This window comes from Eupeodes corollae, chromosome 1, assembly GCF_945859685.1.
Source record: "Eupeodes corollae chromosome 1, idEupCoro1.1, whole genome shotgun sequence".
In the NCBI taxonomy this organism is placed as follows: Eukaryota; Metazoa; Arthropoda; class Insecta; order Diptera; family Syrphidae; genus Eupeodes; species Eupeodes corollae.
This window is the reverse complement of record NC_079147.1, coordinates 134391205-134463293: the sequence shown is the minus strand read 5'-3', so window position 1 is coordinate 134463293 and position 72089 is coordinate 134391205. Positions and strand designations below refer to the sequence as shown.

At 32.7% G+C, this 72089-nt stretch overlaps 4 protein-coding genes across 4 annotated transcripts; all 4 read left to right on the top strand.

Moving 5' to 3' along the window:
- Nucleotides 1–18762: 18762 nt before the first annotated feature.
- LOC129938690 (UDP-glycosyltransferase UGT5-like) lies at nucleotides 18763–29803 on the top strand. The gene is made up of 2 exons (XM_056046380.1): nucleotides 18763–19149; nucleotides 28252–29803. Exons 1-2 carry the CDS (start codon nucleotides 18903–18905, stop codon nucleotides 29565–29567), a joined length of 1563 nt encoding a protein of 520 aa, XP_055902355.1. The 5' UTR covers nucleotides 18763–18902; the 3' UTR covers nucleotides 29568–29803.
- Nucleotides 29804–33391: 3588 nt separating this feature from the next.
- On the top strand, nucleotides 33392–40534 carry LOC129944863 (UDP-glycosyltransferase UGT5-like). The gene is made up of 4 exons (XM_056054526.1): nucleotides 33392–33545; nucleotides 33634–34852; nucleotides 39821–40110; nucleotides 40155–40534. Exons 1-4 carry the CDS (start codon nucleotides 33392–33394, stop codon nucleotides 40532–40534), a joined length of 2043 nt encoding a protein of 680 aa, XP_055910501.1.
- A 6303-nt stretch (nucleotides 40535–46837) lies between these two features.
- On the top strand, nucleotides 46838–48669 carry LOC129944844 (UDP-glycosyltransferase UGT5-like). The gene is made up of 2 exons (XM_056054508.1): nucleotides 46838–47159; nucleotides 47345–48669. The coding sequence occupies exons 1-2, from the start codon at nucleotides 46907–46909 to the stop codon at nucleotides 48667–48669; spliced, it is 1578 nt and encodes a 525-aa protein (XP_055910483.1). The 5' UTR covers nucleotides 46838–46906.
- Nucleotides 48670–64448: 15779 nt separating this feature from the next.
- Nucleotides 64449–66378, top strand: LOC129940611 (UDP-glycosyltransferase UGT5-like). The gene is made up of 2 exons (XM_056048999.1): nucleotides 64449–64778; nucleotides 64863–66378. The coding sequence occupies exons 1-2, from the start codon at nucleotides 64538–64540 to the stop codon at nucleotides 66170–66172; spliced, it is 1551 nt and encodes a 516-aa protein (XP_055904974.1). The 5' UTR covers nucleotides 64449–64537; the 3' UTR covers nucleotides 66173–66378.
- Nucleotides 66379–72089: the final 5711 nt, after the last annotated feature.

Genomic DNA, 72089 nt, shown 5'->3' with positions numbered 1-72089 from the left:
GCTGATAACTGCGGACTTAGTATTAATCCTCAAAAAACAGATCTCGTCCTTTTCACACGGAAATACAAGATCCCAGTAATTGTACCTCCTTCTATAAAAGTTATACCACTAATTTTTACCAATGAAGCCAAATACCTTGGTCTGATATTGGACAAAAAATTAAGTTGGAAATCCAATATACAGGAAAGAGTTAAAAAAGCTACAGTAGCTCTTTTCCTTTGCAAGAAAGCTATAGGAATCAAATGGGGTTTTCAACCTCGCATAACCTACTGGCTATACACATCGGTCATCCGACCAATACTTATGTACGGGGTTGCAGTATGGTGGACTGCACTGGAGAAAGTCACATACTGCGACATACTCAGCAGAGTTCAGCGCACTGCATGTCTCTGCATAAGCGGGGCATTGAGAACCACACCCTCAGCAGCGTTAGACACTCTCCTCCATCTGACACCCCTCGACATCTTCAGTAAACAAGTGGCAGCGAGTACAGCGATAAGACTCGACGCCTCATCTCAATGGACCAACAATAATGTGGGACACTCCATCATTTTGAACCTCTTTGGTTCTATACCAAAGTACATAGACTACACTATACCTAAACCCCTATTTGGAAAAAACTTCCAGGTATCCATTCCATCCAGAGATGAATGGGAGGACAAAAAACTCCTGGATAACAAAAGTATTCATTTTTATACAGATGGATCTAAGACAAATGAGGGAGTTGGTGGTGGTGTGTACTCAGAAAAGCTTAATCTAAGCATCTCATTCCGCCTCCCTAATCATTGTAGCGTTTTTCAAGCGGAAATTTTGGCGATCAAAGAGGTTCTCTCCTGGCTAAGAGAAAACGTGATATCAACTTCTGATATCCGCATCTTCTCTGACAGTCAGGCTGCTATCAAATCCCTTGACGGTGTCTCGACCAAATCCTTGACGGCCCTCGATTGTCGATCGTCTCTTATGGAGATGGCGCAGCAATTTAACATTCACCTCTGTTGGGTGCCGGGCCACAGAGACATAACAGGTAATTGTAGAGCCGATGAACTCGCTAAAAATGGAACCGTCGAACCTATTTCACCTGAAAGGGAGAAGATAGGTATACCGATAGCTACATGTAAACTTATGCTAAAAGAAACAGCTTTTGCGATAGCAAATTCTAGGTGGCACAGCTTACCAACATGCGCAGCCACAAAACTCATATGGCCTTCACTGGACCTAAAGCGCTCTAAAGACTTGTTATCTCAAAGCAGACTTCATATTAGCTCCCTAATAGGTGTCCTTACAGGACACTGTCTTATAGGCAGACACGCAATACGACTGGGCGTAGCCTCAAATGACTTCTGTAGGAGCTGCATGGACGAAGAAGAAGAGGAACAATCTCTCATCTCTTATGCACCTGCCCTGCTCTTTCAATCAAACGCAAACTTCATCTGGGTGACTACTCTTTTGATAATCCCAGCGAACTAGCTAAAAAGGATATTAAATATCTTCTTCGCTTTATAAAAAGCTCAAAATGGTTCTACTAGTTAGAAGTAATTCTCTAGATTCATGTGGTATCACAATGGGCCTTTCTCTTGGCCTAAGTGTGTGGATTCTAAATCCGCAGCCACGTTAACCTAACCTAACCTATATAGTATAGTATAGTTACCATTAAAATGTCTTAAACGTTTTAAAACAAACCAATTACAAATGGACATTAAAAGGAAGTAGTGTTAAAAACTTCTTTAGTTTGTAAGTTTTGAAAGAATTTTTATTGAAAAAAGGCTGGGATTCAACCCGCACTGATAACTTCCCATCCTGTCTTTCAATTTTTCTGTTTAAAAGTTTACGGAATATAACGAAATATATCTTTTCTAAAAGATGAAATGTGTTTAAAGCCAATATTTTTAATTTTTGAAAACATATTTGAGTCAAAAATAAATGTTTACCAAGTTTAAGTAATGTTTTGTATATGTTCTTAAAACACTTTCGATTCGATTCTCTTCAAAATTTTACCAGATGTCAAAAACGTTATTCTATGTTGCGTAGAATTATTTCAAAGTGATAATCATTTCTTTTCAATTTTTGTTTATTTATAAAAAAAACTTACTTGAATTAGTACCCGTGGCATGATGGTTACTACATTACATTGTACTGTCTTGTCGGAGGTCTTGGGTGCAGTTCCTACCGCATTTTTTTTTTCACGCGTATACTGCCTCTTGAAAGGAATTGACAAATCCTCCAAGAGCAATCGCTGTCATCAAAAAAGATTTCTCAGCTTAACAGTTTTGATTTGTTTTAAAACAGTAGGTTTCCTCCATTCCTGACAACATGTCTCGCATCAATGGGAGGATATAAGGGTGAGGTGCATCCCAGCCTCTTTTTAATATTTTTTTTGTTTTGTATCATTCAAAATGAAATCCAATACAATGGTGTGATACGAACTTTTGTGGTCGCCGCACCTCTCATACTTCAACAAAGTTCAAATATACGAGAATAAAAACTAGTTAATTTTTTAATATTATGAATTAAAAATCTAAAGACCTTGAAACGATAAGATATTCCATAACTTTAAGTTTTGTATTCCTATATTACCTTCTGTATAAATTTCAAACTAAGTTTTGCATCTTCAATCAGCCAAGTCCGAATTATTTTTTAATTGTGTCCAGCAATTAATATTATCCTTACGAGTGGGTTAGTACAAATATTAAACAATCATTTAAATTTTGTTGTGAATGTACTGAAATTAAGTATTCTCTTACAAGTATATACGTGTAGGTATATTTTCAAAATAAAACTCAGAAAATGCTACCATCTTTGTATAAATACTTTATTTTCAGAATTAATTGTTTTAAAACGAAAGTTCTACCTCTTGTTTAAATTTATAGCTTTTTTATATTGACTGACATTCGATAAATTTTCCATCGTGGAATTATTGCATGTGCAATATGTATTCCATTTTTCCATTTCCAATATAGATAAACCTGATGCAATGGTACTTTATAGGAAGTTCATCGAAATCTCGATGAAACAAAGAGTAAAAAGAGGCTGAGATGCACCCCACATTGATAACTTGTCATCGCGTCTGTCGATTTTTCTTGCTTAAAAGGTTTGAAGTCTGCTGAGTTATGTTAAAAAATCAGTTGAATTATTCTTAAAAAATTAAAAATTACCAAAAATATTTTGCGTATAATGGAAGACTTTGATTTCAAATTCTATTTTGGGAGATTTTTATTCGAAAACCAATGTTTACCAGTTTTAGTAGAAGTTCTTAAAAGTTTTATTTTGTTCACGAGATATCAATAACATCAAAATTTACCAAATTTGGGTACTATTTTTTATGAAGTCAATATTTTTAAAAGATATTGGAGTCAAAATCAAAATTTTTACCAACTTTTGTTAATTTTTTAATTTTTTGTAAAAAACTGATCTTGATTTCTTATTTTTCTCAAAATTTTAAAAGATGTTGAAAATTATATCTGTATATATAAAAATCAAAGCCACTTTTCGTTGTAATGTTATAACTCAACAATGCCTTTACCGATTTGGCTAATTTTGGTCTTGAATTATTCGTGGAAGTCTAGAGAAGTTAATAATAATTGAAGATATGTGGCTAACGATTATAAATAAAGCATTAGTACAATTGGGTATGGCTGCACCAAATCGTGAGTAAAATAAAAAAAAATAAAAAAATGTTTCACCTCGAAAATTTTACGAATACAGAATAATTTTATCTCCAATAAGATTTTGAAAAAAATCGAATGGACAGTTTTTTTTATAAAAAGTTGGTAAAAATTGAATTTCAACTCAAATATCTTTTCAAAAATATGAGATTATGGCTTCCAACTAATTTAAACTTATAAGAAATACTGTTTTCAACATTCGGTGAAATTTTTGAGATATTTGCTTTAAACTAATTTTATCTTTTAAAAAATATCGTTGTCAACATTAAGTAAAATTTTGAAAGCAATCGAATGAACGATTTTCTTACAAAAAATAAATAGTTAAAAGAAAATTTATCAAAAGTTGGTAAAAATTTATTTTCGACTCAAATATCTTTTCAAAAATTTGAGATTAAGGCTTCCAACTAATTTTATCTTATTAAAAGTATTGTTTTCAACATTCGCAAATATTTTGAGAAAAATCGAATTAACAGTTTTTTTACCAAAAAAATAAAACCTTAACAAAAAAAATTAATAAAAGTTGGTAAACATTTACTTTCGACTCAAAAGCTTTTCAAAAATTGAGAATATTTTCTTCAAACTTTTTTTATTTCACAGAAAATATTGTTTTCGATATTCAGTAGTTTTTTTTCATAAAAATCCAACAGTACGGTGTATCATAAAAAATAAGATCTACAAGAAATAGTACGCAAATTTGCTAAAAATTGATGTTCGGTTCTTTATTTCTCTCAAATTAATTTCATTCATCCAATTTGTAAAAATTTAAGAAATGCTACTTAAATTAGTAAAAATATGTTTTCCACTAAAAATCAATTTAACAAAACTAAATTTTCAAATTCAACTAACAAGACAAATTGACAGACGCGATGGGAAGTTATCAGTGTGGGTCGCATCCCAGCACCTTTTTTTTTCATTTTTTAATACGAAAAATGACAGCAGTCACCATACGATTTTTTTAGGTTAAAAATCGATTTTTTTCGAAAATTAACCGATACATTTTTTAAATTTTTCTAAATTTGTTTCTTTATTTCTAAAAAAAAAACATATTTCGGCAATGATCCAGAAGAGTACCCTTCATAAAACAGTGTGTATGTTTTCTCGAGAATGTCATTACTTTTTTTTATTTTTAAAAATATATTGATTTTTGTTTACAAAACTCGATATCTCAGAAAATGGCAACCATGTAAAATATATAATTTTAAGCACTAAACGCTCAACGGCTTAAACCAAACAAAGTAGCCATGATCGTGATATCCTTGCCTAGTCGAAGACAAAGCAAATATTACACGCTCAAGATTAAAAGACATAATTCAAATATTTCAATATATTTACCGCCTCAGAACATCATTTCTTTTGAACGACCAAGATGTCGACAACATGCAAAAAAAAATATTGCACAATTCCTCTTAAAATGATAACCACTCAAACGATAAAATCTGACAGAAAAAATAATATTACACATACATTATATTGTAGCGATCCTTTAATCATGTTGATTACTAAGTTTTTCTAATGAAACAATTTACTTAGTTTTAAAAACAATTTTCAGTTACGATATTTAATCATTATATTTAATTTAATTAGTGTCAATAACGTTTCAAAAATAAGCACAAATCTGTCATATTTTTCAATTCAAAGAATTAACTTCTCTTACTTTAGAATAAACTAAAAGCTTTTACATGTTACCCCCGATTTTTGTCGGGTATTGAGAAGGATAATCCGGTTTCAGTTTACTTGCCTTTTATATGACTACCAACTCTTATATTATAAGCTTCAACTTGAATAGCAGTCGCTCGTTTGAATTTCATTGCGCAGAAAAACAGTCTTTGAAGCAAAGCAGGTCTTTAACCAAACTCGTAGTTTGTCTTGATATGAGAAGAAATTTGCAATAGTAATAGAAGCTATTGCAGCCTAAATCTGTCAGTCTCAAACTGTAATATAAGATAAAACTAAACATTTCATAATTCAAAGCAGTCAAAAGATGAAATCTATAGAACCAACTGCATGAAAACGATACGACTAGGGGTTCATGCCTTTCAAATGTGCCTTTGTGAACTTATAAGGAAATCATTCAAAACTTCTCTACTCAAAATGGTTTACCTATATTCTACTTTTAACTTTCGAAAAACAATTAAATACCAAGTCTAATCGGATTAAAATGTTTGTAATGTAGTAGGATACACCTTCCAAGTTTTCTGTTCAGTTGGAATGTAATATAAAGCTTAATTGCTATTGATTTAAGGACAAATAAAAACACCAACCAGGCATGAACACCGGCTGATCTAAATGGATGCCATCAATACCATTAATTTTCCACTAATCACCTCAAACCACTACCCATCCAACCTACAACCCATGGCTATGCTCACCTACATACTAACAGGATGTTTTCCTTATTGTTAAAGTACCTTACAAAGCTCCATTGCTGATAAAAATTGCCAAAAGAAAATAAAGCAAAAACGATATAATACAAAACAAAAATGACTATGGAAATGACTGCAAAATAGAACATTAACGATGGAACAAAGAACAATTGAAGACGGGACAGAGCCGAAAATGGTATCAACATAACAGTTATACAGGAGCAATTTTCAAAACTACAATTAAAGGACGAACGAAACGAGGATGAGGCAGCAGACAGGGCATATCTGAAACAAGAATAAATGAAGAAAAGTCGTCGTTGGCGTTGTCGTTGTCGTCGTCGCTCTCGGGGATTTGGCATCAGATGCCGTTAATGTTGCCAAAAATTGTCATTTCGCCGAGGATTCTAAAAAATCCAAGTCAAGAAGGATATTGCGGTCGCGGCTGTTTTTGTTCGATTTCCTTCATATTCGTTGTATGTAGGCACTTTCACACACATGTGTCCTCTATCGAAGTTTTCTCATTACAGAAGGGCATACAGACCGTGATGTTGGATGTACATAATACAGACACAGGTCAAAAGCTCCAGCTTACAAAATATATAACCTAAAAATCACTACCTCATTCCAAAGAGTTTTCTTTATTTCTTCTTTTTTTTGTATGGGGAGTCAAAAAATATATGTTTAAGGACATCCAGTATGGTGCGGCAAAGGACATTCTTGGTGCTCCGAAAATGGATTACAGATTTTGAGTGTCCAGTTAAATATTAAAAGACATCTGTGAAAAAAGTCATTTCATGCAGCACATGTCCTTCTCGACTTTTCTTTCTTTTCAATACTCTCTAGCTCTCAAAAATCATTTGGCACACACATATCAAGGACTTTTGGTCAATCACACTCATATCAAAGTGGCCATATGCCAGAGTCGGAGTCGAAGTCAGCCACTCCCGCCTGCTAATATCATCATCCCCTGTATCCTGTGTGTGTAATGTTTGTAATATGTTGCAATAGCGCAAAAGAAAATCATATGAAATTAAATAAATAGAAAAATTAAATAGTGAATTGAAAGAGTTGAAGGACACCATGTTCGCATTGCAAAGCACTATGCTCGTACACTTTACCAACATCTCTTCTCCTTCACACATGTGCATTGAAAATACCCACACGGACCACCATTGTCACCGAAGTTCACTTGAGTGTAAAATAAAATGATTTCTAGGTTACAATTATTATTATTATAGCATAGTAGCAGTCGGTGAGGTCAGATAGTTAGAGATCCAGGATTGCTCTTCTTGTGTCCTTATTGCATTCGAAAATAATGAGAATTGGCAAAAGTTTATACCTACGAATTTCGGTATAGAAACTGACTACAACTATAGTGGTGTGATAGTCGGTACGGTAGCGCTCTCGGTTGGTTCATCTTTATGTTTTTGCGTGTTCCAGGACGTTTATGGTTGTGCGAAGCTGAAAATATAGTATATACACAAAACCTACATACACATATGTACATACAAATGATGCAATTATAAAATAAGTAATAATGGTAAGAGAAGGAAGGTCGAAGGAATTTCAACACACAAATGTACAATTATTATAAAGTTTTATTACGAAACTTAAATTCGGTTTCAGAAATAATCGTCCACCAAGAGAAGAAACACACACAAAACATAACATACCACTTCAAAAAGAGCATTGTACTATATTGTACGTACATGTATGGCGGTAGATAGATCTAGGTAAACATTATCAATGTGGAACTCTTCCTACAGAGTTGTGCAAAAATATTACGATGTTAAACACATCGCTCACAAACATTACGTCATAAAAAGACTTAATTCCAAGTTTTCAAGCATAAAACAATAATACTCTGGTAGATATCTTTGATTCATTTACAAAAATTTCAAAGTTTTGCAACGATTTTGGACTTTTTAAATTCCGACTCTAAGGTCATATATTTTACGAATTGAAGTAAAAACCCAACAAGGGACTTGTAAATAATAACAAAGTATGAGGATCACAAAATCAAACTATGATACTGCGAAAAAGGAATCACTCTTAACTGCAACAACTATAGAGGAATCAGTCTACTTAACATCGCTAACAACTCCTTCTCTGCCGTGATATGTGAGCGTCTAAGGTCCATCGTCGACAACCTTATAGGTCGTTATTAGTGTGGTTTTAGACCATTAAATTCCACAGTCGTTCAAATATTTACAGTACGGCAGATCCTGGATAAAGCCCAAACTCATCAAATCGACACCCGCCATTTCTTCATCAATTTTAAGGCTGCATGTGCCAGCATCTACAGGGACGAACTGAATAGAGCCGTGTCTAACTTTGGCATCCCTGCCAAACTCGTGCGTTTGTGCAGAACGTAAATGGAGAAAGGTTGGGAACAACTTAACAGAACCTTTCGATGTCAAAAAAGGCTTTATACAAGGTGATGTGCTGTCCTCCAATTACTTTAACATCATGCTTGAAAGAATAGTGTGGAGTTCCCACGTCAGCACTAGAGGTAATATCTTTCAAAAGTCTGCCCAACTACTAACATATGATGAAGATATTGACATTGACATTGAAGTCAATGGGGCTTTGCATTGCATTGAGCATTGAGGCAGAAGCGACAAAAATAGGTTTAACGGTTAATGAGGGCAAAACAAAGTACATGCTGTCATCATGAAAGGACCTACAACACCTACGCGACGTCTTGATCAAAAGTCACCTTCGACGGACATAATTTTGAAGTAGTTATGGACTTTGTTTACCTCCGCTATGAACACAGAAAACAAAACCTGAGCTGAGATCCAACATAAAATTGCTTTTGCTACACGCTGTTTCTTTGGGCAAAGAAAGCGTAATGTCGCTGTATAAGATCATCATTATCCCAGTCCGTCTATGACAAAAGCGGATGAATGCACTTTGGGTCGTTTCGAGAGGAAAGTTCTTCACGGTCCCGTATGCATAGAAGGTGAGTGGAGGAGAAGATGGAACGAAGAGATGTACGCTCTGTACAACGATGTAAATACTTAGCCAGAAGAATAACAATAAAACGACTAAGATGGCTGGCTCACGTAGAGCGAATTGAAAGCAATGCTTCGGCCCGGAAAGTCTTCAACGTCCACAAAACTACCTAGAGCTAAACGCAAAGTCATTGCTAAACTATTGAAAAAGAAAATAACCCAACAGAGAACCTAGTGAAATTCCATATGATTGTGCATGCAAAGAATTTTAAAGATTACTGTAGATGATAAGTCTTTGAGAATTCCCGATTAGTTAAGATGAAATTCAACTAATCAAAGTAGAGTCAAAACCACATTTTTGTACATTAAGTTTTATGGTTCACCGATTCTAAGACAAACAAGTTGTGCAGGTGGAAGATAGCAAATAAATGAAGAACATAAGTAATATTTGACACTTTTTCATCCATTAAAAACATATTTTTGTGTAGTTCGTTTAAATTTCTATCCGTTTGAAGAAGTGACCCGAATAAGCTACAATTTGTCTTAATAAACGGTGATTTTTTAAGAACTTGAATAAGCTACAATTTGTCTTAATAAACGGTGATTTTTTAAGAGCTTGAAAACTTTAAAAAAAAAAGCATAAAATTTGCAAAATATCATCGATTCTTTATTTGAAACGTTAGATTGGTCCATGACATTTACTTTTTAAAGATAATTTCATTAAAATGTTCACTGCGGCTGCGTCTTAGGTGGTCCATTCGGAAAGTCCAATTTTGGGTAACTTTTTCGAGCATTTCGGCCGGAATAGCCCGAATTTCTTCGGAAATGTTGTCTTCCAAAGCTGGAATAGTTGCTGGCTTATTTGTGTAGACTTTAGACTTGACGTAGCCCCACAAAAAATAGTCTAAAGGCGTCAAATCGCATGATCTTGGTGGCCAACTTACCGGTCCATTCCTTGGAATGGAATTGTTCTCCGAAGTTTTCCCTCAAAATGGCCATAGAATCGCGAGCTGTGTGGCATGTAGCGCCATCTTGTTGAGACCACATGTCAACCAAGTTCAGTTCTTCCATTTTTGGCAACAAAAAGTTTGTTAGCATTGAACGATAGCGATCGCCATCCACGGTAACGTTGCGTCCAACAGTATCTTTGAAAAAATACGGTCCAATGATTCCACCAGCGTACAAACCACACCAAACAGTGCATTTTTCGGGATGCATGGGCAGTTCTTGAACGGCTTCTGGTTGCTCTTCACTCCAAATGCGGCAATTTTGCTTATTTACGTAGCCATTCAACCAGAAATGAGCCTCATCGCTGAACAAAATTTGTCGATAAAAAAGCGGATTTTCTGCCAACTTTTCTAGGGCTCATTCACTGAAAATTCGACGTTGTCGCAGATCGTTCGGCTTCAGTTCTTACACGAGCTGTATTTTATACGGTTTTACACCAAGATCTTTGCGTAAAATCTTCCATGTGGTCGAATAACACAAACCCAATTGCTGCGAACGGCGACGAATCGACATTTCACGGTCTTCAGCAACACTCTCAGAAACAGACGCAATATTCTCTTCTGTACGCACTGTACGCATTCGTGTGGTTGGTTTAATGTCCAATAAAGTAAACTGAGTGCGAAACTTGGTCACAATCGCATTAATTGTTTGCTCACTTGGTCGATTATGTAGACCATAAATCGGACGTAAAGCGCGAAACACATTTCGAACCGAACACTGATTTTGGTAATAAAATTCAATGATTTGCAAGCGTTGCTCGTTAGTAAGTCTATTCATGATGAAATGTCAAAGCATACTGAGCATCTTTCTCTTTGACACCATGTCTGAAATCCCGCGTGATCTGTCAAATACTAATGCATGAAAATCCTAACCTCAAAAAAATCACCCTTTATAACTAATTTTATTTGTGATATAAGTGTTAAAATTAATAACAATATTTAAAATTTGATGAAACAGTTTGATTTTTGTTAACGAGATTTTTAGTCGAAACTAAAATTTACACAATTTTACACATTTTAGTAGCATTTCTTGATAGTTTTTATTTTTATATAAGCAAATACAGATTGGATTTTTCTAAGATAATTTAGCATAGAATGAAACCATTTTAAAGTCAATACATTCCCTTATTCAATAAATACCGCGAATCGAACATCAATTTTTACCAATTTCGCGTACTATTTTTTGAAGATTTTAATTTTTAGTAAAAAAAACTGACAGTTGGATTTTAATAAAAATTTAACTGAACTGAACGTCAAAAAAAATTCCGTTAAGGTGAAATTAGTTTGAAGCCAATTTTACGAAAGGTATTTGAACATAAAATCAATTTTAACCAACTTTTAGTAATGTTTTTGTATTTAAAAAAAAAAAATCAATTCGATTTTTCTCAAAATTTTACCAGATTGATGGAAAACTTTATTCTCCGTTGCCAAAAAATATTTTGGAGACAATCATTTTTGTTCGTAAAATATTTGATGTGACAGTTATTTTGCTTCAGTTTTTTGATTTATAAAAAAACCGTTTGTTGTTTTTTTTCAAAATTATAAGTAGTTTGGTATCACATCAGACTACATATTTTAAAATGTCGCTAGCATTATTGGTTCGTGAGATATTATGAGATAATCACCCACTCAATTTTCTTGAGAGTTCTTTCTGCATATTTCTGCATTATATATTCTATGTATAAACAATTTTTTTTGAAGTCGATATCTCCAATGGTTCTTGAGATATAGACGACGAAAAAGCTTCCCGAACGTACAAACGTACACACACACGCACGCACAGAAATCTCTGTAAAAATCTTTTATTTAGAATTTAGGACCTTGAAAAGTCGAGTAATTTAAAAATTTTCAAAATATGTTACTATGTACTTTACTTATTCTTGTGATCTTATAATTTACAAAATGGTTACATGGGATAAAAGCAACATAATATTAAGTTCGAAGGTTTGGACGAAAAACATTTTGTGATAGTTAACTTTTTTAAATGTGGGAAAAAGTTTGCAGAAGAAGAGATACAATTTTTTTACAACATCGTCATTTTTGGGAGCATGTACGTTTGTACATATATGTACATATGTATATAGAAGAGACCTTAATCATACTAATATTATAAATGTGAAAGTAACTCTGTCTCTCTGTTACTCAATCACGCCTAAACTACTGAACCAATTTGCATAAAATTTGGTATGGAGATTTTTTGATATCCTAGAAGGGACATTTAAATGGGAAAATTCAGGTGGGCCGATCGCTTTTACACCTAAACTACTGAACACATTTAAATGAAATTTGGTAAGTAGATAGTTTGAGACTTCAGAAAGGACATGAGTTACTTTTGACTCATTCCCAACCGTTATGAAATAAGTTATCCGCAGCAGTCGGACGCATGCAAATTACAGAGAAATCCTGCAAATATTTTATTTGTCGTGTAAATTTATTTTGATTCTTTAATACCTATTGGCTGGCTTCGTCTTTGATCATTTAACTTACCAGAAGTGGGTAGGTACCTAGTTTTAAGTTAGTTTCTTTAGTTCTTTTAATACCTGCTTAATTTCTATTTATTTTGGTTCCTTTTAATCTTTAAGTAAAACTAAAATGTAAATATTTGCAACAGTCTTTATAATACGTATGTGATTCATCATATAATCCCATCTTGTCAGAATTAAAACATACGTACACAAAAGTACAGCTCAGGGTTTTTCATACTACTATCAAAAAAAACTAAAAAACTAATGCAGTCGAAGTCGCGGGTAAAAGCTAGTATCAAATATTTTCAATTGCTTTGATATGATCTCATTGAAAAAAGCTCTGCAAGTCAATCTCTGGTAATGAGCAAAATATAATTTCGAATTATTTTCAAGACTTGTACTGAAGCATCTCAGAGTTCGGTTTTAACCTTAAAATTTGTATATAGTCAGTAGATCAATATAATTATTCTGACTTTTCAGATAACTGTACTAGTCCACCCAATTGCATCCATTGTGAAATTTGTGTTACAATCCATTTATTTTTTCAACAGTACTGTATAGGTTCAAGAAGTTATTAGATAAAATGGCTGGGAAAAGAAAATTTATTGTTTGAAATAATTTGAGAGTTATTACCGCTATAATAACACTAATGGCATTATTGCCACATTTGCAGTTCACAACAACTATACTGAAGTCAGATGGAGAGGATAATGCCATTTTTTTTAAATATGTATTAGTATGTGTAGTAAGAACTCAACGTTCCTATAGCTATAATATCGGGCCAAATATTTAGGATATTTTCTTTGTAATAATGTTTGTCTGGAATATTTTCGCTGGGGCAGCACAAATAGAGTCAACTATGTAAATGGACGAGTTAGTTGATATTGTTTTGTGAATTTAATTTTAAGAGTAATTTGATTGTTGAATACCTACCAAACCAATTTCTGATTTATTTACAACCATTCTAATAAAAGGTAAACAAGTTTTTCGAGTAAACTTAATTCATTCAAAGCCACTTTTTTCTGTATTTTGTTGACTTTTTTGACAGCCGGAATGGTCAGCTTGTTGGAGTCAAGGTTTCTGCCTTCGGAAACATGCCAATACAAGAGTACCTACATAGGTATGAAAAAACCTTGGGACACATAAACTGTGTTCTCAAATTTAAAACTCGTTCCAAAGTTGAAATCAGAATTGATTCCAATTAATCGGAGCAATCAGAAGATGAACAAAATATTGGTGTAATGTGATGAACAGAGACATCAAAACTGTCAAATCCCTGGCAACCCGTAGTCTTTCTGTTCGGGAATTTCATGATGATCTTAGAAGCTATATCGAAAAGTGATTAAAACGATGTTTTAGGAAAACAAAACACAAAATATTTGTATTTCTTCTTTGATTATACAAATTATATCAGCTAGAGTCACAAAAACAACTATGGAACAACTTTAAAGGTCTAAATTCTTCTTGTTCATCGTTGATTGGACTCTTGACATAAATTCATTTTAAATTAAGGTATGTTTAAGAAAACAAAAAACCAATTGATCGATTTCTCTGCTTTCTACCAATTAAGAGAGCTTTATAGTTTTTGAAGAGATGATGAGTACGGAAAAGGAAAGGTTCTTTTTTGTGGTAGTAAAAATTAAAAAATAAATAAATATTCATGTCTATTTGCGACCAGTTTTTGAGAGAACTGAAGACAGTTAATAAATTGTATGCAGAAATTATAAAACGGTTTTATTATTTGTACCTTAGTGATTAAGCTATCAGTGAAGAAGCAATTCGAAAAAATGCAACCAATCTCTAGAAATTAAACCCGGTTGATCTTGTTGAAATATTAAAGAAGAGTGTATCTTACTCAAACTTTTTTGGAAAAAAACAACACTACTTTGTTTTTTATAATCAGGTAATATGGTAACAGAAGTTTTAATATTTTCTTTGATCCTTAATCAATTAAACAAAAGTTTTTGTCAAAGACCTGACGTAAGAAATCGATTAAAAATACAAAATGTGTAATACATTTTTTTCAATTGGATGCATTCATTTTTTAAAACGAGTTAAAGTATGTATATCTAGGAAACAAAACAGTAAGGTCCTAACATGAATTTGATGCCATTCCTCAGTCTTAAAATATTCCAATGTTTAACCAATTCCATTTTACTGTTTGAGTCACCTTTTTGACTTCTTAATATTAGTTTTGAACTTAAATATCTTTGAAACAAGAGACAATTTTGTCAGCTCGAATATTTTAAGAATTTAATGTATGATAAGACTATTAGAAAAATTTAGTGTTGATTTTATATTTTGAGGTAAAAGTCTTCGTCATTACAACTATTAAAATAATTTTGTATTCGAGCTCTGAGAATGTAAGAAACTAAAATGTTATTTTGGACGTTGGTTTAAGGCACACCAATTATTTTTGGTATGACATGAAGGTTGCAGAGAGTCAGTATCCGTCCCCTTACATACCTCAATGTTTATTTGCCGTAGCGCTGTATTTTTGTAAACAAGCTTACATTTATACACAACTAAATAAATGTATTAGGAAAGCATGTAGTTTTATTTTTTATTTAAAATTTTGTCAAAAACATACAAAACAGCGTAAAACCATCTACGTTTTAGTGGTCGTTTCAAAATGTGTACCCAGGACCAGGATGACGAATGTTTGTTTTTAAGTGCTCAAGAGTTAATAGTTTTGAATTTAGCTTCAAACTAATTTTGTCTTATAAGAAATATTGTTTTTAACATTCGATAGAATTTTGAGATAAATCGAATTTACAGTTTTCTTATAAAAATTGCTAAAAGTTGGTAAAAACTGATTTTCGACTGAAATGTGTTTCCAAAAATTTTAAATTATGGCTTCAAACTAATTTTGTCTTATAAGAAATATTGTTTTCGACATTTTGTAATATTTTTAAAAAATCAAATAGTCCGTTTTTTTCATTAAAAAAAATAAAATCTACAAAAAATAGTACGCAGATTTGGTAAAAATTGATGTTCGGTTGTCGATGTCTGGTGAACTATAGCAGATATTGACTTCAAACAATTTTTCCAAATCTGTATTTGTTAGATAGAAATAAGAAATACAAAATTTAATAAATGCTACTAAAATTGTTTAAAATTGGATTTGATAAAATAGATTTTGAAATGAAACTATTTTATCATATGCAAACTATTGGCAAATTTTAGGCAAGACAAATCGACACTACGGATGCGAAGTTATCAGTGTGGGTCACATCCAAGCATCTTTTTGTGAATGTAATGGCCTCTCTGCAATTACTTGAAGATTCTCAGAACCCCAAATAAGACAATTTTGTATATTAACATACCCGTCGAGTGAGAAATGGGGTTGGTCACTTCCAGCAGCGATATTTTTTCTGGTACGAGCGAAACGATAATGAACATTTCGTAATTTCTTCACAATTTTGGCAATTTCTTGCATTGTAGGACTATTACGTAAACCATTATCTCCTCTTAAGGCGCGATATGTGGATGTGGCAGAATAACAATTTTTGTAGTAGGTTTAAGCAATTTGTATCGATTGTGCGATCCATTTTTGTAAATGTTCGACTTTCAACTAAAACTAAATTTGTTTAAGAACTTAATTTGACATATGTAAAATTCCAACCCTATACTTCTGAGACTGCAAAATGGATAACCTGTCATAATTTTCAATATTTTTGGAGCCTCATTTCAATCGCATTGTTATCAACAACTCTAGTTATCTATTGACACCAAACTATTTTTTTTTATTTCTCTAAAAATTAGAACTTCTCAATACTCACTTTGAAACAAGAAACGGAAGATAAGTGAGTGATTAAACTTTTAAATGTATTTATCTGCCTACCTATTATGCTATAAGAATGGAAAACTAACATACCTATATATTTACTTGCCCATATTAATTCAAATTATAATTCCCCAGCACAATTCTCAAAGCATGCAAAATATAAAATCTCATCTAACAATACAAAATTCCTACCAGAAATCGTTATTCATCTGCTTTTTTCTTATCATCTTTGTATAGAAAACTTACTGTATGTGCGTATGTAACCAGCATAGTCTTTCCCAATTTTCCTCTGTTTCGAATTATCACATTCGTAATTCTCCCTGCCAAAAATAAATTTCTTCCCTATCTAGAAGCCGCCCTATTGGACTTCCACAGTGAGAGTACTATGGTTTTCATATACAAAGGTTGAACTGAAACAAAATTTAGATAACTTATGTATTGTTACTAAATTTTCTAATCAATGTAAACACAGACATGAAATGAAAATATCAATTATTATGCATATTATTCTAAAGGGCACCAAAATGTAGGAGCTTAGGCGCCTAATTACTAAATACGCCTGTGAGTGTTTATCAATATCGGTACACATCTACCGCCAAAATAAATTATCTCTATTGAACCTAAAGCGAACCGACCACAATCAAACATGGTTCGAATAAGCCTTGCAGAAAGTAAGACCAATTTTCTTGAACTTGATTTTTACTTCATCATAATTGCTGTTGCGTATAGTTGAAATAATATTAAGTGTTTTTGTTTTGGAGAGAAGAGGATGGTTATAAAGGGTGATTTTTAAAGCTATTGTAATGTTAAAAAAAATTCTGAAAATGCATGAAATCTTTATTTGAATCGATAGTACGGCCCATATAATTTAGTGTTTAAAGATTATTTCATGCAAATGTTGAGCTTGACTACGCCTCAAATGCTCCATCCGCTCAGTCCAATTTTGACATACTCTTCTTAACATTTCAGCCTGTATCCCACGAATAAATGCTTCAATGTAGTCTTCCATTGCGTTAACTGTAGCGGGTTTCTCTGTATAGACATAAGCTTTAACATAGCCCCACACAAAATAGTCCAAGGGCTTTAAATCGCAAGATCCCGGCGGTAAATTGACCAGTCCCGAACGTGAAATAAAATGTTCATTTAACTCGCCTCTCAATAAGTCCATTGTTGCGCGTGCTGTGTGGTATGTGGCACAGTCTTGTTGAAACCACATGTCATGCAAGTCAAGCTCTTGCAATTTGTTCAAAAAAACGTTGAATATCATCTCACGGTAGCGCTCACCATTCACAGCTACGTTACGATTCGCATCATCTTTGAAGAAGTACGGTCCAATAGTGCCATCACCCCATAAACGGCAACCAAACTGTGACTTTTTTTGGATGCATTGGTAGCTCTTGCAATACTTCTGGCTGATATTGACTCTAAAATCGACAATACTGATTATTTACGTACCCATTGAGCCAAAAATGAGCTTCGTCGCTGAACGCAATTTTTCGGTAAAAAAGTTGATCTTCGTCAAACTTTCCAAGAGCCCATTCACCAAAAATTTTAAATTGCAGTACGTAGTTTGTCTTCAATGCTTGCTCCAGCTGTATTTTGAAAGGCATCACACCTTTGTTAAGCAACATAGGCCCAATTACTGCGAACGGCGAAGAATCAATCATTAATGGGCATGCTCATGATTAACGCTGGCCGATACAACTGCGATTTTTTCTTCAGTCCGCACTCTACGTAAGCGTGTTGGTGGTTTAATGTCCAACAATGTAAATTTCGTGCGAAATTTAGTCACAATAGCCCGAATAGTCGCTTCAGTTCTTAACAGAGCACGCATTTTGATAATAAAGTTCAATAATTTGCAAGCGTTGTTCGTTTGTACGACGATTCATGGTTAAATTATAGACGAAACTGAAGATGTTTGACAGTGAAACAAAACACAAAACGCGAGTCAGCTGTTTAAACCAGTGTTGCCAAAAAAGAAAATTAAAAAATCACACTTTAAGTTGCGCGAGTCCAAATAAAAAGGTTCCACAAATTAAGCGATAATACTACAATAAACGATCAAACTACTTTGCCGACACTAGAACACAAAAAAAACTAATTTGAACCATGAAATTAGTAATCGAACAATAACTCACGCATGGCAAATCAACTGGAACACATTTAGTTTGCGCACTAAGTCTACACGCACCATATTCAAGTGTCTACGGCCGCCTTAATGAAGAAACCTATACATATAGTTATAAATGTATAAAGATGAACCTAAATGATTTATTAATGATGATTTGATTACATAGGCCGTGAAATATCTCCTCTTGCCTCAACTTATGTATGTATGTACATAACGTCTATACAAGAAAACACTTAACATTGATTATTATATATCTGTTTCATTCACATAGTTGAAAAAGTAATAAAGTATTTATTTGTTTTCATTGTAAAACTGCAATTCATGGTGTTTGTTTTTTAATTGTTCATTTTCAACAACTATACGAATTGAGAATAGAGAATTTACAAAACTAAAGAAATAGTTGTTTGCTGCATTTGTTATCGTTCAGTTCGTAGTAAAATTTATTAATTTTAATAACATTAAGAACAATTGTGATTTCGAATTTGTGCCGTTCTGGAGAGTGTAAAAAAATAGAAACAAGTCAAACAATAATGACTTTTATTAAAATATTGACAAGTATTTTACTACTTGCAACAATTATTGGATGTGGAAATGCGTACAACATTCTTGGAGTTTTCCCAACTATGGCCCGATCGCACTTCTTTGTCGGAAGTGCTCTAATGAAGGGGCTTGCCGAAAAGGGTCATGATGTGACAGTTGTTTCACCGTTTCCAGCTAAAAAACCAATAAAGAACTATCATGATGTTGTAACACCAAATATTCTGGAATTATGGAAAGGTATAAAATTGATTATAATTATTATTCAAAGACATTGTGTATTATTTATTGATGCGTATATATACTAAGGGAATCTACATAATAATTTGATTCGTTAGTAAAAAACGCAACCGGTTTCACGTTTGTTTGCCAATAGTTATAAAATATGATGACGTAAGACTTAATTTACACCACTTTTGCATTGCTTCGCGTTAGGTCTCAATATTAAAGTTTTCTGGCACAAACTATTTAGTCTGTTAATTTTTTTTAATATTATTTTATTTTATTGTTTACTTAACATGTTTGAAGTGTATGAATAATCTTACACTGGCACTATTTGAAGCTTAAAGAGATTACGATGGATAGCTGTAGTTGTTTAATGATTCGACCTAAGGGAATTGTATTGACATATGACTTAGTATTGATATTGAATTTTTCGAATATTTCGTTTATTTATGAACACCAATCAGTGTTCGTGTGTCTTGAAGGTTAAGATAGGGCATCATTTATTTATTTGTTCAATCACTTCAATTATGCCAAACAAGCTGATGTAAACTGTTAAATGTGCAGTTTCTTTCCTTCCAGGAAAAATATACAAACATGCATTTAATACTTGTTTTATGGCTAGTTAAAATAAATAACACTATTAACTCATGACATTGCAAAAAATATATTAGTTTCAAATTCTATCATCAAACTATGTATATATTTGATTAAGTATAATAAAATCGGTAAAGATTATCAAAACATGACAAATGCACTGATTTACGAGTACTATCAATAAATGTAAAATGTAACAAACTGTACTTAAAAAAAAAACAATTATTTTTAAAGTACAGCTTAAGCAAAGTATCAGCAATCTTATTTTTTAAATATTATCTTAGCACTTAAGAAACCAGCAAGGAAATGAAAATAATCTTCACGATTCACTAGTATTGTAGTTTTAAATATGTTTATATGTACTTACAGGTGTGTTTTATTGATTGACTTATCTGTGAAGAGAAAAATGTGTGTGTAATTTAAACAAAATTAAGTGCTTTCGGCACTATAAAGTATTTCCATCGTATTTTTATGGATATATTTATTTAAGCAGAAAATGTAATACATTGATATCTTAACCTATATTGCACAATTTACAGAGTTACGGTATATAACTACCTTGCTACTGACAATAAGAATAAACAGTATTTTAAGCAAATGAAAATGTAGACCAAAAAATATAGTGAAGGAAAAGCTTCTAAAAACCTTCATTAAAAGAGTTGAAACTAATGGGAGGCGGTGAAGCTTTAGATAGAACCAAGCTTTACAATATACTCAGGAAATAAATAATGAATAAGTAAATAGATACATACATAAATAAATGTAAAATAAATAGATGATTAAATAAATAAATAAATACAAAATAAATAAACAAATAAATAAATAAATAAATAAATAAATAAATAAATAAATAAATAAATAAATAAATAAATAAATAAATAAATAACAAATAAATAACTAAATATAAGTCATAAATAAATAAATAATAAGTTTTTAAACATTGAACATTAACTAAACGAATAGTGAAACAAATAAATAACTTTAAAAACAAATTAAAACAAATTAATTAAATAAATAAGTAATAAATAAACAAGAATAAATAATAATTTTACAAATTAACAAATACTGGAAGAGTTTGAATACTACACATTTTTTTAAATAAATATATAAATAAATAAATAAACAAATAATTATCAAATTACAAATAAATATTAATATGTAATATATATATATATGTATACGTACATTATTTTTTTTTTACATACATATATATTTATTAACTAGCCAGGTTTGCTATCAATTCATTGTCGGAAGAATTGCATGCTATGTTATATCTCTCATAAAGCCTTGAAAGTCTTAACGATATAAGTTCAATATTACAAATTTGGTGCAGTACTTCTGTCGAAAAATGTCTCGGAAGATTCAACATCAATTTCAAGACTTTATTTTGAATGATTTGTAACCTACGAACGTGACTTATAGCACATCTGCCCCATGCTGGAGAACCGTAAAATATTATTGCTTGAAATACAACTTTGTATATCAACAACTTATTTCTCATGCTCAATTTAGATTTACGGTTGATGAAAGGGTATAAAACTTTTATTGTGATATTAACTTTTTTCACTATTTCTTGTACATGTAAGCCAAAAGTAAGGGTTTTATCGAGGTATACCCCAAGATATTTTGCACTTGTTTGCCAACCTGTACTCATTCCGCAAATAACTAGGTTATTACTTGGCAAAAAACAGGCTTTTCTTTTTCAAGTGAAAAAGACAGCCTGAGTTTTTGAAGCATTTATTTTTATTTTCCAAGCATGGCAGTAGCTTTGTATTTCATATAATGCAGATTGCAAGTTAGCTTCTATGAAGAAGCCAACTGAATCAGAAGAAAAGATACAGGTATCATCGGCAAAAATTGCTTTTTCACAGTTTGGGAAGGAGGGGAAATCATAAGTGAAAATATTGTATAAGATTGGACCAAGCACAGAGCCTTGAGGTACACCTGCACTTACATCAAAAGCATCAGAAAGGTTATTGTTTACAGTAACTCTAAATGTCCTGTTTCTCAAAAATGATTGTACAATCTTTATGAGATACTTTGGAAAGTTTAGAATCAAAAGCTTATGTAGCAAAGCGTCGTGCCAAACGGTGTCAAACGCCTTTTCAATGTCAAGGAACACCGTACCTGTGCTTTTTCCTTCATTGAAATTTTTCTTAATATGATTGGTTATTCTATGTACTTGGTGAACTGAATTGTGGAAGGCGCGAAATCCAAACTGTTCTAGTGGAAGTATATCGTATCTCTCAACATGTGTTGTTATTTTTTTTTTAATTACTTGTTCAAAACATTTACTTAATGAGCTAAGTAAACTGATCGGTCTGTAATTGCAAGGCATATCTGCAGATTTGCCTGGTTTTAAGAGTGGAATAATTTTAGCTAATTTCCAACTAACCGGAAAATAATTTAACTTAAAACAGGAGTTAAATAAGTACTGAATGTATTTAATTCCTGCTGCTGGAAGATTCTTAAGATACAAATTCTTAAGATTGTCAAAACCTGCTGTTTTTCTGTTTCTAAGAGACGAGATAATAGTTTTAATATCATCTAAAGAGACCACATCATCTGGAGAGTCAACATCTGAAAGATCTAAAGAATTAATGGAATTATTTACTAAAGTCTCATTAATGTTATTTGTGGTTCTATTGTCTGAATGATTGTTAGAAAAACTTTGTGCAAGTGCGTTTCCTTTTTCAAAATTAGACAGAGCAATTGTATTTCCTATTTTTAAAGCAGGAACAAATGAATTTTTATTTTTTATTATTTTTATAATGTTCCAAAATGGCTTACTTCCAGTTTTTAAACTTTGAAGTTTTTGATTCCAAGTTCTGTTTCTGAAAGCGAGAATTTGATCTTTAATCAACGAGTTGAGAAACTTAATCTGCGAGATATAATACGGATCTCTAGTTCTTATCAACCTTCTACGATTGATGTTACGAATCTTGATAATTTGGACAATGTTTGAAGGTAGGTTATTACCTGTATCACATCGTACTTGTTTTTTTGGAATTGCTTTATTAGCGCTTTCGAGTATAGCAGTTGTAAAATTTGAAACATCCCTATCTATCTGTTGAACATTAAGTTCATCCAAATGAATGTTATTCATTATTCTTAACCTTGATCGCATTTCTCTTTTATATATAGACCAATTTGCATTTTTCAGATCTAAATAATAATTTCTTTGTTGTAAAGGTGAAACCAGAGTACGGATTAAAACTGGTAAATGGTTTGAGCCTAGTTCTTTTATAACAACGGGTTGAGTAAACAGATTTGGGATGTTTGTTAGGAAAATATCCAAAGTAGATGGGTTTGCCCTACTATTACTAGGATAATATGTTGGCTCGGGTGGATAAAGTACATTGAACGAATACCTTGAGTTTATATTTTCAAGTATATTGCCCCACGCATTGGCTCTAGTACAGCCCCATCTCTGATTTCTGCAATTGAAATCTCCACCAACTAAAAATAACTCATTTGAACTAATAACCTTCCTAAGATCATTGTTAAAGTTGAAACGTTTTTCGTTTGAAGTTGCACCACCCGGAAAATAAACAGAAATAATGTTTAAAGCTGAACCATTTGAAAAAGGTATTTTTATCCCAATATTTTCAATAATTTTAGTATTTAAAATAGGAATAAGTTCGTGACGAATTGTTTTTTTCACAAAGACGGCAACACCGCCTCCCATACGCTCTTTTCTATCTAAACGATAACAAATATAATCATGATTACCTAAACCTAATCTCTCGTTAGGAGAGAGCCAAGTTTCGGAAACTAGGCCTACATCTACATTATGCCTTCTGAGAAAGGCAACAAATTCTATTGTTTTATATCGAATGCTTTGAGCATTCCAACATATTATATTCATGGATGCATGATTCATGGTGTTTGTTTATATAAATATTTAATTGCTAATTGTGCAATAGTATTAAATTGTTCTGCTTTTGTATTACAATTGCTTAACAGTGTTATCATCTCTGCCGTAAGTTGGTTTATCTCTTCTAAGGAAAACAGATCACTCGAGCTGTTGCCACCAGTCTTTGTGTTGTTTGCCCACGTATGAGAGACGGGTACAGAAATAGGCTTTGATATTGCTGGAACTCTTCTATTTGTCGGGAGTGGAGGGAAGTCCATTTCGTTTGGTAAAAACGATTGATGCACTTTCTCAACTGTATGCATTTGACGTTTGCTTCTCGAAGATAATTTTTCTTTCATATCCAGAAAGCTCTTGCGGCTCATGCAAGACGGGTCGGTCGATTTGTGCGTTGCATTACAATTTGCACATTTTATGTTTATTGACTTGCACTTACCAGTTTCGTGATTTTCAGAACAAATCGCGCAATGAGTTTTGATAAAGCAATTCTTCTCACCGTGGCCAAACATTTGGCAGTTGTGACATTGCGTAAATCTATGTTTTGGCTGTCGACTGAAGTCCCATTTTACTTGTGTTTTAAAAACAGATTTAATGTTCTTTTTTAAATCTACGAGTCTTGTTGAGCCAGTTTCAAGAAACACTACATATAAGATGTCAAGCAAATTATTATGACCTCGCTGAAGGAAGGTCATGAGTAAAAAATTGCCAAGATTTTGATTTTAATGATACACACACTTTTTGGTGATCTTCAATATTGTTGCACATTATTTTAATGCCAATTGACATTTTCTTAACAAAGTAATCAATAACTTGGATTTCATTTAATAAGGAATGTACATTTTCACAAGTTTTTTGCAGTACGCAAATAGATGGAATTTTTAATTTTTTTATTTGTGGAGTAACTATAACTTCGTCACATTCAATGTTATTATCATTTTGGGTATCAGGGAGACATTGTAAGGGTGTGAAACGCCCGAACCTTAGGTCATCCGGACCCATTTTTCGATTTTTGCTATTGTTGAGAGACAAGCGAATGTCTTCAACACAAGAGGGAGATCTTTTCCGCTTATGAATTTTGGCTTTGTAATATTTACGAACAGAAGGAAAGTCCGATCAGTTCGATGAACTGAATTGTACTTTTTTACATTACCTTCTCATAGGAAGTTATTGAATTCGGCCAGATTTTTGATTTTTAGAATTGGAAATTTTAACATTACTCGACATTTCAAAGTCTTAGAATATAAATAAAAGATTTTTAGGGAGACGTCCGTAAGTTCGGGAAGCTTATTTCGTCGTCTATAGCTCAAGAACCAGTAGAGATATCGACTTAAAATAAATTTTGTTTTACAGATAAAAATGCAGAAATAAGTCTCAAAAAAATTAAGTGGTTGTTTTTTTTAATATAGCAATTTAAAATAGAGGGCGACCCACACTGATAACTTCCCATCCCGTCTGTCGATTTGTCTTGCTTAAAAGTTTGCCGGTTTTAGTGTTTTGTTAAGAAAGTTGTCAGTTGAATAATTCTAAGTCATATTAAAACTAATAACAATATTTTGCATACAAATTATTGAATGTCAAAAACAATACTTTCTGTGAGATAAAATAAGTTTAAGGCCAATATTTAAAATGTATGAAAAGACATTTGAGTCGAAAGCAAGTTTTTTTAGGTTTTTAACTTCCCATAGGAAGTTATTGTAATTGGTCCCATTTGTCAAATTGAAAATTTAGATATTTCTCAACATTTCAAGGTACCTATAGTCGAAATAAATTTTTTTGGATAGATGTCTGTGCGTGCGTGTGTACGTACCTTCTTACGTTGCGCAACAGTCCGTAGAGAACCAGGGCCTATTGACTTACAACTCTCAACCAATCCTGTGTGCGAGTATTTGCAGGGATTAATGGAACCTACAGTTTATGTGCCGAATCCGAACGATTAATTTGAGATAGCACTTTTTCATTACAAAAATTAATCTAGGAGAATTTGTCAATTCCTCGCAAGAGGCAGTACCCGTGAATTAAAACTTTAGGTGGCACAGGCAGGGATCGAACCCAACGCCTCTGGCATGACAGTCCAACGCACTAAACATCATGTCACGGGTACCAGATTATAATGTGATACCAAACAAATATATTTTTGGAAAAAAATTCCAATTAACGTTTTCTTACAAATCAAAAAAAAAAACAGAAAAAAATCACTTCGAAAATATTACGAACAAAAAATGATTTTATTTCCAAAATAATTGTTCGCAATAAAGAATAACGTTTTTAAAATCTGGTAAAATTATGAGAAAAACCGAATGGACAGTTTTTAACAAACAATTGAAAACCTTAAGAAAATTAACAAAAGTTGGTGAAAATTGATTCTCGACTCAAATACTCAAATATGTTTTAAGAAAATTGAGATATTGACCTAAAACAATTTTTTTCTTTTAAAAAATATTGTTTTCAACATTCGAAAAACTTTTAAGAAAAATCGAATGAACAGTTTTTTCCAAAAAATAAAAACTAAAAGTTTGCATAAAATTGATTTTCGACTCAAATATGTTTTCAAAACTATCAGATATTGGCTTAAAACTAATTTTATTTCATAAGGAATATTGTTGTCTACATTCGGACAAAATTTGAGAAAAATCAAATTGTACATTTTTGTAAAAGAATTACAAAAAATAAAAACCTAAGAAACAATTTCGTATAAAATTAATTTTCGACTCAAATATCTTTTAAAAAATTTAAAATATTGGCTTACTTATTTTATCTCACAGAAAATATTGTTTTCGACATTCAGTTAATTTATTGCAACTGTCAGTTTTTTCATAAAAAAGAATAAATTTTACAAAAAATAGTACCCAAATGCTATTAAAATTGGTAAAAATTGCTTAACGACTAAAAATCTCGTTAATAAAAATAGATTTCGAAATCGTACTATTTTATTATAATAAATTATGGAAAATATTGTTGGTAGTTTTTAATTTTTTAAGAATACTTCAACTGACAACTTTTTTAATAAAACACGAAAACTTACAAACTTTTAAGCAAGACAAATCGAAAGACGAGATGGTAATTTATTAGTGTGAGTCGCATCCCAGCCTGTTTTAATGTTTGTATTTTTATTTATTTTTATTATTTTTCTCCAGAATTCGCCGAATGGTGATAACCAGTATTTCTTTTTGGACTAAATTAGTTTAAAGCCATAATCTCAAAGTTTTGAAAAAATATTTGAGTTAAAATTATTTTTTACCAACTTTTAGTATTTTTGTTTAGGTTTTTATTTTTTATAAAAAAAACTATCAATTTGAATTTTCTCAAAACTTTACCAGATGTTAAAAACGGTACTTCTCGTTGCATAAAATTGTTTTGGAGATAAAATAATTTTTTGTTCCTAAAATTTTCAAGGTGGCAAATATTTTTTTTCAAGTTTTCTTGATTTAGAAAAAGCCGTCAATTGGGTTTTTTTTTTTCAAAAATATATTTGTTTGGCATCGCATCACGTTGCAATATATAAATTAAAATGTAATTCAAGTGTCTTGCGTTATTGTTTCGTGAGATATTTTAAGTTAACCACACACTCAAGTTTTTGCGAGTTTTTGCTTATGTCTGCATTATTATTTGTAATACCAAATTTAATTGAAGTCGCTATCTCTGGTTCTTGAGCTAGAGCTATAGACGACATTCCAAACGTACGGACATACACCCGCACACACGCACAGTCATTTCTCTAAAAATATTGTAATCAAACTCTAGAGACATTGAAACGTCGAGAAATGTCAAAATTTTCAATTTCACAAATCGGACTGATTACAAAACTTCCTATGGGTAGTTGAAAAGGTGAACATTTTGATTAACCCAAAATATCTCACGAAACAATAATACTAGCGACTTGAATTAAATTTTATATTATAGGTATATAAATACAAAAAACAAAACAAAATAATTGTCACCTCCAATGTTTTTCGAACAAAAAATTATTTTATCTGCGAAATAATATTTAGAAAACTTTTGCAATATTGAAATGCTTTAATATGTAGAGAGCCGTAAAACTAGTTAGTACCATTTCTGATGGGCAATAGTGTTCTCAATATCCCTTGAAATTATAAATATAAAGTTAAGATGCATAAATATTATGGTTTTGTAATTTTGTCAGTCTCCTTAAACCAACATCAAAGAACATTTTTAAGCAGTACTAAGAAACTCCTCTTTATGTTAAATGGGTCACACCCTCTGATCGACTCTGTAGTCGATATTTACCACTTTACGGATTGAATCAACTGTCGGTATACTTTCGTCACACAGTTACAGTCTAGAACTTTTCTTAAAAAATTATATTATAAATTTTTATTAGTGCCTTAATTTTTCTTTTTTAAAAAACGAAAAAACAAAGAAAATTACTTGTGGTAAATATCGAAACTGCACCGGCACGTGAGTGAGCTGCCTAATAAACCCGGTACTATTACGTCAGTCTTAAAAGATTTTAATAAACTATATAAATGAAGTATTATTAATCTGTTCTTTGATCTAATCATAATGTGCACACTCGCTTTGATAGTAACCAACCATTTGATTGTGATTCAGTCGTGCATTTTGACTATATTCTTATCAAATACTTTATTATTTGTTTTCTATTAATAACTTTTCTTTCCTTATATTTTCAGCTCGTGCAGACAATATTATAAATTTACGGGACCAAAGCATCATTCAGGGTTTCTTAGGAATTTTTGATATGGGAATTTTAATCACCAATAGTACATTAGGAGAGTCTTCACTAAAACAGCTAATGGCTTCGGGAAAAAAGTTTGACGTTGTAGTGTGTGAGGTTTTTGTCAGCGAAGCACTTTTTGGTCTTGCTGAGCATTTCAATGCACCACTCATTGGTTTGAGTACTTTTGGTGCCACCCAGTGGAACACTGACTTGGTGGGATCACCATCACCGCCATCATATGTGCCCAATCCATTCCTGCCACTTACTCATCGAATGTCACTTTTAGGCCGGATTTCCAATTTAGCAGTAAATACTATTGAAACAGTATTCTTCCATACGTTATACATGCCAAGACAACGTGAACTTTTCAATCGATACTTCCCAAAATCAAAAATGGGATTAGACCAAATTCGCAAGAACACTGCTTTGGTTTTACTGAACGCCCACGTTTCGCTTGGGTTTCCACGACCATACATGCCAAATATGATCGAAGTCGGAGGCATGCACATAGATCGAAAGCAAAAGCCTTTACCAGCTGAAATGAAGAAGTTCTTAGATTCAGCTAAGGATGGTGCCATTTACTTCTCAATGGGTTCGAATCTGAAAAGTGCCTTGCTACCAGCTGAAAAACGTGATGCTATCCTTAAAACGTTTAAGTCGCTCAAACAAAAAGTTATGTGGAAGTTCGAGGATCAAAACTTACCCGGAAAGAGTGACAATGTATTTATTAGCGATTGGTTCCCTCAGCAAGATATCTTGGCTCATCCTAATGTCAAATTATTCATCACTCATGGGGGACTGCTAAGTACGACTGAGTCGATTTTCCTTAGCAAGCCCTTCATTGGAGTTCCTATGTTCGGAGATCAATACTTAAATATGGCCCGTGCTGAAACTGGTGGCTATGGTATTATGGTTGACTATAATGATCTCACTCAGGAAACATTCACTGCTGCAATTAATAAAATGCTAAATGACAAATCATACGAACAACGTGCTAAGGACATCTCTGAAAAATATCGTGACCAACCATTGGAACCTTTGGCTTTGGCTACATACTGGGTGGAATATGTGGCTAGACATAAAGGAGCGCCACATCTGCGTTCGGCAGGACAAGATCTTAACTTTATTCAATATCACAATCTTGATGCTATCGTTATTTTGTTCGGTGGACTTACGTTAGTTTTAGTTGCATTATTGACGATATTATTTAAGCTTATAGCTTTGTTCCTTGCTCCTAGAAAGAAAACAGTGAAAAGGAAGAGGAATTAAATGAGATAACTGTGTGCGTATACATGTCAATTTCATACCTAGTATTATTTATTTTAAGTAACTTAGGATTGCCTATAAATAAAAACAAAAACATGGAAATATATTCTTTTTTTATTTAAAGTGCAAGTGAATTAATATAATATAACTTACAAGGCTGCATTCAAACTCGTGTTGGATAGGCTACCTTGGATATGTAGAAATTATTGTTAAATAAAATGTTTAAAAGATAATTTTAATATGTCAACGGATTTTTATCAAAAAACATAGATATTTAAAACATATTCTCAAGAATCAGCTGTTCTGACAGGTAAACGAGAAATTCTTGCATCAAATTTTTTTAAAGATTTTTCACGGTAAATTCTGTAAGTTTTTTTTACTTTTCAAATAAAAAAGTAAACTTAAAATGTTGGAAAGATAATTAAATACTGTTTCATTTGAGACCATAACCGACTTTATAACACATAATTGTAAATAGCACATTTTGCCATCTTAGAGAATTGGTATCAACGGAAAATAAATGTTTTTCATATCTTACGTACAAGAAATGGTAATACCTCCAGAATTTGATGTATACAACGAAGAATAACGTTTTTCATGTCCGATACAGAATATTCTGACAAGATTTTTATAAAAATAAAATGCACGACTGGATCGCGCGAACTTGCTCCTCTATGCAAAGCGTCAGGCGCGTCTGTTTAAAAAAGTACCTATGTAAGATTTACAAATATACTAACTAGTTTAATAAGTTTGTCTTCAAAGATATAAATGCATTTTGATTTTGAATTGTCAAAAAAACCTATATTTTTAATTTTTTTTGTTTGAAAATTGGTAGACCGCTTTTATTTATATTAATTTTTGTACACAAATTTTCCACTTATTTTTAAAAATATTTTTGTTGATTTTTGTGTGATTGAATAGAAATTTAGTCTGGACGATCATCATCATATATATTATTTCGTTGGCATGTCTCCCTTTTTCAGACTCTCATACGGAACTAATTTTAATAAATAAGGTGTCAAATTGTATTTTATTGAATATTAATTTATAATTTGTTGAAGAAACCTTTGTATATGAAAACATATACAAAGATTTAACTTGTTCGTTCAAAGCTTTTTTCTTTTGGATAGCTTCATTTTAATTTTATATTAGAAGAACCAGGATGGAAAATAAATTATCTGAAGATACGAAAGAGGCATGGATGTTTAAATTGTAAAGCGATCGCCTATTGGTTGTGTAGTTAGGTAGGAGCCTTAAACGAATAAACAATGTTTTTTGATGATAATGAAGGATTGTTATTGGAAAGTAGAAGGTACTTACTACAATCCAATCACATTCCTTCTTTTCTACAAAGTTTTCAACGCAAACATGGAGTTATTACGTTCAGTATATTTTTCGTCGTTAAAGTTTAAAAAAAAAACAAGCCTACGAACAGATACAAGAAATTGCTATTCATGTGTTGTTTACAGTCAGGCTCTTGGGCGTCTTAAATTTTAGCTATGAAGTGATACGTAAGCAGTAGTTGTAGAGGTTGTAGTACCTATATAGGTATAATGTGCATACGTTGAACAAGAGATTCTAATAGAAAATACAATATATACTCTTCCAAGCCCGTTACTTTAAATTGTAAATATTTTATCAAAATAATGCGCCCTTTCGGGCTCATGCACAGTGAGATTGGAGGGAGATACATTTAATACAAGTAAATCCACACCAACAGGCCCTAGTTCACACAGGACTGTAGCACCACCTTAAGTAAGTAAAAGTAGGTAAAATAATTAAAAAAAAAACTAACTAAACAAATTTTACTTGAAAAGTAAGTTTTTCATCAAAAATTTTAATGCAATTTATAAATCAAAAAACCCTTGATTTTTATTTTTTTTTTTTCGAAAATCGTTAAAGCGGTTTTTTTTAAATTCATTTTGTATATATAAAATTCTGCAATTTTGTTCTAAAAATATTTTTGGTATGCAGTTACTTAGTGATTGTAAATATACGCTATACATTTGAATTTCGTAAAAAAATGTTAAACCGTTTTTGAGATATAAAATTTAAAAAAAAAATAAAATATTTTTAAAGATGCTAAAAAATAAAATAGTTAAACTTTAAAAAAAAATGTATCGGAAAATTCTGATTTTCGTTTTTTTGACCAAATATTTGTATTTGGGCCACTGTTAGTTTTTATCTAAAATAAAATTAAAAAAAAACGCCTAACGCGAAACTGCTCAAAACCTTTCGTATACCAAAATCATAGCGAACAATATTATTAAAAGCAAGTATAGAAGAAGTTGGGTAGAATTGATATTGGTCTATATTCAGGAATTTTAAGGAAGTAGTATAATTTATGCCCTCTTCTGAAGATCCGGAAAGACTCCAGACATCAAAGTTATTACTTTGCATTAAAATTGGCAAAATCATTTAAAAAAAATTAGTTTAATATGGAACAGATCAATAGCACTTGGCTTCGCAGAAAGTCGACTTTCAACAACATCCACAGAACGAAAACTAAAACAAGTTTGATCTAAATGTTCTTTAAAGAAATATTTTCCGTAAAGTCGAAAAAGGCGTGGTTCTTGGAACTGAGATAAATTATTTATTAAGTAATTTAAAATCATTTAAAAATCAGCGATAACCTGATTCCTCCACAGTTTACGTCCATTCATGAAGAACTAAGGTGAATATAAAAAATCTGGTATTTGGCTTAACGGATTTCAGCTGTGATTTTGTTTCGCAACTAACAAAACAAGAGAAACAATTCAATCAACTGATATCGCTTTTAGTTTCCATATGCATTATCCCTTTCTTGCATTAATAATTTTATATTTTGCGTAACATACAGTTTATCATTTTGTTTAAGAATTTTAGTTTTCAAAGCAACATGAGTATCGTCAAAGATTTGAATATAATTCGTATACAATTGCAGTAATTGTTCGTTAGAAGAGGGCATACAAAATATACTCTCCCAATTGATATATCAAATATGCTCTTCAATAAGCTGACCCTAAAGTAATGTTTGGAAAAAGCAGGTGCGGGGAGTTGGTCACTCAAGGCTACATCGACTATATCACTATCGAAAATCAAGTCAAGCAAAGTTGCAATTCTATCAGAAATATTTGTAGGATTCTTGGTGTTAACTGGACTTAAACTTAGTAAACGTTCAGGCAACTAATGGTAAGTTATCAGTTATCAGCATCCCATGTTTTGTTCTTGGTTGAACTTCTTCCTAGACACTTTCTTTCAATTAATTAAGTAAGTGAGTCATAGTTAACAAATTTAAATTAATTGACCTTCGGTTAAATTTTTTTGTTTGATAAAGAGTGTAGTGCGTAAGAACTCGGCTAGGCCTTTCATACCATTTGTTTTAAACCAAATAAATTTGTTTATTGTTTTGTAATCGAATATATATTTTTGAATCAATTATATTTATTTTATAATGCATGTATAATAATTAACAAAAACAAACCTAATTTGAAATACCAAAGATATAAAGATATTTAGTATTATTTTTACTAATCTGCAAGGTTGTGTGATTGATAAGCTTTTCAGTTTGGTTACTTTTTGGTTGCACAAATTCAAGTTCAAGGTAAATAAACATTCTCGATAAATAAATATTATTGCTAGCAGGTTTTTTGGATATTAAAAACTTAACTAAAACTAAGAAAGCAAATATTAAGAAGCTCTTAATAGTATATTTATTGGTTATTTTTAATTATTCTATTATAAGAAATATAAATAAAATGAAGTTGTTCTGGTCCGCATCTATTTTACTTTTTTGTGCAGTTTTAAGTGTGGTAAATGCATATAAAATTCTTGGAATTTCTCCGTCAATGTCCAGATCTCACTTTTTTGTGGGAAACGCCCTTTTCAAGGGATTAGTTAAAAAAGGCCACGAGGTCACAGTGATATCACCATTTTCCAATAAAACACCAATGAACAACTATAAACATATACCATCTCCCAATGTAATACAAATTATGGAAGGTAAATTAATATCCATAACGAAAATTCCGCATGAACTTAAAACCTGAACCTGATTTTTAAACTAGTTATTCGTTTGCCTTAATTTTAGAAATAAACAATCCTATAGAATTGTGGGACATGAACGTTATAAGTCAAATTTTATTAACCTCTGACCTTGGATACATCATCGCTAATAGTACTTTGTCAGAACCTTCAGTGCAAAAGTTGATGGCATCAGGAGAGAAGTTTGACGCAGTTATTTGTGAAGTTTTTCTATCTGAAGCTCTCTTCGGTCTGGCTGAACACTTTGAAGCTCCTTTAATTGGATTAGGAACGTTCGGTGCAACTTTGTGGAATACGGAATTAGTTGGCAGTCCCTCACCACTATCATATGTACCAAATATTTTCTTGCCACTTACAACCAAAATGACACTTGCTGAACGAATTTGGAACTTAGCAGTTAATACCGCCGAAACTATAGCCCATTATGTTTACCATATGCCTCAGCAGAGACAACTTTTTGACAAATATTTTCCAAATTCCAAAGTGGGGCTCGATACCATTACCAAGAACACTGCTCTTGTATTATTGAACACCCACGTTTCTCTCAGCTTCCCAAGACCATATCAGCCGAATATGATTGAAGTTGGAGGAATACATATCACCAACAAGCCAAAGGCACTTCCAGCAGAAATGCAAAAATTCCTGGACGAAGCCAAGGATGGTGTTATCTACTTTTCAATGGGTTCGGCATTAAAGAGCAGCCTGATTCCAGTCGAAAAACGTGAAGCTATCCTTCGCACGTTCAAATCTCTTAAACAAAAGGTCATGTGGAAGTTTGAAGAAACTAATTTGCCTGGAAAGAGTGACAACGTGTACATCAATGATTGGTTTCCCCAAGAAGACATTTTGTCCCACCAGAATGTAAAATTATTCATCACCCACGGAGGTTTACTCAGTACAACTGAATCGATCTTTTATGGAAAACCATTTGTCGGAATTCCAATGTTCGGTGATCAGTTCTTGAATATGGCTCGTGCAGAGGCAATTGGCTATGGAGTGACGGTTGACTACAACGAACTAACTGAAGAACTCTTTTCAGCTGCTATTAATAAGGTTATAAAAGACTCTAAATACGAAAAGCTTGCGAAATCAATGTCAGAAAGGTTTCGAGATCAACCAATGAAACCCCTTGACTTGGCAGTTTATTGGGTTGAATATGTGGCCAGACATAAAGGTGCTCCACATCTCCATTCTGCCGGACAGGATCTTGGCTTCATTCAATATCACAATATTGATGCTATTGGTATTCTTTTTGGAGGAATCTTGTTGGTTTTAATTGCAATACATGTTGTGATCTTTAAAGTTGTAATTCATTACTTTTTCAAAAACCAAAAGAAAGTGAAAACAAATTAAAACTAAATTAAACTTAATTCACAAAAAGAGAAATTAAATGCTCTCCGCCAAAGGAATATCTTGTTATTATTTATATTATAAGTACATTTTTGTAAGTATATAAGAATTACTTCAATACTTAACGCTTGAATTTTTTTGTACCTACAGGTTTATTAAAAAATAAGTATTTTTAATTAATTAAGTTAATCCATTCATTTATAAAAATATGTTCGATGTTTGATTGTTATCATATTTTAAAATTAATCAAAAATATGTTTTAATGAAAAGAAGGTAAATGTATTTTCAAAAATATTTGAAAATATAAAAGACACATTCATAACATAACTATTTTGTATGAAAAGTGTAATATACATCGTGACTACAACGAGTAAATACTGGGAATTGAAAATATCACCATAATATAACTGCATTACCTAGGTACTTCGTTAAAAATTTAAGCACCTCTGAAAAGTTCATTGGGAAAGAAAAAAGAGGCTGGGATGCCACCAACACTGACAACTTCCCATCCCGCCTGTCGATTTGTCTTGCTTAAAAGTTTGTAGGTTTTCGTGTTGGGTTAAAAATGTTGTCAGTTGAATAATTCTTAAAAATTTTAAAATTAACAACAATATTTTTCATATCAAGAAACTTTTAAGTTTGAAAAACTAGTTTGATTCAATATATTTTTAGTCGAAAACAAATATTTACCAATTTTAGTAGCATTTCTAAAATTTTTTTAATTGTATAAATGCAATTAATTTGAGAGATATCAAGAGCCGAACATCCATTTTTACCAAATTTGCGTACCATTTTTTTTAGATCTTATTTTTTTATGAAAAAACGGACTGTTGAGTTAAAAAAAAAAACTACTAAATATCGAAAACAATATTTTCTATGAAATAAAAGAAAAATTGAAGACAATGTTTTTAATTTTTGAAAATCTAAATTTTTATCAACTTTGAGTAATTTTTGTAAGGTTTTTAGGTTTTTTGTAAGAAAACTGTCAATTCGATTTTTCTCATAATGTTTCCGAATGTTGAAAACAATATTTCTAATAAGATAAAATAAGTTTGAAGCCATAGTCTCAAAATGTTGAAAAAATATTTGAGCCGAAATTCATTGTTTATCAACTTTGAGTAATGTTTTTTAGGTTTTTATTTTTTATAAAAAACTATCAATTTGATTTTTCTTTTCTTTTTTTGTTGCACAAAATTGTTTATGGGATAAGACCATTTTTATTCGTAAAATTTTAGCGGTAAAACATTTTTTTTTCAGTTTTTTTTTCGATTTATAAAAAAAACCGTTAATTGGATTTTTTCCAAAAACATACTATTCTGGTATCACGTTACAATATATAATATAAAATTTGATTCAAGTCTCTAGTGTCATTGGTTCGTGAAATATTTAGGGTTAACCAAAATGTAAAACGGCTATGGTACAAAAAACCACCCACGTAATTTTCTTGAGAGCCCTTTCTGCATTTTTATCTATATAACAAAATTTATTTGAAGTCGATATCTCTTTTGGTTCTTGAGCTATGGACGACGAAAAAACGTCGCGAACGTACGTACACACGCACTCACAGACATCTTTCCAAAAATCTTTTAATTTGACTCTAGGGACCTTGAAACTTCGAGAAGTGTCAAAATTTTCAATTTGACAAATCGGACTCATTGTAATAACTTCCTATGGGAAGTGAATAAAAAGGTAAGACAATTTTTAAGGTTGGGGACCTATTTCAATTCCTTTTTAGGATTTATACCTATCATTATTTTTTTGGGACTTATACTACTTTTTGATGTTGTTTAATTGATACTTTTTGATGTTGTTTAAATTGAAAATTCGGAAAGTTTCAGGATTTCAGTGTGAAACGTATCAACCAGTCTCTTTGATTTTGTAGCTCTTTAAATTTTAACAGTTTTATTATTGCGTCAACTAAAGTTTGATAATAATTATGGGATGGGTTCAACTATATTTCTTTTACAAAAATAGGGACTTTCAAATTGGATCTTTAATATAAATATCTTCATAAACGAGAATGGGCAATAATATTATGGGACTTATTCTTCATAGTACCCAGAAACGAGACTTATAAAAAAGATGAACATCAGGTGAGCCTAGTAAATCAACTGAATATTGGGACCAGGTAGAAGCAAATTAAAAGACTTCCCTGCATACTGCGGCTACTGCTTTCGAGAACAAAGGCCGCGACCATAAAGGTGTCGATTTGTTGTTGGAACTAGACAAGCTATTGAGTTTCAACAACAATCCTACATGAGCGTCTCGACTCTGGAGCCCTTCGTCAACAACCTGATCAATATACCTGCTTAATATTAGTGTGGCTTCAGACCAGGAAAATCTACTATTGACTTAATATGCACATTACGGCATATCTTGAAAAAACCCAGGAACTTCAAATTGTTCAAATTCAAATTGTAGCCAATTAATTGATTGATAGAACTTAATTATAGAGAAAAGCTTTACAGAGCAATGTCTTGTTTCAGCATCACTGTCAAAATGCTTAGAATTTTCAGAATATAGTTAGTTAATAGCATCAAACTACTATCAGGGGCTTATCATAAGTGCATGTGGTAGTTGCCAATCGTTCTACAAAAGCAATATTTGCCTTACTGCACACTTTTTTTTACTGCATTTTCATTTTTCAAATTCGTTGTTCATAAGAGATCTTCCTTGGCGCACAAGCTAACATTTTAGTTTGATCTGGGAGCATAACAGGTAAAGTTATACAAAACATCGAGCAATTCCCGCCATTTTATCGTAAGCTACATTTTAAATTAAAAAAAAAACCTAATTATTAAAATTTACTAATAACACATAAAGCTTTGAAGGCTATTGTCATTTCTTAACTTAAGCATAATTTATGATCTCTTATACCCACTATAGGTAAAATAATTGCGAAAATGCCAACTTAAGTTATCAAATTATTTAGAACACTGTTGTCAAGCAAGGTCTTACTATTTAATTTGACTCATTTGAAAACATTCCAAGATTCCAACAGTTTTCTAAATATGCCATTTCCGGGAGTCTCTTATTACTCTCGTTATCAGTCTGCTAACTTTTATTTTGATCTTACAAAGGCGACAATAAAACTTCAAAATTGTAGAGACAAATTCGTGTTTGAATTCAAAATTAGATTTATTAACTTCTAATAGGAAGTTATTGTAATGGGTCCGATTTGTCAAATTGAAAATTTTGACATTTCTCGACGTTTCAAGGTCAATAGAGTCGAAATTAAAGATTTTTAGAAAGATGTCTGCGCGTGCGAGTTATATCATCACTGTACAGTATACCTATCATATAGTATTATCAATATCTAATACATATATTATACTACATTTAATGTTCTCTCATATTTTGTAACGCAAAATAAGTGTAGAGCAACTAACAGTTGATTAATAATCTTTCTTTACAACTTCTCTCGATAAGTTGATATGCAAGAACTGTACTTTGAATTATTATACCAAGCATTATATTTAGTCATAGTTTTTAGTCTTGATTTAAATATTGAAGAATAAAGTTATGTTTCAATCTCATTAAGAAAAAACCTGAGTTCTCATTTTAAATCAATGTATTTGGCGCAGTCGGACTTCGAACCATTAAAAATTGAAAAAAAAAACAAGTTAAAATAACATTTGTTAAAAATAACATTTGTGTTAAACTAAAAAAAAAACAAACAAAAAAACAGTTTAATTTTCAAATCTTTAAACTTGTATATTGAATAAAAAAAAAAATAAAAAACTCATCCAAAAGTTTTCTTTTAACAGAAAAAAATGTAGTGTTTATTAAAAATTGAAAAAAAAATACATAGCTTACAAAAATATATTCTATGTTTGCTCTCTAACTAAAAAAGTTAAAAACATAAAAAACAAAAAATAACAGTGTTTAAAAAAATTTATTCTATGTTCGTTCTCTAACAAAAAAAAAAAACAGAATTGTAAAAGTTAAAAACATACAAAACAAAAAAAAAAGAAAAAAAAATAACAGTGCCTAAAATAATAAACGATTTGTGTCTGTTCTCTTTACCAATAACAATACAAACAAAACAAAAAAAAACATAGAATTGCATACCACAAGAAAGATAACGTTATTTTTAATACACTCTTCAATTGAAAAAGTCAATTCTTTTTACAAAAAATAAAAAAAAAACCCAAGCCATCAGCACATAAAACCAAAGAGAAGTATAGAAAATAGCGGGAAAAAGTAATGAGGGAGACAACTTGGAACAAATGAAATTTGAATCAACATAAGAAGAAAACTACAAATAAAAAATTTAACCATACTGTATTTTATGAACTGTACATACATATCTAGACTGTAAAATAATAACAATTAATTAAATAGCTCATCTGATATTTACATATTTAGATAACGAAATAATCAATTAGTTATATATATATACATAATTATTAACATAATACATATATCTAACCAAATCTTATTTCATTGATTTTTAATTTTGTTTATATATTTCTTTTACTAATTTTTCGTTTGTATTAACACAATGGATGATAATATCTCACCAATAGATAAATTTAAAATTGCATTGGATCTAATTACCCGAGTCCCCGAATATAGTGGGAATGGGGAACAGCTAATAGAGTTCATTGAAAGGGTGGACAATTTGATTCCGTTATTAAATTCTTTTCCAGCTGAATCTTTATTAATTTTGAAAGGTTATCTTAGGGACAGGATCACTGGTAAAGCCAGAGAAGCTTTCCAAAAAAGAGGTAGATGACTGAGTGGAATGATTTGAGAACAATTCTTATTGAGGAGTTCGGTGAAAGGGTTAGTAGTGGAGTTTTGATAGATAAAATGCGTTCAGCTAGAGTGAAGACAACAATCGAAAGTTATTACAACGAAATAAATAATTATCTATGTAGGATCAATAATGTTAATTTGCTTCAAAATAATAATGATCAACATATTATAGCCTCAAATAACCGCATTGCTTTGGAAGCATTCAAACATAGTTTGCCCGAACCCACAAAAACAATAATATTGAGTAGAAATCCTAAGTCACTTCGAGATGCATACAAAATAATATTTGAAATTAACCATCAAGACTATGGTAACATGCAAACAGATAGATTTTCATTACTCTCAAGTTCAAACAAAAGGCAGCCAGGAAGTCACTTGGCGAAAGGTTATCCTAGACAAGAACCGGATCAAGGTACAAGAAACTATATGGTAGTTCAAATCGAAACCAAAATTTAGAACAGTTTCATAGCCAAAATACCGGATATAACAATTCGTCTCCAAACGTCAATTCTGGTCGATTAAATCGAAATGTTCCCAGTGAATCTCAAAATAATTTCAACAGGCAATTAAGTAGTAATAGTAATAGTAATAGGCAACAGCAAGGTAGTTCTAGACAATTTCAAAACAATAACAATTATAATTCGAGATCTAACCAATCGAGACAATTATCGAATAATAGATCTCTAAATAATGATACAAATCAGAGTAGTTCATTCCCGAATAGGAATCAACCTTCGGATGGTCAAGAACCAATGGACGTTAACAACATAGAAACAGATTGTCAAAGTGAAGAAAATTTTCTTGTAGAAGCCTCGGAAAATTTCCATCTCCAATAATAGAATTGACTGTTAATGGTCACAAAATTGATTGTTTAATTGATAGCGGTTCAACTATGTCTATTTTGGATGAATATTTATTACCTGATATTAAACCTACAAAAATAATTAACCCAATATTAATTAGTACAGTTCTAGGAAAAGGAAATATTTTTTACGAAAAAATTTCAAATGTTCCGAATGAATGGAACCTTAATGCTACCATGTCTTGGAAGCTTATGAACCTAGAACACAAACCATTTAATGCAATAATAGGCTCGAATATTTTAATACCTCTAAAAGCTAAAATTGACTTCAATAACTGCCAGCTCGAGATTAACGATCAAATAATTAAATTTAAAGGATTCGATTGTCCATATTCTTACGAAGAAATAAATATACTAGAGCCTGTAGAAAATCAAGAGACTTGTAATTTAATGAAAAAACTGGACTTATCTAAACTAAATCAGGAAGAGATAAAAAATGTCAGGGAATTAGTAAAAAACAATAGTGACTTATTCTTTATACAGGGACAGAAATTGACCAGCATTAATATAACAAAACATGAAATAGTAACAACAACTTCACAGCCTATTTATTCTAGAATTTATAGATTTCCTCAGGTCCATGAAAAAGAAGTTGAGAGTCAGGTGAAAGAGATGTTGAGTCAAGGAATTATAAGGAAAAGCAACAGTCCCTATAATAGCCCCATATGGGTTGTTCCGAAAAAAATTGATAACTCTGGCCAACAAAAATGGAGGCTTGTAGTGGATTATCGGAAATTAAATGAGGTGACTGTTAGCGATAAATTCCCGATTCCAAACATCGAAAATATCTTTGACAAGTTGGGTCGAGCTCAATATTTCAGCACCTTAGACCTGGCAAAAGGCTTTCACCAGATAATGGTTGACGAAAAAGACCAAGCAAAAACCGCATTTTCCACTTCTTTAGGCCATTTTGAATATATCAGAATGCCTTTCGGACTTAAAAATGCCCCTTCAACCTTTCAAAGGTTGATGAATAAAGTGCTGGTGGGTTTAATAAACAGAATCTGTGTCGTATACCTCGACGACATACTTGTCTTTAGTACGAGTTTGGAAGAGCATAAGGTCAATCTCAATAAAGTTTTTAAAAGAATTAGGGAATATAATCTCAAAATCCAGGTTGATAAATGTAGTTTTTTCCAGAAAGAAACGCAATATTTAGGACATATTTTGACGACCAACGGTATTAAGCCTAATCCCGATAAAATTGCGGTGGTGGAAAACCTCAAATTACCGAAGACCCTGAAACAAATAAGGAGCTTCCTAGGTTTAACGGGTTACTACCGTAAATTTATAAAAGATTACGCCAAAGTCGCCCAGCCTATGACGAAGTATCTGAAAAAAAATATGCGCATAGACATTTCAGACAGCCAATATGTAAATGCTTTTGAAAAACTTAAGCAACTCGTTACTAACCACCCTATTCTTCACTATCCTGATTTTCAAAAAAAAATTAAATTGACAACAGATGCCAGTAAATATGCAATCGGTGCCGTCCTAACCCAGGACAACCACCCTATATGTTATACCAGCAGAACCTTGAACAAACACGAATGTATGTACAGTACAATTGAAAAAGAGCTTTTAGCCATCGTTTGGTCAATGGGGTATTTTAGACCATATTTATATGGAGTTGAGTTTGACGTGCTAACCGATCATCAACCAATTAAATGGCTGCATTCAAAAAAGGATTGCAAGGATATTAGTTCAAAACTACAACATTGGCTTTTAAAATTAGGGGAGTATACATTTAAGGTAGACTATATTAAGGGAAAGGACAATAATGTTGCTGATTTTCTGAGCAGGATTAACGCAGATGAAAATGAAATTAACGCTGTAAGCCTTAATGAAAACCATTCAGAAGAGAATTCCCAAAGCGCAGAAATGGGCACAATTCACAGCCAAATTGAAAACCTTGACAATCATATTCCCATAGTTGATACAATTGTAAACAAATATAAAACACAAATTATTCTACTAAATTCAAAAACAATAGAAACGGAAACCATTTTTAAAAACAAAAAAATTTATATTTCAGAATCAGATATCAACAACAAAACAATGATAGATATTTTTAGGAGACTTATAAAAAAAGGTACTACCGGAATTTACACGGAGTTAAATGATCATCTTTATAATCAGGTACAGTTAGCATTGATAGATTTATTTGGAAGCTTTAGGGATATTAGATTCAGGCGATGCTCTCATTTAGCAGAAGATTTAAAAACTGAAGAGGAAGCTGTCAGGTACATTCGAAATGTTCACGAAAAGGAAACAAATCATCGTGGTATAAATGAAAATTTTGAGTTTTTAAGAAATAAAGTATATTTTCCAAAATTAAAAATACTCATTCAAAAATTTATAAACAATTGTTCCATATGTCAGGAAGTAAACATTAAGTACAATTTAACGGAAACTCCTTTTGATCAAAACGAAATCGTTGGTCTGGATACCTGGACTATGAAAGGACAAAGATTTTTGACAAGTATTGATAGGTTTTCGAAACATGCCATGATAGTTGATCTCGCTGATAGAAATCTTATCACAGTTAGAGAAGCTTTGAGCAAAAGACATGCCTCACTAGGAAAACCCAAGCTTTACATTGCTGACAACGAATTTGACGCATTAGTCATCAGAGATTTCTTAAGGGAAGAAGGCATTGACCTTCATCTCACGAAACCTAACAGGCACACTGGAAACTCTGACATTGAGCGGCTGCATAATACATTAAATGAACAAATAAGAGTAATGAAATAAACCCAGAATTCAAGGAACGAGGTATGAAAAGCAAATGCTTTAAGGCAGTTGAATTTTATAATAATTCGGTTCATTCAATAACGAAAGAAAAACCCATTAGTTTCATTTTAGGGCAAATCGAATCAAGTAAAACTAAAGTACGGGATCGAATTAAAATTGAAAAAGAACGAAGAATAGAAAAATTAAATAAGGACAGACAAAATGATAGTTTAAGAACAGAAGAACAGGTCTTAATAAAAAATTATAAATCCCTCAGGCATAAGCAAGAACCTAAGTATAAATTACATAAAAACGAAAACTTGCATCCATGTAACATTAAAAGAAAGTATAAATATACCTAAAAACGAAATATGTAAAAAAAAAGAACACTTTAAAAAATTATTTTAATTAATAAATTTAAGAAAAATTTAAAAAAAAAAAAAAAAAAAAAAAAAATGTATCTCGATTTTCTTTGCGTTAATATACTATTCTCGAATTTGTTATTTTATAAATGTATTATAGGTATCTATAGAAACTATACAAAAAATAAAAAAAAAATTATTAAATTTATTTTTATTGTTATCTATTAGTCGTTATATAAAAATATGTTTTGTTTCAATACAAAAAAAAAATATGTATAATTTCGACTCAGGAGATGTCGAAACAAAGGGGGGAGAAGTTATATCATCACTGTACAGTATACCTATCATATAGTACTATCAATATCTAATACATATATTATACTACATTTAATGTTCTCTCATATTTTGTAACGCAAAATAAGTGTAGAGCAACTAACAGTTGATTAATAATCTTTCTTTACAACTTCTCTCGATAAGTTGATATGCAAGAACTGTACTTTGAATTATTATACCAAGCATTATATTTAGTCATAGTTTTTAGTCTTGATTTAAATATTGAAGAATAAAGTTATGTTTCAATCTCATTAAGAAAAAACCTGAGTTCTCATTTTAAATCAACGTATTTTGCGTGTGTACGTACGTTCGTACGTCCGTACGTCCGTTTTTTTCGTTGTCCATAGCTCAAAAACCAGGAGAGATATCGACTCCAAATAAATTTTGTTATACAGTTAATAAGGCAGAAAGATGCAGAAAGGGCTCTCAAGAAAATTGCGTGGGTGGTTTTTTTACCATAGCAGTTTAAAAAAAAGGTGAACATTTAGGTTAACCCTAAATATCTTACGAACCAAAAACGCTAGAGACTTGAATTAAATTTTATATAATGTATTGTAACGTGATACCAAACAGGTATATTTTTTGAAAAAATCTATCTAACTAAAAAAAAAAATTTGTCACCTCCAAAACTTAACGACTAAAATATAATTTCATCTCCAAAACAATTTTCAGCAACTATAAATTGTTTTGTATATATAACTAAATAAAAATTTAAAAAAAACATTACTCAAAGTTGCTAAAAATTGATTATCGATTCAAATATTTCAAAAACTTGAAATTTAGGCTTAAAACTTATTGTATCTTATAAAAAATATTGTTTTCAACATTCGATAAAATTTTGAAAAAAATCGAATTGACTATTTTTTAACAAAAAATAAAAACATTAAAAAAAAATTATAAAAGTTGGTAAAAATTGATTTTCGACTTAAATATTCATTTTTATCTTTCAAAAACTATTGTTTTCAACGTGCAGTAAGATTTTGAAAAAAATCGAATTGATAGTTTTTTTACAAAAAATTAAAAACCGAAAAAAATAACAAAAGTTGGTAAAAATTGAATATCGACTCAAATATCTTTTCAAAGCTTTGAGATATTGGCTTTAATTTGATAAACAATTTTTGTATTGTAAATGACATACCATGGATTAACTGAGTGGAAGTATGCATGGACAGTGCCAAGGCCATTAATGGAAAAACGTCTGGTGCTAATTGTTAAAAGATGTACCAATAGACATTGCGTTCTACACCTTGGCAATGAAAAAAATGCCGGTCTTCCTTAAAGTGGTGTTGGACGAAAACCTGAAAATAATTCCATTTATTAAATCATGGCTAAAGAATATAAGGCATTTGATGACATGGGTAGTCTTCATACGTCTTTACTTCTTCACGCCAGAAGTGAAGTGGCTTTCTTTCGGAAAAGAAACATTGCTGCAGATTGAGTTCTTGATTGACCTGGCACCAGATTCTTCGATAAAATAGCTTTTTGCAACTTAGAAATCTTTGTCAGAATTCTGGTGTATGTTGAAAGACGAGTTCAGTTTACTGTCAAAAAATCAGGGTTCTTTGCATGTGTTGCAACCCAAACAAAATATAAATCATGTCTGGTCTGATATACTGTTGCATTGTCCCAAATTTAACCAGATAATTCTGCTTTATACAAAAATAAGCATTCACTTATTTCCACTAAAAAGAAACACCATATATGTAATTGTAATGCATATAATATAATTATCAATTCCTTATTAAATTAAGTTAGCATTATTCTTGTGCTTTTCGTTGTAAAAACTATTTCCTGAATTAAATAAAATAAACGTAATTTGAAAAAAAAAACGTTATTTTATTTGCTACATTTAACTATGAAAAATGGCATATGCGCAACGAAGTGCTCCGCGTGTAATTTCTCACGCAAAAAGTGCTCCGCGACTAAAAAACATTGGGAACCGCTGTTCTAAAAAATGATTTTTATCAAACCTTATTTAAAGTTAAATCTATCAACCAACAGTTGAAGTTATATAAAATGCTTATTCGGCTTAAAAGCTTCATTCTTCCCATAGTTAGTTCTATTGAAGTCAATATGTATAAAATCAAATGCACGCAGGAATTCCGTCTCGGTAATTCCAATGTACTCAAGATAACAAATAAGATGCTTACTATTAATGTTAGCAAGTAAGAAATTAAAGTCAAGGCAGCTAGAAAAACGTTTTGGACACACAATTTTCTGATAATTATACTATATCAATCTTTTGGATATAGGATATAGTTTTTGGGGTTTTAAGTTGGCAAATCAAATAGCTGAAAGTAAAAGTTATGCATCATTGTGTATCATTCTGACTTGCTTGCCTTCTATTCCACACACACACAAAATATTGTGGAAAGTAAATGTTGAAAATTGCTCAAACTGTATCCCTGGAATATGACAGGGCTACAAACTCTTTTTCTGTATACTGATTATACAAAAACAAGAAAGGAAAATCGCTAATGGCGTGTACTCCGTTGGGCAAAAGTAATTTTCTTGGTAAAACTTTATTTAAAAAACAATATGTCATTGTTTTATTAATGTTGATAAGTTTTCATTCTTAGCTTTGATCAAATCTTTAACGATTAAAAGTGATAATAAAGTGGTACACATTTTGATCTACTTTTCGATCTAAGCGGTATATCAGTAAATGTATATTAATCGAAGAAATTCAAGTGACTAGACAGATTTATATCTCTTACATTTATTATAACGAACAAATCTGATTGATTTACACTTTATCACGCATAGATAAGGAATATTGATTATTAATTGTGATTTTCACCTGAATGAAATTCGTTGAAATTCAGATATTTAGTATGTGTTTGCTTAGTTTGAAACGAGACCGGTAGCTGTAATTAATGTTCTTTAATTTAATTTGAACTTAAGATCCATTTGTTGAAATGATAATCGCTAAGAACATAGTTTTCAGAAGTGTTTTACTACTGATTGCAATAATTAGTGGTGCACACTCATACAAGATTCTCGGAATATTTCCCTCTATGTTAAAATCACATTTTTTTGTGGGAAATTCTCTTATGAAGGGTCTGGCAGAGAAAGGTCATGAAGTTACAATGATTTCTCCTTTCCCTGAAAAAATTAAACTAAAAAACTATCGTGATATTGTGACACCTAATATTTTGAATATATTCAAAGGTAGATAATAATTATATCAACAATTAAATAGTAATAATATATATATATTATTATTATACATATATATTAACAACAGCACCGTGTTGGAGTAGCTTTGTGTACAACTTTTGAAAACCCTTCTGATATACACACAATGTGCAATATAAAATAAACATTTACACATTTTTCTTGTGAAACCATTTCAGATCACACTAACAACACAATATCCTTACGAGACAACAACTTTGTAGAAAGCCTTAAAGAAGTTTACACGTTAGGAATGATAATATCAAATAGCACTCTGTCAGAATCTTCCGTTCAAGAACTTCTAGCTTCAAGGGAGAAATTTGACGTGGTTGTATGTGAGGTATTCGTTACGGACGCTCTTTTTGGTATTGCTGAACACTTTAATGCACCCTTAATTGGCGTGAGTACATTCGGGGCACGTTTGTGGAATACGGATCTTGTTGGATCGCCAACACCGCTATCATACATGCCAAGTGATTTTCTTCCGCACAGCCAACACATGACCCTATATCAACGTATTGAGAATCTAATCTATAATTCTGTAGATTATTACCTGTACACTTTTCATCACCTTCCCATTCAAGAAGATCTCTTTCGTAGATACTTTCCAAATTCGAAACAAGGATTAGATAAAGTACGTAAAAATACAGCATTGGTGTTGTTAAATTCGCATGTGTCTCTAGGAAAACCAAGGCCATATATGCCAAACATGATCGAAGTCGGTGGAATGCATATCAATCGCAAACACAATTCGTCGGCGCTGCCTTCAGAAGTTAAAAAATTCTTAGACGAAGCCAAGGATGGAGCAATATACTTTTCCATGGGCTCAGGCTTGAAAAGCTCATCTATACCTAAAGAAAAACGAGATGCTATCCTTGCAACATTTAAATCACTCAAACAACGAGTTCTATGGAAGTTTGAAGACAAAAGTTTGCCTGTTAAAAGTGATAATTTGTTCATAAGTGATTGGTTCCCTCAGCAGGAAATTCTCGCTCATCCCAATGTAAAGATTTTCATTACTCACGGAGGATTACTTAGCACACTCGAATCAATTTATGTGGGAAAACCCATAATTGGAATACCCATGTTCGGGGATCAGTTTATGAATATGGGACGTTCGGTTTCTGAGGGATATGGTATTGCTTTGGATTATAAAAAGCTAAATAGACAAACCTTCTCCGCTGCTATTAACGAAATGTTAATTAATCCAAAGTATGCGAAAAAATCTCAAGTAGTTTCGAAGAGATACCGTGATCAGCCGCTGGAACCAATGGAATTGGCTACGTATTGGGTGGAATATATTGCTAGGCATAAAGGTGCTTCGCATCTTCATTGCGCTGGACAGGATCTAAGCTTCATTGAATACCATAACATAGATGCTATATTAGTTGTTTTTGTTGTAATTTTAACAGTTGTATTGTTGATAAGTTTTATATCATTTAAATTAGTTAAGTATTTAATTCCGAAGAAGAACACGAAAGTTATTAAAGTAAAGGAGAACTAAATAATTGTATTGTTTCAATATTGGTGAAAGATTTCAATCAAAATATTTGGAATTTCATGGCTAACTATTTACAAAAAATTGAGTGGTAAGCCTGAAGGTTAGTTTCTAGAATTGGAGTTTTTAGCCAAGAAAAGCTTGTAGTTATTAAAAATTTCGCCTTGACATAAGACTTTACTCTCGAACCAATTAGAGGTCATGGTTTATTTGGCTAAGCACCCTGAAGTTAAATTCATATGTGGCTACTGACAGAACCATCGTCCTGTAGGTACAGCAGCAGCTTAACAGTTACAGTAAGATTTCTGGAATATCAAAAGCTTTGACCCAATATAAAAGGCTCAGTTGGGTTTGAGTATTCGCCTGCGTATTTCAATGATAAGGTATTTGAAAGATTGCACTTCTTCAAATTTATGTTCCTCTGGCATGATTGTTTGACCAACTCCTTTTTTCGCGCTGTTTTGCACACACGCTTTCCTCATCCTTAACGGCTTCTGCAAAAGTCTTTTGAGAATGCGCCTAGCCGCGTATCGTGCTTTCCTATTTGACTATGTGATCTACTAAGAGATAGCGAGCACCTTTAGCGCTTCAAATCTAGTACCGGCCGTATGTTTTTCGTGACCTGAATTGCAGTTGAGTGATGATTTAGTCTGTGTGCTTTGGAATTGATTATAAATACTTAAGAATGCAGTGGCCAATGGCGTTGTTAGCCCGCTGCGATGGAGCTTTAAGACGAATAGCAGAGCTAACAGCAATTTGTTTGCTATATATACCAAGAGATATTAGGTAATGTAGGGTATCCAGTGCCGAAAATGAGGCTAATTATACATAGTCAAGCTGAACGTTAGACTTTATAAAGTTTTTCGCGGTTTATGGCTTCTTTTAAAGCAATTCACTATACTACCACAACTTAAAAACGGTCTGATTACCGATGTGTATAACCAATGCATAATTCAGGGTTGTAAGTTCCATTTATTACTAATAGCCTTTTTTGCAAGAAAAGAGAGCTATAGCAGCTTTTTGGACTCTTGTATATTCCAATTTGATATTGAGTATGAATTAAGACCTAGATATTTGGCTTGTCTGAGAACTTTAATTGAAGCTGTGAAAAGACTAAATCGAAATGAGTAAAAGATGCATAGAGAGATAACACCTGACGTTCTTTTGTCGCTTGAATCCCTTAATCGTCATACGCTGAAAATAGTACACTGGCTGCAGTAATAAGTACTATAGAAGTTTTAAATACTTTTAAAAAATTACAGGCAAAGTGTGAATTCCAGTTGAATTTTACAAGTACGGCACCAATGAGCTGATAAAAGGGTTTAAGGATTCCTCAATCTTTCCTATCCACAAGAAAGGAAGTACTCAAAACCCAGACAATTATCGTTTAATAAGTTTTTTGAACGCTTCGTACAAATTTTTTACGTCGACTACGACTTCATTTGTGGATTCCACATAATGGTTTATTGAAGAAGTTTTAAGCCGGTTACTACACGGACGACCAAATTTTTGTCCTTAAGGGGGTCATCCCATGTGACAGCCTGTGTTTTAAGGAATTTCTAGGATTTTTTGTACGACCAGTAAATAGATACAACTTTATTAAGTTTCTTATTATTTATTAACATAGTTTGACAGTATAAAAAGGTACAAAATTTGAATTAAAAATATTGTAAAGAACACGAGTTACACCAGTGTGAACAACTCCACTTCGAAAAAATGGACTCGCACTTCCACGATTCCTGCTGATTGGCTTATCTAAAACAAACAAAAATAAACGGCGTTTTAATCTGTGAGCCTATGCACATAGAATGAACTATCATCAAATGAATATACCAAAAATTGGATTGATTAAACTTAATTTTTGTATGAATCAAAACAATTTATCCAACATTCCCAAGATTTGTACATGAACAGCTAAATGTCAAATTGGTTTTGGATAATGTAGTTCACCCAATTGATAGCAGAATGGAAAGGCAGTTTAAAAGGGAATCGAAATGGTGAAACGAATATACGATATACGTGAATACCAAAATAGGGCTGTGTTTTAGATACAATTCAAAATATTTTAGTATATTACTTAGTTTTTGTGAATTCTTATTAATTATATGTCTTTATTTGAATCTTTATGAACTTTCGAGAAAACCTTCAATTCGATTTTGTTTTGATTTTTTTGGACTTAATTTTTAGTGCTGACTTCGAATAAAAACTGTGATTTAAATTATTTTCTCAAGTTTTAAAAAACCAGTTTACAAAATTTGTTAATAGATTTTTAAAACTGAATAAAATAGAATTGTTTAAACAACAGCTTCTTTACCAAGAACAAAACCCACTCTCAAAACGTTTTAGCCGTTTTAGCAAAAGTGGTTTAGCGTTTCTTTTAGATTTTTGTAACAGGTGGAATCTAACAACTTATGAAGTCTTTCGAATATCATATAAAATATAATATAAATATTTTAACTTAGTATTGAAGAAAACTTAGTATTGAAGAAAACGATTATAGATTGAATTATTATAGATTATAGATTAATTATTGAAAAAAAGCTATTTAATATATTAAGATAGCCTCAAGTGTTTTTTCAAATTTAAAAAATCGCTGTTTATTACATTTCAAAACTAATAGAGTTTTTTTGTATTCTTAAAGGCTATTTAATATTATTTAAGATATTTTAATTTACATAATATATATGTATATCTTATTGGTGGTACCCGTGGCATGATGGTTAGTGCGTTGGACTGTCATGCCAGAGGTCTTGGGTTCGATCCCTGCCTATGCCATCTAAAGTCTTTTCACGGGTACTGCCTCTTGCGAGGAATTGACAAATTCTCCAAGAGTAACTATTGTCATGAAAAAGTGCTTTCTCAAAATTAGCCGTTCGGAGTCCCCTCCATTCCTGACAACATTACTCGCACACAGGAATGGTTGAGAGTTGTAAGTCACTAGGCCTTGGTTCTCAACGGACTGTCGCGCCACCCAATTTATTTATTTTTTATCTTATTCTAATAAATAGTCAGATCATTTAAAACGTAATGTAGTTTTAAATACTTTTAAAAAATTACAGGCAAAGTGTGAATTCCAGTTGAATTTTACAAGTACGGCACCAATGAGCTGATAAAAGGGTTTAAGGATTCCTCAATCTTTCCTATCCACAAAAAAGGAAGTACTCAAAACCCAGACAATTATCGTTTAATAAGTTTTTTGAACGCTTCGTACAAATTTTTTACGTCGACGACGACTTCATTTGTGGATTCCACATAATGGTTTATGGAAGAAGTTTTAAGCCGGTTACTACACGGTCGACCAAATTTTTGTCCTTAAGGGGGTCATCCCATGTGACAGCCTGTGTTTTAAGGAATTTCTAAGATTTTTTGTACGACCAGTAAATAGATACAACTTTATTAAGTTTCTTATTATTTATTAACATAGTTTGACAGTATAAAAAGGTACAAAATTTGAATTAAAAATATTGTAAAGAACACGAGTTACACCAGTGTGAACAACTCCACTTCGAAAAAATGGACTCGCACTTCCACGATTCCTGCTGATTGGCTTATCTAAAACAAACAAAAATAAACGGCGTTTTAATCTGTGAGCCTATACACATAGAATGAACTATCATCGAATGAATATACCAAAAATTTGACTTTTAAATTTGGAAAAAAAAAAACGTCACGAATTTTGGGTCGAAATCGGAATTTTTGCTTGTCGATAGGTCATTTCATGTGTTTACATGTGCTGAATCCAACCCAACAAATTTCAAGTCATTCGGTCAAACCGTTTTTGAGATACAATGGAGTAAAGTTTGAAAACACAGTTGTGAGAAAAACTCGTTTAATGTTCCAAGTCCTCTTAACTATGAAAATATCAACTTACCTTTCAAACGGCGATGCCTGGTCCGTATAGTATTCCTTTCTCTTCTTCTTGAAACTCTTTCAAAGCAGATTGTTCAGGTCTTAAATCAATTCTGGCTTGTTTCACGGCATCACTTACGCGCCGCTCAGAACGTGAAATTCACTTTTCATCACGGTTCTCAACATAAGTATCGGCTTCGCGCCCTATATGGCATCCCATAACCGACATTACTTTCAAATTACCTTCAAAACCTTTATTAAAGGTTTCCTCAATCACTTTATCAGTAAGTTTACCTGGTCCTTTTCCACCGATTCCTTTATTTGTTTTATCTTTTTTAACAGTCCGAAGTCGTATCTTTGAAACAACTTCGAATTTTGAAAAATCCCTTTACTACAGTATTCTAGACATATTAAACGATTTTTTTAACCCATCACATGGGATGACCCCTTTAAGAGCATTGCCAAGAACTTCCTAAGAAGCAAAAAGAAACTTTTATAACATCCCCGCTTCAAGCCAATTCCAATTCCATCCGTTCCCCAATTGAATAAGGAAGTGTTCATAACTGGAATGGGACATTACTCACTTCTCATCTACAGCTCGACCTAAGAACATCCTTCTGCGCATTGAACTTACATTTTCTATTAATAACTTACATTTTCTATTAGTATTTCAATTGATTTCGTAAATTGTAATTAATTCTTAATAAAATAACATTAAATTCTTTATAAAATCAGAAGTGGGATAATCAGAACCTGTGTTTCGCAAATTGAAGACTTACGGTTGGTAAGAAGTTTAAATTAGTTACAAAAAGGAAGATGCAATTATATTTTGGTCTACAAAATATGATTCATTCTCAGTCGCTTTCCGACATATTGCGAATAATTTTCGTTTATTGGATGCATGTTCAGACGTGTTGTATTATTCGGTCGCTCATTTTGTTGGTCGTATTTTGGGCTCAAAATTTGACTTGTTGCTATGTCGCTTATAACGTCGTTCACGTTGTTGTTGTTGCCTCTTTGGACTCCTTTGAGCTGGGATGTTTTAGTTTATAAAACCTCTCTTTCCATTGAGCGATACAGGAAGAGCGATATATTTAATTAAAATAAAAAGAGAACAAAAAAAAAAGTTGTTTGCACTGAAACAAAATGTCTGAGTGGACATTTTGTTCCTGAAACTTCTTTGGAAATGAAGAGAACGGAAAATGGTTGACTTTTGTTCTAGAAACGTATTTGAAAAAAAATGAAACTAAAAAAAAAAAATGTTTGCTTTGCAATGGAATAGATTTTTAACATGCGAAGAAGCAACAGAATGTTCCAGGTTGTTTGAGCATGCGTCCAATGAAGTTTAGCTTACGTTGAATGCGTAGATTTCTCTGAATATATTGCGTTGTAGGTATAATAAAAAAATTGTTCTATTTATGTACGTACCCAGTTTTCTTCTGTTTACAGGTATTTGAAAAGAAGAACATAATTTTTAAATCAAAATATGCTCACAATGAATAAAAAATCGATCAAAGAACTAAAAGACGAATTAATAAAACGAAACTTACCTCATAATGGTACAAAGCGACAATTGCTTCAACGTATACTCGAGTATGATAACGCGCAACCTAAATCAACAAATATTTCGCAGGAAACTGCATCAACAGAATGCTCTTCCAACAGTTTCATAGATGATGATGCGCTTCGTGCCAGAGAATGGGACATGATTCGTCGTGAAAAAGACATCATTGCAAAAGAGCGACAATTTTTGGCTCAGGATAGATTACTGCGAGAAAAATTAATGTTCTTTTCAAAATCAAGCGTACCTGTATCCGAGCAGCGTGTACATAAAATCCAGTGCAGCATTCGAGAAATTGCAGATACAATTCCTTCGTTTTCACCCAGCGACATAACATCGATGTCAGCCGAAGCATGGGTTACTCGCGTTGAAAATTTAAGGAAAGTATACGAATGGGAAGAAAAACCTCTCCTTATGGCTGCTGCTTCCAAATTGATCGGACCTGCAAAGTTCTGGTGGGATACATTGCAAGAGTCGACAATATCTTGGGAACAATTGGCAAGTGGATTAAAACTTAATTTCCCAAATCGATATAATGAGCTAGAGATTCATCAAGAACTTATTAAAAGAGTTCGACGTCCAGATGAAAATATCGAAAGTTATTGTTTCGAAGTAAATATGCTAGGTAAAAGAATAAATCTCACAGAAAAATCTATAACCCAATATATTTTAACTGGATTAAACGATCGCGAGATGAGTGCAAATCTTGCAGCAAGTAGCTTCAAAGATATTCCAGATCTTGTTGACAAAATCAAGTTGTGTGAAAACATAAGGAAAAGTTCCCGGTCAAAACCAATTTCAAGCCACGTTATGACACCAATGTATTCTAAGCCGGCAATAAACAGAAGTTTTAATTCAACTTACACCCCTAATACGAAAAGAAACGAAGTATGCTGTTACAATTGTAATCAACCCGGACACTACGCTAGGCAATGTACGCAGACGAGGAAAAGGCAATGGCAAGCCACCGACTACAAACCGCGACCAACAATCCCAGAAGAAAGAAAATCAACTAGAATCAATGTCATTTCATTGACCGATTGTTACTACAAACCAGTAAAAATTAATGGTTATAAATACACAGCGTTACTAGACTCAGGAAGTGAACGTTCTATCGTTTCTGAAACTGTGGCCTCAGAATTAAACTTTCCCATTAAAAAGTGTAACGCTGTTTTACAGGGGTTTGCTGGAGGAAAATGTAAAACATTAGGATGTGTATCATGTGAAGTGCAAATTGACAGCGCTACCTTTCCTATTTGTGCTGTAGTTGTTGCAGATGAACTCCTCTCCGACTATGTTCTGATTGGAAAAGATATACTCAACAATCCTGAATGTGAAATTAAAAAAGAGGGAGACATTCTTACCATCCAACGCAAAGAAACTCATGATCTCAACATTTGTCACATTCAGCAAACTTTGTCACCTGTTGATATCACCATCCCCGATTTAAACGTCAACCCTGAATTTGAAGTCGAGACTCTGCTTGCACTTCTCAACAATTTTCGGAATTGCATTGCTATGAACCTTCAAGAAATTGGCAGAACAGATTTGATCCAAATGGAAATTGAATTGTCACCACAAAAGCCAATAGTCCACCATCCATACAAAATACCCTATGCTAAAAGGGAAATTCTCGCATCTATGATTGCCGAGCTTCTCGAAAACGATATAATAAAAGAATCAGAGTCTGATTTCGCTTCACCAGTGGTACTTGTTAAAAAGAAAAACGGAGAAGACAGAATGTGTGTTGACTACAGAAAGCTTAACTCTGTAACTAAAAAAATCAACTGTCCATTCCCACTTGTTGAAGAGCAAATCAATAATCTTGCAGGCTACAAGTACTTCATAGTCCTGGATCTAGCATCCGGATACTACCAGATACCTATAAGAGAAGAGCATACTCATTTAACTGCCTTCATAACACCAGATGGCCTATATGAATTTAAAGTTATGCCGTTTGGTTTGGCTAACGCACCTGCATACTTTCAAAAATTAATGTGCAAAATCAAAAATAAAATGAAGAACGAAGCCGTGGTAAGCTACATGGATGACTATGTGTTGCTCGCAAATTCATTCGAAGATGGCATGAGAAAATTGGAAAAATTCCTAAATGCTTTAAAAGAAGCTAATCTCACACTTAATCTTAAAAAGTGCGAATTCTTCAAAACAGAAATTGAGTTCCTCGGCCACATTATAAGAGATGGATGCGTTCAACCTGGGGCTGCAAAAACAACTGCTGTGGAAAAATTTGAAAAACCAAGTAATGAACATGGCGTCAGACAATTTATTGGATTAACGAGCTATTTTCGCAAATTCATACAAAATTACTCGCTAATCGCATTGCCATTAACTAATCTGACTAAGAAAAGCTCGAAATTTCAATGGGGTGAACAAGAACAAAAAGCCTTTGATGAATTGAAAAGGTGCCTTACCAACAAACCCGTTTTGGCTTTGTACAACCCATCTGCAAACCACGAACTACACACCGATGCCAGTAGTCAAGGTGTGGCGGGAGTTCTTTTGCAGAAAGACGATAAACATTTACATCCCGTTGCTTATTACAGCAGAAAAACAAGTCCAGATGAATCAAAATATCATAGCTACGAGCTAGAAGCTCTAGCTATCGTGGAATCTACAGATAGATTTCGACAATATTTGTTGGGGAAACATTTCGTGATTGTCACCGATTGTCAGGCTCTTAAAACGACTATGAACAAAAAAGAAATTATCCCTCGAATTGCACGGTGGTGGCTCCGCATGCAAGAATATGATTTCGACGTGCACCATCGTCCAGGCATCCAGATGGCCCACGTCGATTCACTTTCAAGGAATCCTTGTGAAAATACAAACCAGACCGAAACCGTTTCTATGGATGTTTTGAAAGTCAGCATTAATGAATCAGACTGGCTTTACTCATTGCAGCTGCAAGACAAAGAAACCGTCGATATTATCGAAGTACTTGTGAAGCAACCGTCCTGTGAATCTGAAAAACAAATTCATACAGATTACAAATTTCATGAAGGTCGACTTTTCCGAAGGGTAAACGGTGAACTCAGACTCTTCATCCCAAAAGGTGTGAGAAATCGCGTGTTAAGATATAGCCATGATTTAATGGGTCACTTCTCCGAAAGGAAAACAACAGAACATGTAAAAGCAAGATATTGGTTCCCGCGAATAACTCAATTTGTGAAAAAGTATATCAAATCATGTGTCGAATGTGCATTCAACAAAAAAGAAACACAACCACGAGGGGAACTCTACATGATTGAAAAAGTGGCCGTGCCTTTTGACACAATACACATGGATCATCTTGGGCCCTTTATTAAAACCACAAAAGGCAACGCATATTTAATAGTGCTAGTTGACGCTTTTACCAAATATGTCCTTATCAAAGCACTGCCCAGTACTCAAACGAAGCCAGTTTTAAATTTCTTCACAGATGTAATTCATTCTTATGGAACTCCTCGACGTGTTATAACAGACAGAGGCACTGCCTTTACTTCAAAATCGTTCGCCGACTTCATGAAGAGTTACGGCATCTCCCACGTTCTTAATGCAATAAAAACCCCAAGGGCGAACGGTCAAGTCGAAAGATATAACAGAACAATATTAAATGCTCTTTTAGCAACGGCTGAAGATGATGAAAGATGGGATCTGAAGATAAAAACAGTGCAATGGAGCATTAATAATACCATTAACGCGACTACTAACAAAACTGCACATCAATTACTCATGGGGTACATACCAAGAGATCCTTTTCCTGACGTCCTTGCTCAGAATGTGAACCTCAATCAGAATATCCAAGACTTGACAAAGCTACGTAAGGAGGGATTCGATGCAATAACATATAATCAACACAAACAGAAACAGCGACACGACTCGAAGCACTCTAAGGCCAAGCAGTACCATATAGGAGATTTGGTAATGACTCTCAACGACGCTCCAGCTTCTTCCGGAACCTCAAGAAAACTGGATGTGAAGTATCGTGGTCCATATGTGGTTAAAGCTGTACTTCCTCATGATAGATATGAAGTTGTGGACATGCCTTTCGCACCTAGAACGCAAAAACCGTACCAAGCCATATGGTCAGCCGACCGTATGAAGAAATGGATACAACTTGACGCAGATTTCGACGAGGACGACGAAAATGATAGGATGGCCGAGTCTATAACATCCCCGCTTCAAGCCAATTCCAATTCCATCCGTTCCCCAATTGAATAAGGAAGTGTTCATAACTGGAATGGGACATTACTCACTTCTCATCTACAGCTCGACCTAAGAACATCCTTCTGCGCATTGAACTTACATTTTCTATTAATAACTTACATTTTCTATTAGTATTTCAATTGATTTCGTAAATTGTAATTAATTCTTAATAAAATAACATTAAATTCTTTATACTTTACTGTTTCTTCGTGGATTTTAAAGGAGCGTTTGATGCGGTGGACAAAAACACGCTCTTATACAAACTTTGTGGACTAGGGATATCCAGGAAATTCGGTAAAGTCCTCAAAAATATATACAATGATACTAAATCCCTGGTTTGGAATGGAGGGGAAATTTTTGAATGGTTTCAGACTGAAACAGGAGTCCGACAGTGGTGTGCGTTGAGTCCTCTTTTATTTGCGCTCTTACTGACAATATTCTTCTACTCTGAACGTCGAACTTGTCGAGTTGTAGAAGCTGAGTAAGGTCAATGATTCTCGAGAATTTTCTCCAGATGAGTCCTGAAACTAAAGGACGTTCTTATCCCTCTACCCTCCCAAAATCATCATCCACTCCCACATAAACAAGGCATACCATCCTACGTTTATGTCACCAAGTCCAATCCCACCTCCCACGTTTGTAATGGCGAAAAAGCTAGCAACGGTCCTATCTCCTATACTCCTTCTCACTCTAGGTAACCTAGCTGAATTGCTGTTACCGAATCCCAATCTTTTCCTTACACGTCAGAATGATGAATTAACGTCAACTGAGTCCCCACCCTTTCTCTTCCTCCCCAACCACCTCTCATCAATTTTGGGCTGGATCTAAGGTGTTAAACGACCCGTGCAGATGATCAGCCTGGCTGGGGGCCCAATTCAAAAATAGCCCAGTCTCTAACGGAGTATCTGGATACCTGGCGACCTCCGGATTAACTAGCCTTATCTGTACATGCGAATCTCTGTGCAGATGGACCTTTTTTCTTCGCGTCTCGTGGGACCAAATATGTACAAAACAAACAACAAAAACAAAAACAAAAACACATGTGAGACCGGTATCTCTTCAGGACCGGGCAGCAGCTTGGTGTCAAAGCCTGCTGTCGTATCTCTTGCGGCCAACACAGAGAAGGGAAGGGAAGAAGGGAAGGGAAGAAGTGGCTAACCATGGACCCTCCTCTGCTGTTGGTAGCAACGAGAATAAAAAGATAGCGATACCTAATTTCAGTAGTCGCAGGGTTGTGAAAAATGGCCCTACCAATACTAGTGAGAATACTTCCAGAAATGGAAAACTCTCTAAAGGCCTTTAAAGACAAAGGCGGCAAGCGGTGAAAATCTTGAAGGCCTCTGGTGCATCATCGGGGGCTGAAAAGACACTGCAGCAAACCGCTAGCGTCGAATGGGCCAAAAGCATACTTGCTTCAACAAGATCCAATAAGGACTCTACGTCCAAGAGAGAAAGGTCTCTTGAGGGGGCTGCACCGACACCAAAACGGCCTCGGGTGCATAACACAAGCACCCCCCTCAATGCCATCAAGAAACAAGCCAGTTTCAGTGACGTCGCGAAGGGCAAAGTCGTGGTTGCGGTCATTGACAGGAGCGATGATGATGGCACAATATCGGCTGATCGTTGGCAGTTGGTCAAGGTTAAGCTCTCGGGTGGCTTTTTGAGCATTTTGAAAGAGCTTCCAGGACCACTTCCTTCCATAAGCGATGGGTTTGGCATCAAGGCCATGTTAAACTCATGGTTTGTGGCGACCAGAGATCTTGTGACCTTTACAAGCTTGCTGTCAGCCGGTTAGGTGAAGTTTAGCCAGGTGCGAAGCTCGAGGTTGTCTATGTGAAAGGCATTCCTAGCAGACCTAGAGCCCGCATCTGGATACCGATCGAACCTGCTGGTATCGAGGACATTCTCGAGATGGTCAAAGTGTGTAACCCGTCCCTTCCGACGCATAACTGGAAAATAGCCAAGCTAGAGGAAGTGAAGGGTCTTTATATGAGCGCCATTGTGGTACTCAATAAAGAATCCTTGGCTCCTCTAGCCCTAAACGAGGGCTCCATAAACTATGGTTTCGAATCCATTAAAATTCGAATTTATAAAAAAGATGAGGTTAACGCGGAAAGCGGGCCTCCAAAAACTACGGAAGGTGAACTAGCGGTTGGTGAACCTAGGACGTCGTCTTCTCTCCTAACAGAGGGTGACGATGCACCCTTGTCCTCTCCAATCGCGACTGCACCCTCTACAAAAGTCTTGGACCATCCTTAATGGAGACTGAGGACGAACTTAAAATGATCCTTCTGAGCTAGGACGAACTCTTGGGTTCATCCTCAGACTCAGAGGATCAGAACAAAACCGTGGTGGAGGTTGATCTTCCTAATTGTAGCTAAAATGCTGCAGTTAGTACAGATTAATCTCCAACACTCCATAAAGGCCTCGGCCTCACTTCTTTTCCGTCTAGCGAGTAACGGGGAAGACATTGTCCTGATCCAAGAGCCATGGATTGTAGAATCCGTTGTTCGAGGACTCAGGACTCCTGGATACTACACATAACTGTCAATCATCTCTAATGGAGATGGCGCAACAGTTTAATATTCACCTTTGCTGGGTGCCGGGTCATAGAGACATTCCAGGTAACTGTAAGGCAGATGAACTCGCCAGGAACGGTACAGTACAGCCCATCCTACCAATCGCTACTTGTAAACTGTTGCTAATGCAAGACGCTGCGAGGAGGGCAGGCACCAGGTGGAAAAACATCACCACGTGTCAAGTCACAAAAAGCATCTGGCCGACACTGGATTTAAAACGTTCAAGGTGCTTGCTCTCTCTAAGCAGATCGCATATAAGTTCGATAATAGGTGTCATAACCGAACACTGTCTAATAGGAAAGCACGCCACGAGACTATCCTTATTCTCAAATGACTTTTGCAGAAGCTGTATGGATGAGGAAGAGGAAGAAACGGTTGTTCATCTTCTCTGCACATGCCCTGCTCTAGCTCGAAAACGCAAGAATTACCTAGAAGAATTCTTCTTTAACGATCTATACGATCTAAATCATATCAGTATAATCAGCTTCTCACGTTTCGTAAGGGACTCTACCTGGTTCCATTGAGCTTAGGAGGAAGTTTCAAGATTCATGTGGTATCACAATGGGCCATTAAACTGGCCTAAGTGTGTCCGTTTCCATCTTGGACAGCCACTATAACCTAACCTAACCTACTGACAATATTGGTGGAGGACTGGAATTCGCCGGGACAACGATCAAAGCACTATTCTATGCCGATGATATTGTGCTGTTTTCTAATTCACCCCAATCACTGCAACTAATGATAAACCATTTGCATAGGTCTTTGTAACATTGAATAATAAGGTCAATTCAAGTAAATCTAAAATAATGATATTCAAGAACGGAAGTGGAAGAAATTGCTCAAATGAAAGATGGAGCTACGATTCGAACTTGATTGAGGTGGTGAGAGAATTCAATTATCTAGGAATGTGTTTTACAAAGAATCTTAGTATGGAAAGACATCTTAGTGAAAACCTTATGAAAGCAAAAAGTTTAATAGGAACTTAATGGGCAAAGTGTTTCTCAAACAAGAACATAGCAAATAGTAGCAAATTTCTTGTGTTTGAAGTATGTCTAGGTCTATTATGCTTTACGTAGCACAGCTTTGTACACACAGTACGAAAGTGTTGAAAAGCTGCTAAGATTCCTTATTTAAAGAATATTTTATCTCCCCTAATACAAACCAAATTATATGGTTTCTGTTCACAAATATCGCAGTTAAAATGTATCTTTTTTTCTTTTTGTTTTTAATACAACCATTAGAAGCTTTATATTACATTAAATTTATATTGTCAACCTGGCAGACTATATTGCAATGCTAATTGTGATTTTGTAAATATATAAATATCTTATGTTAAGAAATAATGAAAATAAAATCAAATCTAATCTAATCTAAATCTATTTCTTCAATTCAAAAGATTTTCGGACTTTATTTAAATTGACCAAAGCGAAGAACAAAAAACATCAAATAAACTCTATTCTCAAAGTAACTACACTGGTCGACAAAATTACTATTTTTTGTATGTATCACAAACAAAACAAAACTTATTTAAGGGATTAAGATGTCCTAAATTCAAATCACGTCTTAAAATTTTCCTATCACATCAGATTTTTAAAATATGCCCCTTTACAAAAGCTAAAAACAATCAAAAACGAAGTTTAAACTCAAAATATCTCTTAACAATACATTTTATGATGATTTTGCGAAGTACAAATCTTTCTCTCAGGCCAATTCTGCTTTTCATCGAGGGGAATTTTACTTGAATTTCCACTAATCATTATTCTGCTATTAATTCGAAGTGAATCTGTGTATGTATCTGTAACGTCGGTAACACTGCGTGGTATTCTTCTATTCAAGTGAAACCATTCTTTCTATACATTTCAGGTCCGCATATAAAATGAATTAATTTAATTTAATTTTTGTAAGTGAAAACTAATTTATTGCTTGATTAGAATATTTGTTTTATAAATAAAAGAATATTAACATTTTAAGGGGAAGGAAGACACTTTTTAATATTTCTCCGAAGCTCTCTGTTTGAGGATTCTCTTATTCCTCTGCTTCCAATTGGAATAAAAAGTCAAATACTGCACATTTCCAAAAATTACTCACATTATTCTGTTCAGGTGGATTGATTAAACTTAATTTTTGTATGAATCAAAACAATTTATCCAACATTCCCAAGATTTGTACATGAACAGCTAAATGTCGAATTGGTTTTGGATAATGTAGTTCACCCAATTGATAGCAGAATGCAAAGGCAGTGTAAAAGGGAATCGAAATGGTGAAACGAATATACGATATACGTGAATACCAAAATAGGGCTGTGTTTTAGATACAATTCAAAATATTTTAGTATATTACTTAGTTTTTGTGAATTCTTATTAATTATATGTCTTTATTTGAATCTTTATGAACTTTCGAGAAAACCTTCAATTCGATTTTGTTTTGATTTTTTTGGACTTAATTTTTAGTGCTGACTTCGAATAAAAACTGTGATTTAAATTATTTTCTCAAGTTTTAAAAAACCAGTTTTCAAAATTTGTTAATAGATTTTTAAAACTGAATAAAATAGAATTGTTTAAACAACAGCTTCTTTACAAGAACAAAACCCACTCTCAAACCGTTTAGCCGTTTTAGAAAAAGTGGTTTAGCGTTTCTTTTAGATTTTTGTAACAGGTGGAATCTAACAACTTATGAAGTCTTTTCGAATATCATATAAATATTTTAACTTAGTATTGAAGAAAACGATTATAGATTGAATTATTATAGATTATAGATTAATTATTGAAAAAAAGCTATTTCATATATGTATTAAGATAGCCTCAAGTGTTTTTTCAAAATTAAAAAAGTGGACCACTGGTGCTCAATCGCTGTTTATTACATTTCAAAACTAATAGAGTTCTTTTGTATTCTTAAAGGCTATTTAATATTGTTTAAGATATTTTAATGTACATATTATGTATGTATATCTTATTCTAATAAATAGTCAGATCATTTAAAACGTAATGTAGAATAACGATTGGCAATCATAAGTATAATTCCCACAATTCGTATTGTATTTTGATCATAAAAGATTTGTCACCGATAAGCACCTTTGATTGAGAACCATAGAATCAAAATAAAAGTGTTCTTATGTTTATTTTTTTAAACTTATTACTAATTAATATAATTTCTCACCAAGCCCAATTATTTTATCGGAAACCTTAAAATAATATATTTTATACATAGAATGTGTATCTACTTGGGTATAGTTTAAAGTATTATCGACAATACTTCTTACTTGTTCATTCCACGTGTTAGAAAATTTATAGTAGGTTATCAAAATAACCTTGTCGTATAATTCAAGCAGAATATAATATGTACACATAAAAAACTTGACATTATCATGTACGTATAAAAATAGCATATCAAATAAAGATATCGAAGTATTCCTACCCGCAAGTTTTGTTGAATCTATTCAAATTCATCAGTTCAAAGAATCAAAATTTTGTAGACATGATAGATTATCTTTTCAGATTGATTGGATTTTTGTTTGTCTATATAAAAAACCAAGTTCAATAAAACAAAACATTCACAATCAATTTCAGTTATTGCTTGAATTTTCGGCAGGTTGCTTGGATGAACGCAATAAAAACAAAAAATCTCAACAAAGTGTTTTGTTTATACAAGAATCAATTTTGAGTTTATTAATTTAAAAATTATGAAGTGGTTTTGGTCATCTGTTTTAATTATTTGTGCAGTATTAAGTGCCGCAAATGCATACAAAATTCTTGGAATTTCTCCAACAATGGCAAGATCGCACTTTTTTGTAGGAAATGCTCTCTACAAGGGATTAGCTGAAAAAGGTCACGAAGTCACAGTGATATCACCATTTCCATTGAAGAAACCAACCAAGAACTATCGGGATATTCCTTCTACTAATATTATACAACTTTCAAAAGGTTCATTTATTTGAAATTCGATATACATAATTTCAAAAGTCTATATTCATACTAATCAATTTTATTTTGATTTTGTTGTTTCAGAAAGCAAAAGTAATCCTTTGCAAATGCGGGACATGAACGTTATTGATCAAATATTGTCAATTTATGACCTCGGGTATGTCATCACAAACAGTACTTTGTCAGAACCTTCGGTGCAAAAGTTGATGGCATCAGGAGAGAAGTTTGACGCAGTTATTTGTGAAGTTTTTCTTTCTGAAGCTCTCTTCGGTCTAGCTGAACATTTTGAAGCTCCTTTAATTGGATTAGGAACGTTCGGTGCAACTTTATGGAATACAGATTTAGTAGGCAGTCCCTCACCGTTATCCTATGTACCAAATACTTTCCTGCCACTTACAACCAAAATGACCCTTGCTGAACGAATTTTAAACTTGGCAGTTATTACCGTCGAAACTGTAGCTTATTACACTTACTACATGCCTCAGCAAAGACAGCTTTTCAACAAATATTTTCCAAATTCAAAAGCGGGACTCGATAACATTCGCAAGGACACCGCTCTTGTATTATTGAACGCCCACGTTTCACTCAGCTTCCCAAGACCATATCAGCCGAATATGATTGAAGTTGGAGGAATTCATATCACCAATAAGCCAAAGGCACTTCCAGCAGAAATGCAAAAATTCCTGGACGAAGCCAAGGATGGTGTTATCTACTTTTCAATGGGTTCGAACTTGAAAAGCAGCCTGATTCCAGTCGAAAAACGTGACGCTATCCTTCGCACGTTCAAATCTCTTAAACAAAAGGTCATGTGGAAGTTTGAAGAAACTAATTTGCCTGGAAAGAGTGACAACGTGTACATCAATGATTGGTTTCCCCAAGAAGACATTTTGTCTCACCCGAATGTAAAATTATTTATCACCCATGGAGGTTTACTCAGTACAACTGAATCGATCTTTTATGGAAAACCATTTGTTGGAATTCCAATGTTCGGTGATCAGTTCTTGAATATGGCTCGTGCAGAGGCAATTGGCTATGGAGTGACGGTTGACTACAACGAACTAACTGAAGAACTCTTTTCAGCTGCTATTAATAAGGTTATAAAAGACTCTAAATACGAAAAGCTTGCAAAATCAATGTCAGAAAGGTTTCGAGATCAACCAATGAAACCCCTTGACTTGGCAGTTTATTGGGTTGAATATGTAGCCAGACATAAAGGTGCTCCACATCTTCACTCTGCCGGACAGGATCTTGGCTTCATTCAATATCACAATATTGATGCCATTGGTATTCTTTTTGGAGGTATCTTGTTGGTTTTGATTGGAATACATGTTGTGATCTTTAAAGTTGCAATTCGTTCCTTTTTCAAAAGCCAACAGAAAGTGAAAACAAATTAGAAACCCTTAAGGTTTATCCACGGAAAGAAATACTCTCCAAGCCGATATCATAATCAATACATTGTTATTATTTATAGTTAATGTATGTACTGTACATATATGCTTAATTTATATAAAAAGTAGCTGACCCGATACTCGATAATTTCTAGAAAACATTTTGCTAGAAATAAATAACTTATGCCAAAATATTAAAACAACAAATGAACAAACAAATTGTTTTAACTTATTTAAATTAATTCTTTAAAATTATATAAATATCGCTCATTATGACAAAACTACACAAAACAATGTCAATTCCTTAATGCAACAGAGTGTACAATATTTTTTGTGATCCCATCATTGGTCAAAACAAAAAACTGGATGGTTTGCCCATTCGAGAGCACGGCACGTATAATATTGTCCGTGTGAAAAACAGGAAGTGCTCAAATCTAAACTGCAGACAGACATCGTTCGGCCTTGAGCCTTATTGATAGTCATTGTAAATGCCAATCTAATTGGAAATTGAAGGCGTTTGAATTTAAGTGCCACATATGTGGGTATAATAGGGATTCATGGTAATAATATATTTGCACCTCGGTATTTTTCATTAATTATTTAACAACTAATAGCCTGCCGTTGTACAACCATGGTGGGTTCAAATTACGAAACAAAATTACCGGAGATCCAACCTTGAGATTTATTCGTTGAGATCAACTTATTTTGCTGCTAACGTTTCTCCTTCTGCCAGCCACTCATGATTTTTATATTGTCTGTGTATATCAGAAAATATCTGGTCAATGAGAGCATCATTTAAATCAATAATCGTGCAGAAATCGACCGATAATTGTTGGCATCCAGTTACATCTGTCATAATTTTCCGTCTATATCTAACAATTGTTTGGATAATGTTTCAGCGGATGAATCTTGAAATATTTGAACACGCATATTTACATTCAGATGTATTTACATGGCGATGATTTTAAGCACGCGTTGATCTGGAATCCCTTTTAAGAAGTAACAGAGTGCCGCCAAATAGTATGTCGTTTTTTTATATCTTTCAATGTCGTGTTCAACGCCTCAAGCGAATGTTTGTGTGTATTGATAATTTTCCACTTTCAGCAATGGTCATGGATGATTGTTTTTTTGTATTTCACACCGCACCTGGGTTATTTTGAATATTTAGTGGCAGTTTAAATAGTGAATAAGCTGTTCTGCCTCCATCTAATATCGTTGCCGCAATGTTTTTCCAGTTCCACCTGGTGCATAAAAAAAAAAAGAATCCGCTTTGTCCGGTCGAAACTGCGAGCATGACGTGTTAAAAAATGGTTCTTTATTCATCAGTGGGACATTGCGAGCCACAATCGCTGCCATTTCTACAGAAATGTATTGTAGTTCACGATTCATTTCAGTGTCTATTAAATCAGTTGCATTTCAATTTGGTGAATGCATACAAAACTGACTGAGTATTAAGTTGGAAATGATAACGAAAAGATCAATAGCAATCAATTCTTCATTGTACATAGCGTCACTGAATACTATAGTAAGATCATTGCACCGTGTACGATGTTGATGCAATTAAACAATAGCACTTAAGATTATAAAAAATAAAAACATATTCTCAGATCTACCGAATGTATATGCAAAATTTCATTGAAATAGGTCAAGCCGTTTCGGAGAAGTATGGCAACTAATACTGTGATTTAAAATGTCTTTAGTTTTGTATTATACAAAGAATATGATTGATATGTTACTTTGTTGTGTTGCTTTTAGATGTAATATAATATGTGCGATCTTATGTTTCTATAATACATATATGGATGTATGTATGTGAAAACAACAAACAAAATACTAAAAGTGATCAATCAATTTTTGAAATTTTCGAAAGCTTTTAAAATTATACTATTGATTCCTAACTCAACTAATCAATATCACAATCGTGTCATTTTTGCAATAAGTTTGAAATCTAACCCAGAAATTGTGCTTAGTCTAAGTTGTTGAATCTGATGATTTAATTATGCCCAAAGTCATAAGTGCCCGCATTTTGTATTCTTATCTCTAAATACCCTATTTTTAATATTTTGTAAATTTTCTTCATTACTTTTTTACTATTTTTTCAAGGATTTGAATAACAAATGTATTCCAGCAGTAAAAAATAACAGACTTGGAAGAGCTAGTGGTGGTTTAATGATTGATCCTGAGAACACTTACGAAAATATTAAAATGCATTTTAAGAATTTTTAAAATCTAATTACTCCTATATCAAAAACCACATTTTCAAATACTTCCTATGTAATTAAGTTATAACATTCTATGTATACAATTTTCTTAATAATAATACTCCTTAAAATTTGATGATTATTGGGGACTTAAATTGGTCGTATAAGTGAATACCCGATTTATTTAAATAAAAGTCCAATTCCTATCGTAAGAAAATCTTTAGATCTAAATCAAAATGCCAAATATCTATTGGAATTGATTGAAAACTTTGGGTGTCCTTTTTTTAATGGAATCACTGTTAACGAATCAGATGGTAATTTTAATTAATTAATTTTAAACAGTCGGCAGTTAACAACATAAGTTTAAAATGGGAAACTTGCCACACACAGAAGCGACTAGCTTAGAAGAAATATCAACTTCGATTCTTTCTTTTAGAGAAATTTTAAACTCTCTAAGCTAAAATAACGTTAGGAGCACGTTTTGTTTTAAATAGTATGACTGCAAAAAAGCTAGACAAAAATCATTTGCATTTTTAAAACTTAAAAACAAAAAAAAATAATTCTGGTACCAAGCATTTGTATATCTACCATCAAAGCAAGATTATAAAAGACTATGTACTAAAAAAAAGACAGGTACCTTCGTAGCTTCGAAACAGAGTACATATGTGTAAAAATAAAAAACCTATTTGAAATTGGGTTCGCTTTTTAAATGGCCAGAATTGCAATAATACATTTTCAATTGAGGTAAATGTCCTCGCGACCTATTATGAAAAACTTTTATTGTCCAATCCGATTTCAAAAATGATTAGTTGCGATCATCCCTGAATTAGATTTCTCATTTACAATGGTGGAATTAAAATCATTCTTGATAAAAATGAAGTTGAGTTAATTTCAGTTCAGTTGAGTTTTTGGAATACGTCTTAAGTTTCATAAATAGAATATATAGTGAGGAGACAGTTTCTGAAAACAGTTCCAAAATGTCTGCTGTTTTTTTTGAATAGAGGTGACCGGGATCAGCCATAAAATTATATTACTGTGTCAAACTCATGTAGAAAATTGTTCTTAAAACTACTTTACGTTAGGTTAACAAATTGGGTTGAACAAAACAATATGACCAGTTGCTACCAAGCATGTTTCCCTTCAAACGTTCAACCATTGATCAAATCTTTGCTTATTTAAAAATTATGTTAAAAATTACTTCCCAGGAGATTTTTTTTTTTTTTTTATAATAAACACACACTCAAGGGGATATTACTACCCTTATTATGCAGATGCACAGTGTGAGCACTAGGAAGAGGAGAGAGGGTTTAAAAGGAGATGTCGATGCACATTGGTTTTGAATTCCTGAATATTGCAATGACTAGGAAAGACAGAGTGTGGTAAGGCATTCTACATCTCAAGTAGCACAAAATTCCAAAATACACCAAAATATTTGGGGTATATTTTACACTTTCGTGATATACATTTTGAATATAAAAAATACACCACTTTTTGGTGCAATATTTGAACATTTAATTTAGATTCAGTGTAAATAATACCGCGTCACCGTTTAAAATGTGCACCAGCTGTGAAAAAAGTATACCGAATTTTGGTATTTAAATTGTGCTAGTGGTATACAAATTGTTCTGGTAACTAGAATAAATAATACTCCAGAGGTGTATATTATGTTCTTAAAATACCTTCTTACACCTCAATGGTATACAATTTGCACCACTTTTAGTGGAAAATCTTTCCCAAGAGCGTGAAAAATACACGATGATTTGATGGATTAAATATACCATTAGTGTAAAAAATCCAGAACTCAGAATTCATTTTGAAACAAAATATACACCGAAGTTTATTTCTTTAATCGGAAACTAGTTTGATGAATTAAAATTTACACCATGGTTTATTTCATGATGGAAAATGTATATAAAAGAATTCTGATCTTTCTATGATTTTAGTACATAGTATGTGCGTAATAAAATCATGAATTAATATGAATTTGAGTGTCTAATTTCAAAACGAAGTACATTCTGTCGACTGATTTTCGGTCCTACCCCATCTAAAAATCGAGCGCCTTAATAATTGTACTTAATTAAAGCTTTCAAAATCGATTCGTGAAAATTCATTTTTCAAAATTCATAGTTTTTTGGTTGTTCTTATTTTTTTTTTAAATACGTGCTGTTAAAAAAGAGTCGGAAATACCAAAAAAGTGGAAAATTCATTAGAAATATATAATAAAATAATTAATCATAGTCTTCATTTTGAAGATGGCGGCCAGTGGAATCTCATGTTTACCTAAATATTTTTTGAAAAATATGGCTGCCGTGTAAAAAATACACTGATTCCTGAATCTAGAGAATAAAATGCACTAATTTAGAAAAACAAGAAAAAAATACACCATTTGAGACAATTATATGCCATCTTCTATTTTCGGTACATTTATTTTGCTGAAAACTGTGCAAAACATTAACTGATGTGTATCAATTTGAGAAAAGGGTACAAAAAAAGCACCAAGTCAAAGGAGAAATGAAAAAAATGCACCATTGTTCAAAATATATATGTTTAATATATTCTAAATGGTGTAGGAAATGTCTAAAAATTTATTCAAAACAAAAACAAAATTGGTTCATAAGAAGTAAAAATATTTATTAATGTTTAAGGACATATGAAGTAGAAAAATATTTATTTATATTAAGGTACATATGTAACTGCATTAGTTAAAATTAAGTTTTAATTTTAAGCTTTAGGTCGCAACATTCGACACGGCTCCCACTCACTAGCATCGCTCAAATTTGCCGGAAAATCTGATTGGGATTGCTTTTTCTGATTTTTTTTTAGATCTAGACCAATAAATATAGTTTTCTTGTACCAATTGAAACAATCGACAAACTATGATTTATTCTTTTCCTCGCAAATATTTTGGTTTCGTTAACCATGTTTTTATTACAAAAAATATTTACTTAAGGGGGTATTCTGGTCTAGAAATTAAAAAAAATCGATTTTTTTTTCTTTTCATATTTTCATAGTTTAACTATTTAAGAATATGTCTACTAGAGGATTTTCCCAAATTCAAATTATTTTCGGAGAAATAAGTATTTTGCTGAGCAGCCATCCAAATCGGTTGGGCTGCAACTAATAGAACAAAAGACATAATGGGGTACTTTAAACGAGTTTTTCTCAGAACTGTCTTTTTGAATCTGATACCCACGATTTCTCAGGTTCTGCCGAACCGATTTACTTGAAATTTTAAGAAAGTCTTCTTTAGGGACTTGTCTACGTCCGGAACTACGGCCATCCCCAAATTTTTATTTTTACTATTTTTAACAAATCGAAGAATGTTCAAAAAAATGGTAAATTTTTTGTATTTTTCTTTAGACAGCCGCCATTTTGTAAAAAAAAATGTTTGTAACTTTTCCGTAGTTCCAGACATTGCGACATTATTGTAGATTAATAATCTTTTTTAGTTTTTGATTTCAGATTTCTAGGAGAGTTAAAATCGTGGGTATGGTCACGCACCAAATTTTTGAGACGCACTACTCTAACAGCTGATAACTAACGGAATTTTTATTTTTTTTTTACTTTTTTATTTTTTTTTGTATGCTTCTAATGTGAATAAATAATGTATAAAAAAATTGATGGTAAAATTGTAGCTTGCTTTTTTCTACAGCACTTCAAAAATTACATAAAATTCATGTCTCTAGACCAGAATACCCCCTTAAGTTGATGTTGGCATGACA

Excerpts from the sequence above, each read along its gene's own strand:
- LOC129938690 (XM_056046380.1), top strand. The coding sequence starts at position 18,903 with ATGACTTTTATTAAAATATTGACAAGTATTTTACTACTTGCAACAATT. Across the intron at positions 19,150-28,251 it reads TATTCTGGAATTATGGAAAG|CTCGTGCAGACAATATTATA; the intron begins GTATAAAATTGA and ends TTATATTTTCAG.
- LOC129944863 (XM_056054526.1), top strand. The coding sequence starts at position 33,392 with ATGTCCAGATCTCACTTTTTTGTGGGAAACGCCCTTTTCAAGGGATTA. Across the intron at positions 34,853-39,820 it reads ATTCTTTTTGGAGGAATCTT|GATCAATAATGTTAATTTGC; the intron begins GTTGGTTTTAAT and ends TTATCTATGTAG. Across the intron at positions 40,111-40,154 it reads TAGACAAGAACCGGATCAAG|AACAGTTTCATAGCCAAAAT; the intron begins GTACAAGAAACT and ends ACCAAAATTTAG.
- LOC129944844 (XM_056054508.1), top strand. The coding sequence starts at position 46,907 with ATGATAATCGCTAAGAACATAGTTTTCAGAAGTGTTTTACTACTGATT. Across the intron at positions 47,160-47,344 it reads TATTTTGAATATATTCAAAG|ATCACACTAACAACACAATA; the intron begins GTAGATAATAAT and ends AAACCATTTCAG.
- LOC129940611 (XM_056048999.1), top strand. The coding sequence starts at position 64,538 with ATGAAGTGGTTTTGGTCATCTGTTTTAATTATTTGTGCAGTATTAAGT. Across the intron at positions 64,779-64,862 it reads TATTATACAACTTTCAAAAG|AAAGCAAAAGTAATCCTTTG; the intron begins GTTCATTTATTT and ends TTGTTGTTTCAG.